The sequence below is a fragment of the Cupressus sempervirens genome, chromosome 5, assembly GCF_028749045.1.
Source record: "Cupressus sempervirens isolate cs-2001-9-10 chromosome 5, ASM2874904v1, whole genome shotgun sequence".
Taxonomy (NCBI): domain Eukaryota; kingdom Viridiplantae; phylum Streptophyta; class Pinopsida; order Cupressales; family Cupressaceae; genus Cupressus; species Cupressus sempervirens.
In genome coordinates this window covers 953088816-953160904 of record NC_143122.1, presented here as the reverse complement: position 1 = coordinate 953160904, position 72089 = coordinate 953088816, and positions in this window count along the sequence as shown.

Sequence of the window (72089 nt, the reverse complement as noted above, 5' to 3'; positions counted from 1 at the left end):
ATCTATTTTCAACAATGATAATTTTCACAAGAGGACTGGATAGTGGAAGAGTGTCAAGATGGGTGGTCAAAGGGAGTTATGGGGGAGGAGTGTGGAAAATGGATGAAGAGGCATTTAAGGGCCATTAATGCATGTAAGAGCCACTAATGCTTTTGCATAGGAATGTAAGAGGATGGGGGAAGACTTTTGACTTTGGTTTGGGTTAGAAACTCTTGAACCATGCTTAAAGTTGTGCACATGTTTAGGAGGGGGATTAGGCTTAGCTTAGGAGGGGTTAAGAGGTAAGTGGCTTAGCATTAATGGGATGGGTTAGTTAGTTGGCTAAGAAGGGTTAATATGAGTGAATGAGTTATTTTTAGGTAATGATAGAGTTTTAGGAATGGTTATGGGTTTGGGATTGTTTTATTAAATGATTTATTGAATAAATGGGGGTGTGGGATTTAATTAAATAGATTTATGCAATTATTTAATCTAATAGAGGAATAAAGATTTAATTGATAATTTGGCTATAGGTTGTCATTTGATTTTATCAATTAGACTATAGTTAATTAAATGAATTAATTGACTAGGGGATGAAGATAATTTAATTAAATATAAAATATTCAATCAATAATTTTCTAAAAGATGACTAAATAAGATTATTTAGCAATATAATAAGATTTAGGTGTCTACATTTTTCCCCTATTTGACATAGTGTTAGGACAATACTATTTCAAAGAAGTTCAAACATAAATGACGTGAAGAAGATTTGTTTAAAGCAATAGAGTTGGTCCAGTCTTGAGTAGAAGAGGAGAGAATGGACTATGTAATTCTTCCTCAAGAAGGAAACAAGGAGAGTAAATGAGGCTTGGCAACTTCTTAAAAGGGACAATTAGCTGGGGTAAGCAGGAAGATGTAGAGGGACTAAAGGAGTGTTAAAATGAAAATAAAATTGTCAAAATAACATGGCTAGAGGAAAAAGGGTTCCTAGAGGGGTGAAAGAGGGAAATAGGGCACCACAGGGGCCTATAAGAGGGTTTGGGAGGGCTAGAAAGGAGTAATTGCTCTCATATTTACATCAAGATATTGATAGTTTGGAGCTTTGAGTTGGAAGACATGATGGTTGCACAAGGGAGACTAGAGCATCAGGTAGACATGGTATGATAATTAAGGCATGATGAACAACAAACTAATAGATAGGCACTAAAATTTTCTTTGTGATTTTTTGGTTTAATGTTATAGCATTCCCAAATTTGTAAAAGAGTGTTCCTACAGGCATGGGTCCAGTGAGATCATGCTAGGGTTTAGTAGGATTGTGATCCCACAAAAGGGCCAAGGGTAAAGGGTCAAAATAAGGATTAGGAAGCCATTTTGACAACAAAGAAAAGTTGGCTTAAAGTTCTTGTAGGAAGGCAAATTGTGTTGGCAGTTTGCACGAGAAAGTGAGTTGCATCATGGGAAAGCATTCCTATTAGTGAGAAAATAGACCCACAGATAAGGGTGGGTTAGAAAGGTTCAATGTGGGAATGAGGATTAGGGTTGAAAAGGTGAAAAAAGATGAGATGCATTCCCACTAAAATAGTCAACTACAAGAATGTTGGGACAAAGACGAGTTACAAGAATGCAAACCTGCTTAGGGGAATGCAAGAAAAAGTTTTCCTTTTTAGTTTTTGGGGTTTAAGGGAGGGTGATGAAATATAGGCAAAGAGGTTTAAAGGAAAGGAGAACTAAGATGAGTGTTGGGTGCTAGATGTAGTGGTCACTAGATGCATTAATGTTGCAAGAGTGATGTGCTACAATTCTTCACACTAGGGAGCACTTCACACTAGTGGATTAGGTGAGGATTGATGCTATTGGACTAGGATAGCTGGCTAGACTACTACATACTCTCACCTATATGGTGATGGTCAAAAAATTGTGCAAGCACTAGCATAGTGAGATAGGGACATTTCATCTATCAACAAGCAAGATGACCATCACCTTAGAGGACATATACATGATCTTCTAACTACCAGTGTAGGGAAAACCAGTGATGGCTACTAGGGAGGTCATAGGAGAGAGGTTTGTGCAATGAATCGAGGGGCCTAAAGTTAAGTTCTAGATCCAGAGGGGCAAATTTTCTTTGGATGAGCACTTAGACCAGGTGACAGTTGAGTGATGGAAATATTTTAATGTGTGTGGGCTAGTGTTAGGGTATATTGCCCTAGACATAGGTGGTATAGGTGTGACATTGGCACTAATACCAAAAATAATTTAGATCATGGATGAGGTAGTCCCAATGGCATGGGGCTTATTGATATTGGTAGAGCTATATAGGGATTTTAATCATTCAATAAATTTGATCAATGAGAATTATAGAAGAAATAGCAATAGATATTTCAAACGATAAATCAAACCTTCGCAAAGTAAAAATGATTTAAGCACTTTAAATGAAAAGTTTTAAAGTGGGATCAAAGATGATATATATATATATTATTTCCTATACATAGTCATTCAAAAAGAAAAAAAAACAAAAAAAAAAAAATAAAAAAAAAATATATATATATATATATATATATATATATGCTATTTGTCTATTGCTATGCAAAAAGAACCTATTTTATCAGAGTTTTTTCTAGCTTTCTATTCTAACCCCTAATTAGTTCAATGCCCCAACATTTATAGTTCTATCACATATCCAAAAGGCCTCCATTAAAGCCCAACCATTTAATTTTAAACATTTATAATAAGAATAAAAATAGTTTTAAAAATAGTTGCCCAAAACATGACCAAAAGTAACTATCTTGATCAGACTTCATCGCCAGCCTTTTCCCCCCTACCCACAGTTTGTCTTACTAGTTTCCAACTTTTGAAGGTGTTCATAAATTCTTGCATCACATGAGAATGGGGGTTCTTAAAAATCAATAGCTTAGTCCTACAAGCATCCTTTTTCCATTTGAATTCTTTGATCTTCAGGCTCTGTTGTGGCATGAGGTTCCTATTTAGACATAGCATGGATTCAATATTTGCTAGTGTGGTGAAATTAGTAGTGGTAGGTGATTCATTGTCCTTAATATTTGCAATAGCATCATTGAAGCTTTTTGTTTAATGCTTTAGAATCCATGTTTCCATCATCAAACTATAGAATTCCTAAAGGATTCACTATATTCATATCTCTAAGAAGCTCTTCATGCATCCCAACAATCTTGTTTTCAATGGATTGCATTTCTTTAATAACTTCCTTGTTGATCAATTCTTTCTAGCCCATATTATTTTTCATAATGAACATCATACAAGAATCTACAATTTTCATAGGGTTCTCACTTAGGAATTTAAGCACTCCATATTTTTCAACTTCAGTCACCTGGAACACAATAGCCTAACATCGACTCCTTTCGATTTCCCACCCTAGAATAAGGGTTTGAATTTCTCCCAAGAGAATTTCCCCTTTAGCATACACAGTGGTAAAATCTAGGATAACTTATTACCTTCTTTGATGATAGAATTCACCCAATCCTACATTGCATTCGAAAGAAGCTTCCCCTTTTGCATTTGTTTAACTAGTTGTTGGCTATCTGAAAAATTAGGATTGAAAGATTGAGGGGTTTGAACAACTAGTAGGGCCCTGAGATTCATTAGTGAATCCATATAAGTGGCCATGGTCACCACTAAGGCTTTGAGTTCCTTCTTCTCCCTATTATCTTTTTTTGACTGGTTAACATATAATTAGAAGAAAACTTGAAGAAGTTATTAACTGTATTTCTGTTGATGGTCCCAAGTTCAATTGAAGCAACTTTGAAGTGTTCACTATCAATTTCTTTAGATTTAGTTTTCTATTTATACATGGCCAATTCTACTGTGATTTTTCTAGCTACTGGATCTTTAACTAGATGAGCATCCATTTCTAGCTTTTTAACCTTGGAACCATGTGCTACATACATCGTTACAATATCTTTCACAAGTGTACATACTGATTACAAATTTATTTTCTTATTGATTGAGTTAGATAACTAGGATGGGATAATGGGATTAGCAGAGATTGCTTGAGTATCTTGGGTAGGGGTCATGAATTTAGGTTGGTTTTCCCTAGGAGCTTCAATAAACTACACATCACCATCAAGATTTTTTGAGAAACCAAGACCATTGCCTAAATTCTATCGTTGGGTCAGCATCTTTTCCTTCTGAACTTCTTGCTGCATGAGAGCTTTAGACTTGGTTTTAGGTTTGGTTCAAGGAGTCATGTTCTGTGTATGAGTTGGTTTCCTTTTCTACTTACTAGGAGTTGACACACCACCTACAGTAGGAGATAAAACTTGGATGTCAAATGTCAGTGGTTCGAAAAAAGAAACCATCATTGGAGACAATTCATTGACTAATTTCATGCTCTACCTCCTTAGCCAATTATCTATATGGGTGAGAATGGATCTAGTTCTTAGATTTATGTCATCTTCTTCTTCCTAATTTTAATCCACTTCCAATTGTCTTGACTCACTAGCCTCCTTCCACCCTATTTCAACAACGTCTAAACCATCTTCAACTACTCCTTCTAGTTGAAATCTCAATTTGAGGGAATTGATTTGTTGAAGCTTTAATCTTGAGTGGTCTCTTTTTAACACTTCTTCTTAATCTTTACAATCCTACCATAAATCTTCCAAGTGTGGAATTGTGGACAACTATCCCTTCAGACCAAGAACTTAAGCCATAGATCCTTTAATATTAAAATCCCTTCTTCCTTGGTAAGACCCAAAACCAAAACCAAAACCAAGAAAATTACTTCCTATGACTAAGGTGTTGATCATGCTGCTACAAGTCAAAGGACCAAGTTTGATAGGAGATACTAATTCCCAATTCTCTTGAGGTAGATTATCTTTAAAGATAGAGAATAATTGCCTACAAACTTTAGCTAAAATAAAACAATCAAGTGCTTAACATGATAACCTCATTGGCTCATCCTTGAATCCACCTACTCTCAAATAGGTGAACTTAGGGAACTATATGTAATAGCTTCCATAGTTTTGAATCAGTTTCTGGGCTTCTGAGGACAATCTAGGCATGGGCACCTTTTTCAGAGATAAATGCACACTTTCTACCAATACATCATGTACTTTTCTAATTTTCTCTAATGCTTTATCTCTTTGAAGTAGGGGATAATATTGATAGACTGTTATTTCCTCACTCCAAATTTCATGAGGTAGGGAAGTAAGATTACTAACATAAGAAATGCAATATGTGAGATAAGAGGCCATATAGAAAATTTCCTTGGATTTCTTAGCATGTTTAAGTTATTTTCTTAATGAGCTAGCAATTATTTGAGCCCAATCCATCCATTTGTCCCCCTTTAAAATGATTTCTACATAATGAAACATCCATTCTTAAAAAAGGAGGACATCAGTTGAACCCTTAACTGGGTGTAACAACACTACAAGATCATGAATATGGGGTTTTAGATGATCTTTTGTGACTATCTTAGGTAGCCTTGAACCTTTGCCATAGTTAGTTGCTATCCACGTCCTAGCTAGGATGTTATGGTATTCTCTTGGGGTTTTTTGGAGAAAATCCCTAACCTAGTTCTGATACACCCAAAACTGGAACTAAGGTGAATCTGAGACTAGCTAAGGCAATGAAGAGAACCCCTCAGCAAGAAAATCTAGAGCCACAAGAAGAACATGAGGATTTAGCATTGCCTCCTCAAGATAATCAACCAGAGGTGTCTTCTATTCTAATTGAGGATACTCGAGAAGTCAACATTGGTTCTTTAGAGATCCCTAGACTTGTTCACATTGCTGCATCCCTATCACAAGACCAAGCTGACCTCCTCTTTGAGGTCTTAAGAGAGAACATTGGCCGATTTGCATGGTCATACCAGGACATGCCAGGACTTGATCCAAATCTTGTAGTTCATCATCTTGCAGTTGATCCAAAGATCAAGCCCGTCAGACAAAAGCTTAGAAAAATGCACCCCAAGGTGGCATTATTGGTCAAAGTTGAATTAGAAAGAATGTTAGCTGCTAAGGTTATCCGACCTATCGACTACTTAGAGTGGATCTCCAACATGGTCCCTGTCACTAAACCTTCTGGTGACATCAGAATCTGCACTGATTTTAGAGATCTTAACAAAGCTTGTACAAAAGATGATTTTCCCTTGCCCAACATAGATATGATTGTAGATCTTACAGCTGGACATAAAATTTTGTCCCTCATGGATGGATTTTCTGGGTATAATCAAATCAAAATTGCAGAAGAGGATTAGCATAAGATAGCATTCACTACCCCTTGGGGAACCTTTTGCTACAACATGATGCCTTTTGGCCTAAAGAATGCTGGGGCTACCTATCAAAGAGCTATGATAGCCATTTTTCATGATCTCATCCATAGCTTTTTGGAGGATTATGTGGATGATATCTTGGTCAAGTCTCATACCTTCATGGATCATCTTGCTGACCTGGAGAAAGTCTTTGATAGGTTAGCCAAATATCATCTCATGCTGAATCCCAAGAAATGTGTCTTTGGGGTCACATCTGGCAAGCTTCTAGGCTTCATAGTTTCTAAACGAGGTATAGAGATCGACCCCAAGAAGGTCAAGGCTATCTTAGACATGCCTCCTCCCCAGACACTGCGACAGCTTCGCTCTCTTCAAGGAAAGCTCCAATCTATTCAGCGCTTCATCTCCTAGCTTGCAGATAAGTGTACACCATTTTCACATTTACTGAAGAAGGATGAGAACTTCAAGTGGGATCCTTTATGTTAGCGCAGCTTCGACCATCTCAAATAGTATCTCATCAATCCCCCTATCTTGGTCCACCAGTTCCTGGTCGTCCCCTGATTTTGTACATATCAGCAACACCTACTACTCTAGGGGCACTTCTAGCACAACTTGATGACTGCAACAAAGAAAGAGCCATCTACTACATCAGTAGAACCCTAGTTGGTTATGAACTCAATTACACTCCTATGGAAAAAGCTTGTTTGGCAGTTGTTTTCTCAACTCAAAAGCTTCGCCATTACATGCTAAGTCATACCATCCAACTAGTCTCCAAGATTGACCCTCTCAAGTATATGCTCTCTAGAATAGCACTTACAGGCCGTTTGGCCAAATGGGTTATGCTCCTTAGTGAATTTGACATCCAGTATGTGGATAGAAAGGCAATCAAAGGGCAAGCTATAGCAGGTCACCTAGTTGATGCACCTCTAATAGATGCTTATCCATTGATCACAGAATTTCCAGATGAGCATATCTGTCTAATTGAAGAACAACCCCCATGGAAACTTTATTTTGATGGCTCATACACATCTCATGGATCAGGGGTAGGAATATTGTTGGTCACACCTCAAGGAGATTACATTCCAAAAGCCTTCAAGCTACAATTCCCTAGCACCAACAATATAGCTGAATATGAGGCCCTCATAACAGGATTAAAGATAGCTGCAGAATGGAACATTTTTGAGCTACAAATCTTTGGCGATTCTCAGCTCATCATCAAGCAAGCCCTAAATGAATATCAAACCAAAGATGAAAAGCTATTACCCTACAAAGAGCTAGTTGATCAGCTAACCCAACATTTTACAAAGCTTCAGTTTACACAAGTGCCTCGAATATAGAACAAAGTAGCAGATGCTATGGCTACTATAGGCTCGCTCTTGGAAATTCCCCAAGCAGCTACATAGTATGAGTTTTTAGTGGAGCAGCTCCTCACACCCGCCTATGCGAATGAGGATTCAAACCGTGTTTGTATCTTGGTTGCTCCCCAATCCCCTTGGTACCATGAGATTCACGCTTACCTTAACGATGGTATCATATCCCCTCACCTCACACGTACCCAACGCCAGAACCTCATTCAAAAATCATCCTGTTATGTTATCATAGCCAATACCCTATATCGTCGGGGTTATCACAATACTCTCTCTCGATGTTTAGACCAAAATGAGGCCGCGATGGTGTTAAAGGAAGTACACTCTGGACTTTGCGGTGCCCACACGAGTGGTATTGTCCTAGCGTGACAAATCCTTAGATCTGGCTACTATTGGCCTACCATTGAAGAAGACTCCTATGAATTTGTTAGAAAGTGTCTCCCATGTTAGCAGCATGCAAATCTTGTGCATGCTCCAGCACAGGATCTACAGCATATTGCACCACCTTGGCCTTTCGCTTGTTGGGGCCTTGATCTAGTTGGAACTATCACACCCCTCTCCTGTGATGGACATAAATGGATAATAACAGCTATAGACTATTTCACTAAATGGGTGGAAGCAGTCCCCCTAGTCTCAGCTACAGGAGTTCAGGTCTCCAAGTTCATCTTGTACCACATTGTTTGCCACTTCGGCATCCCATCCACCATCTTCATCGACCACGGAGGTAACTTTGAAAATCTCAACATGGAAGAATTATGCACTTCCCTCTGCATCCATCACCACTTTTCTAGCCCATATTTCCCACAAGGTAATAGCCAGGCAGAGGCAACTAACAAAACCCTCCTCAAAATTCTAAAGAAAGTTGTCAATGATTCCGGCCGTGATTGGCACCTACAAATAAATCTAGCCCTATGGGCCTATCGAACTTCCTTCCGTACATCCACAGGCACAACTCCATACTCCCTAGTCTATGGTGCCGAAGCGGTACTACCTATAGAGGTTGAACTTCCCTCCTTGCGCATATCTTTGCAAGGGCAAATATCAGATGAAGAATATAGAGTAGCTCGACTCACCCAGCTAGATCTTTTAGACAAAAAGCAACAACAAGCCTATGATCATCTCGCAGTCTATCAAACTTGTCTCAAAAGGAATTTCAACAAGAAGGTGCTTCCACGACACTTTCAACCAGGTGACATGGTCCTCAAAGAAAACATGAAAGTCCAAGTAGATCGAGAAAAGAAAGGCAAGTTTGAACCTACATGGCTTGGTCCTTATGTTGTCACTGCTTCCTTTGGCTCTGGAGCTGATCAGCTATCTACACCAGAAGGAGAACTCTTGAATGATCCTACTAACATCATTCATCTCAAGAAGTTATATGCTTGAAGATCCTTGGTATACCCAGCTTTTGAAAAATACAAAAGAAAAAAATAGTAAAGAGAAACAAGCGTCCAATGGTGAAAACTTGGCAATTCAAGCACCTTAGATAGGTACCTTGGTGAAAACCTGGTAATTTAGGTGCCTTGTGTACTAAAGACTAATCCATTATCTATCACTATGCTATCCCTCATCCATTCACCCACCATCCCATAAGACACACTTGCTTGTTCCCTTGGTGTTCCAACCAAATATCCAAAATCTGATGAAGCTTGTAAATACCTCCTGTACAGCTTGTAAATCTTGTACCAAAGCTTGTATTATACCTTGTAAATCTTGTACCATACCTTGTCTATCTGAATCTTGTCCAAGGTTTGTACCATATTCCATCCTATAAATAATCTTGTATCCTAGCTTGTATACTATCACGTGTACACACAAAACCCTATTTTCACTTAATCTTTTTGCAAACCATCTACCTATCCACCTATCACCTATTATAGACATCCCATCCTTCACAAACATTTCCATCTCACAAAAACCAAAACATGAAAAAACTTGTACATTTGTAACATATCTTGGTCCATCAGCTTGTACATCCTCTTTAGCTTAGTACCATTGTATCTATCCCGCGTTTGTGTCAGCTTGTCCTTGGTCAACATCTTGCACACATCGCACTTTTTGGTTAGATATTCCAATGCATCCTTTAACTAGATTTCCTGTTACCAAAGTGTTATCTTTCTTAGTTCAGCTTGCCAGACACATCACTCATCCAAATCCACCAGCTTCGGTGCTCTCCGATAGGTCCTTGCAGGATATAGCTTTCCTCATGTCTAATATTGGTCCGTTAGTACCTTGTCCTACCCACCTCGTTGGCAAACAGTTCTCTTTTGGATTTTTGCTTTCTTTTGATTAGGGATATTCCCTTTTGGGTCTTGAAATATCTTTTCCAAGCAATCTCCTTGTTCCCTCCTCAAGGTTGCCACGATCTTCCATATCATGGTATGCTGCGAATGGGGAAATTAGAGCGTAAGGTCTTGATCAGGTCTTTTTCTTGTTTTCTTTTTCTTCTTGTGGGTTACCTAGTGTCGTTTCCACGCTGCTTCCTCTGGGATTCATGTGTGATATTGGGGCAATCCTTGTGTGTTTTTTTTTTGAGTCAGTTCGTCAGTCCTTTGGACGGTTGGTAAAAAGGCCTTGATGTTCTTGGTAACCCTGGCAATTAACCAACAGTCCTATAGAAAATCTAGTGCTCAACTACATGGTGGTACTTCTCTTTGAAGTATCCCCCCGCTCAAAAAGCTTCAATGGATTCCCTTCATCTCCATTATCCCCCATCCATATCCTACATCAGTCACTCCTACCCCAGCTTCTGCATCAGTATCTCTTTGAATCACTCCTCACGCTTAGCTTTAGGGATCCACAATCCTAGTCTTAGGGATCCACCAATCAAATCAATCCACCAAGCCTCATCTTTCGAGATTCACAATCCTAGTCCTAGGGATCTCTGAAACCCATCTTCCACCAATCTGACTCTTTATAATCCTGTTGCATCAGCTTTATCATCCTATCATCCATCTCCCTATCCTAGATTCTTTTTTATAGCACTTCGCTCCTTCATCCTCTGCAATCCCTAAGGTCTTAAGCTTGCTTCCTCTTGTGCATCTGATTCTCCTTTATCATTCTCCCATAGTGAGAGTTTGAGCTAATTCAGCCCCTTCTCTTTGCCAATCTGAGTCTCCTTGCTCATCTTGAATTCTTGTACTTTTCAAGAAGCCATTGAGCCTCGCTTTCTCTCCTCACTACCTTCTTGAGGGGGCATCTCACAATCCATTCTCTCCTCTTTTGCTCTAGCCTTGGGCGTCTTATTTTCTTATCTTTGATGCCATGCCACTTGCGGCATCACATCAAAGAGGGGCAAAATGTAGACACCTAAAAATCTTTAGAAAATAAAGTATTTTTATTTTCTGAAAAAGTCCTGATGACATCATCATTAATTAATTAATTAATTAATTAATTAATTTTTATGCCATTAAATCCATTTATCTTAATTAAAAATATTTAATTAAGGAATCCCTCCCAAAAATGTTTAAATCTTATTTAAACATTATTTCCTTATTTATTAATTATTTAATTAATAAATTGACCAAAAATCCTAAAATAAATAAAAAATTTATTTTTTGCCCAAAACTTGGCCAATTTCCTTATGACCAATAACCTCTTCCAAAATCTTCTAATCCTTCTTTAATTTCGATTAAAGGCTAATCTCATCATTTCCTACCCCTAACCCCAACTCAAAATATTTAATTAAAATTAAATATTAATCCTCATGTTTATTAAAAAAGTTTTAATAAATATCTCCTCAACCCAAACCCTTGAAATAAATAAAAATTTATTTATTTCTTAAAAATCTAATTTATCCTCATCCTAAGAAGTTCTAGACTCTTCTAGAAAGTCTTCATCCTCATCCTAGGAAATTCTAGACTATTCTAGAAAGTCTTTATCCTCATCCAAAGTCTAGACTCTTCTAGAAGATGTCTTTAAACCTAATCCTAATCCCCTCCTAACCATGTCACATTCCCTAAACATGGGTTAAGACTTACTAACCCAAGCCAAAGTTAACAAATATCTCCTCCTTCACCCACCCTCATTAAATGCCATCGACTTGCCTATCCCTAAGCTAATCCTAAACCATCCTAATCCATCCTCTAATCATTTGCACAATCCTAAACAAGCTTAAAACCTTCCTAATCAAGTCCAAGTCGAAATTTCTCTCATCACCCTCAAAATATCTCAACCATAAAACTTTATGAAGTCCATTAGGTCATAAATGACTCTTACAAGCCCTTTTATTGCTCTTACAAGTCATTATGAGGGTCTTTATGAAGATTTTATCCCTTGAGCCTCCTTTGTTGACTCATCCTTCCCCTTTCCTCCATCCTCTCACCATGTGACATGTGTCACTCCTTGATTGGCTATAAGGAAGCACAATCCATGTGCTCTCTTCTCATGCAATCTGAGCCTCCATGAGCTTTTTCCCATCCTTGCATCTTAGCCCTCAATCCCTCAAGCCTCTTGCCTATAAATTGGATCCTTCCCCTTTGCAAAATAGCAAAATCCATGAAGTAAAGTTATAATGCTATTTTGAGAGCCAAATCCATACTAAAACCATCTATCCACACCAAAAATCCACAATCATCCATTGAAGCCTTTGGAAGCATATTGAGCATACATCCTATCCATTTAGATAAAGCTACTCAACAAGAGAGCTTCTTATTGAGTGAGTCCATTAATGGCTCATATTCTCAATTGAGAGCTCATCTTAGTCTATCTTGAAGTTTATGAATTTTGTTTAGTTTGTAGAAGCTTTATTTAAATTTGGTTTCTATTAGCATACTAACATTGCTCATATACATTTTGGCACACCCGGTGGGACCCCGCATGGGTCATCTTCATTTGCTTTTTTAGTCAAGTTTTGTATGTTATTTTCTGATTTTGGCTAATTTTTCTTGTTTTTGTGATTGGTAGGATTGTATAAATTGGTTTTGTAGGTCCACATGAGCATGAAGAAGACAAAGGAACTCATAATCTATTTCATAGTGTTTGCATATTTTTCAAGCTTATAGGTGGACAAAGAACTTAAAATTCTTCTTCCTCTTCTTGTCTATATTCTTCTTATTCCATCTACTTCTTCTTCTTCTTCTTGTGGGAGATCTTGACCATTTTTTTTAAGGAAGAAAAATCATACACACTTCTTTTTAGTGCTTAAAATGAACCCCCAAATCATACTTAAATCCATTGAAAAATTAAAAATTTGCAAGAAAGAAAAAATATTTTAACAAGTGAAACTAAACCAATCTAATCATTTGCATCCTTGCAACATCAAGGTTTTAGATGCATTCATGCAAAATTAGGAACACTTCATTTTTGGGAATTTAAAAAGAACTTCAAGTTTCCATTTCAAAAGGTTCAAAATCAACACTAAGTGCACACTAAAGTTCTTTTAAAAAATCTCATGAAAACTAAAAGTCCTAAATGGTTGCCAAAAATTGTCCTAAAAGCTTTGTTATTTGTTCCAAACAAATGTCTTATTGCAAAATCTTGAATGTTTCTTAGGATTTTCATGCATCAAAACAATCTAGGAATATCATTTTTGGGCTTAAAATATGCAAACTAGAACACAAAATCTTGAATGAAAACCAAAGTCCAAAGAGTCATTTTCACTTTTGAGTCCAAAACAATCTTGAATGATCTAAGGTTAAAACAAAGCACTTCAAAGTTCTTAAAACAACACACAAAATCTCAATCTTGAATGCTCAAAAGAAAACACTTGAATGTTTAACCACTTTTCTTTGAATGCATGTTGCTAAAATCACTTTTGAATGCCATGGATTAAAATCAAATTTTCCTTGAATGCATGATTAAAACAACAAATCCAATCTTGAATTCTAAGGATCAATTAACCATTGCAATATCAAACACTTCATTTGGAGCTTCTAAAAATTGAACAAAACAAATCTCTTTTCCACATGTAATCTAGGTAAAGTTTGATTTTTGGACATTTAAGAAACCTTGTTAAGTTAAAATACAAATTTGCAAAAATCAATTTGAGTAGTTCCTTGGACTCACCTCTTTTCTAATCACCCATCAAATATTAACCATTGGTTGCAATCTCAGCACCATTTATGGGGATGGGTCCACTTGAAAAAGGTGTTAAATGTTCCACAATCTAACTCACTCACTTGGTCTTTGAATGTTTGCTTTAACTTTATCAAAATTTTTAAATGATCAAAACTCTAGATTAAATCGATCACACTTCAAGTTTGGGCACTAGAATTGAACAACAACTGACATGGAGAGCCTCCGAGCGTGCACTTGAAATCGAATCTCACACACTTTTGTTTTGGGCTTAAAACAAACTCACACTCAATCTTGAATGCCTTAAAGAAAATTAATCGATACTTGACGTGGAGGGCCTTTGGGCGCGCGAGTTTGCTTTTGTTGACCCTAACTCTTCTTATTGTTTGCATTCTTTGATCTATTTACTTTTGTTGGTGCTTCAAGTTGGAATTGAACATTGTCTCTTAAACATGAGTGCTTGCAAAGTCTAGATTAGCACACATAAGAGTCAGTTGGTAAAAGAACAAGCGTGTTTTTTAGCCCAAGGTCATCCAAGTCTTCTCTCCCCTTGTCGTCTTTCGAGTCCATCTTGGGTGCATAAGATTAGGATCCAAAACCTTATTTCTTTTTAGGAGGCCTACTTGGGGATTTCATCACCCCTTGGATGACCTCAACTCCAGCATTCTGGCGGAGTATAAGAATTGAGAGGTGAATCGAAAGACACCTCTCTTGGGATCAAGATTTTGTCACTCGGGCTAAGCCTCAAGGAAATTTATACCCTTGAGAAGTGAAAGAGGAGAAGTGGGTTACCGCTCCTCTCAGCTGTGTGACATCTTTTTGGTCTCATCTACGGATTTGGGCCTCACGTACCTTGGGTATATCAAGGACTCCTTATCTAAAACAACTGTCAACCTTGTAGACAACCATCTAGGATGTTAATGTGTTTGAGGTGACTGATCAAAACATTTGTAGAACATACACACTCCTTGGCACAAGTATCACTTTCTGAGAATCAAAAACTTCTATCTGGTTGTTTCTATCTATTGCTTGATCTTTTATTTGTTGAATGAATGTTTGCCAAACTTGGTCAATCCAGCTTAGGGCATACTTAGCGTAGTCACTCCCTATTCTAGAAGTTGAACGAGTTGAAGCAAAACAACCAAGATCTCTCAAAGCCAAGCAGATTCAAAAATTGATGTCATAGCAACCCAAACCCAAACAAAAGTTCCACAAAGTTAAACTCAAACCATCTCTAGCATACCAAGAACTTTCAGCCAAGAGAAAAGAAATAACACCAAGCCCACGAATTGCCAAACTCCACAAAGTAGAGGACAAAGCTACCGACGAAGCACTTCAAGAGGCCTGGTTAGAGTGCACCATCAAATTTAGCCAACATCCAGGAGTTAATCCTGCTTATGCCTTACCAACTAGGCATGATTTCTATGATTAGACACCATTGTTTCTCCACATCTTCTTGGATTAGCTTCACTTTAGAGTCATCTTTGTAGAAAAGCCAGCCATCTTAGGTTATCCCCTTAAGCATTATTAGCTCATCCATCTCATTTAGAATCAAACCATCTAGCCAGCAATCAAAACCTCACATCCAAGCCTTCAAAATTGTTGTCACTTTTGCCAAAAGTTTGCCACTCCTAAAATCTTTTGAATCCATCAATCTCACCAAGGTTATCCCTTTGACAAAGCTTTGTCTAGGGTAATCTAGCTTTGTCACTTGTTATCCCTCATCACCTTGAGCTAAAGGTTGGGATCCACAAGTGGTCAATCTCGTGTTCTTCCTAAAGGATCATCAGTCTATCCTTAAGGTGACACAATCACCACCAAGCTTGCACATAGTAAAGGAGACCTTTTGTGCTTTGGCAACATATCTTTGAAGTTAGAATCTCCAACCCAATCCTCTTTAGGTTTTGTCATATAGCTTTTCCTTAACCTAGGAAATCATTTGCATAGAGAAGCCTTCCCCCTTTTGCATCCATTAGCATTATTGCATCTCATCCCTAGGAGCATTTTTCATGCCACCCGTCACTCGCTTAGCCAAGAAGAAAGAAACAATGGAGCCCTATCATTTGGATCGAACAGCCTCACCCCCCTTGAGCACTCAGCCATCCTTCAACCCAGAGAAAGCTATGCCATCATGTACTGACATTGAAGCTTTCATGAACCAACCAGGAAATGCAGTATTGGTAAATGCCATTATAGACAAGAACAAAGAGACAATCATGGCTAATTTTCGAAGGGAAAATGTAGGAACCTTTGATTTTGGAAGACCCTCTCCATTATTAGATCCATCTCACCCATTGTTTGGGCAGCTACCACCACCCATAGGCTCTTATGATCCAAATTATCCTCAATATATGCCAAAAGAAGAGCCTCCAGCCAATCCATATGATCAAACAGACCCAAACATACCATCATCCACCCAAGTTGAAATCTCCATGCCGCAAGCCAACCCAGCCACCACCACTCCATTCTTGCTTCATACCTCTCCACTCCAAACCCCCTTTGCCCAAAATAGCTCACCATTCACCCCCTTCACTATTGCTGCTGCTGCTCCCCAACCCAGCCTTCCAAATCCACCCATCTCCCAAATCAGTGCTAGCATCTTTGGCCAACCTTAGCAATATACAATAGGGATGCCACCCATGGGGCCAAGTAATCAACCTTTCATCACCCCCAGCTTGTTCACTGCAGCCCAAAGCACAATCCCATCATTTCCATTAGGTCTTGGGAGCTCAATACCATTAGCCACAAATCCACAAGCTACTACCCTCACTCCACAAAGCTATCAAATCCCACAAGCTACTACCAATTTTCTACCAAGCTCCCAAGTGACCCCAGCCCCTGCCACCACTCTACCAAGCTTCCAAATCCAACCACAAAGCTATCAAACTCCATCAGTTCCATTCCCAAGCTTTCAATTCCCACCACCTCCACCACCAACTAATCCATTACCTCCAATTACCAACTACTTTTCAATGCCACTTCTAGGAGGTAATCCACCACCCCAGCCAACCACCAATTATTTGCAGATACCATCCCAAATGGGGGCACAACCCACATATATTGGTCAAACCCCATAAGCCCCCTGATCCTTTCCCCAAGCCTCTCAACCATCTTATACCTTACCTCCACAAAGCAATCCATTTATCCCACAGCCAGCTTATGTTCCTCAATCCCAACCTCAAATCCCATATCAACAACAAGCCTCACAGCACATGTAGCAATATGCGCCACCTCCCCCTCAACAACCTGTCATCCACCATGTAGCTACCCAAACAATGTACAATCCCTATCAGAAAATCCCTCATAGCCATCCATATTCAGTGGCCCCATCCAACACATACCTACCTCAAGTCACTCCTACATTGGGGGCACCCCAGCCATCACCTATCAATTCAGAATGGGAGCAAATGAAGATAGCTCTGAAAGCCATCCAAGAAGGGAATGATCTGAAGACATTCAAGTTTGAGAATGTGTGTCCTTACCCATTTGACAGAGCCATTACCATGACACCATTTCCCAAACACTTTGAGGTATCCAAATTTGACAAATTCAGAGGAAAAGGAGACCCTGTCACACATATCAAAGAATTTTACATGCACTGCCAGGACGTAGCATACAATGATGTCTTCCTCTTGCACCTTTTTCCCAAAAGCTTGGCTGGACCAGCTCTTGAATGGTTTTACAGAATCCCCTATGGCACAATTAAAAACTTTGCTGAATTATCTGAGGCATTTGTAGCCCAATATGCCCATCTTGTTGAAACAAAGCTATCAATAGTTGATCTTGTCCACACCAAGCAAAAAGGTGCAGAAAGCCTTGCCGAATACCTGCAAAGATGGCAAACCCTTACCACCCGCATATCCTACACCTTGCTAGAATGCCATGTGGTGAAAATGTTTATTGATAATGCCCATCCTAGCTTGTCTCACCACATGACCATGAACTGTTTGTAGACCTACAAAGATATCAAAGAGAAAGGAATGATCCTTGAGCAAGGACTCATTAAAGATGGTGTGGTTAAGATTTACAAGGAAGCCAACCAAAATCAATCACATTCTAATGAAAAGTCTAGGTATTGGAACAAAAACAAGCACGTTGCAACAAATGGCGTCACTGACACCAGACATGTGAATATTGTTGGTCCTTCTCACAACCAATCCAACCCACCATATCAACCAAACAATCAACAAGCTATCAAATACCAACAACAGAATAACCAAAGCTATCAAAACCACAATCCAAGACCCAACTCCCAAGGGTCTAGCAATCAAGCTAATGCCATCAATGTAGCTACAGGACAAAAGCCTAGATTTCAACCTACACCTAGAAACTATACACCCCTTGGTGAGCCATTGGATGTCATTTTTGAGAAATTAGTCAAGGAAAACCTCATCAAATTTCCTCCTACCCAAAAAATTGACCCAAGCCAATCCAAAGCTACATGGTACAAGGAAAATGAGTACTGCAAATTTCATAGGGTAAAAGGTCACACTACCCTCAGATGCATGAAACTGAAAGACTATGTGCAGGACCTCATTGATCGGAAGGAAATCACTGTTGGTGCCCAAACCTCTCCCAATGTAGGCTTACAGATCTATCAAAATGCTTTTCCTCCACACCACAACCAAAATCTTGGAAAAGCACCTATCCAAACCAACAACAACAACACCAACAACCGTCAACCAAACCAACAGCATGGGAAGAACAATGACCACACTTCATTCTATATAGACTATGGTAGCCTTATTGGTTGTATATCTAAGAAAGAGCCTTCTGTCAATGTTATCAATATCCAAGGACCAAACAATGAGTGTGCAGTCACCACTCGAAGAGCGCAATTTAACATCGCAGGCCCACCTGTTACACCAACACCATCAGCTCCATCAAAAAGCTAGTACAATATCTTGGAACACCTTGGGAACATGCCAGCCCAAATCTCCATTTTAGACATTCTTCGCACTAGTCCTATGTACAAGAACATCCTTGACAGTGCTCTCATAGAATCTCGTGTCCCTTTTGATATCAATGCTACTGATTTTCATAATCTTGTTGGACACCTCTCATCCTCATGTGCCCTATTGTTCAAACCCACTGACATACCCGTGGTCGAGCCAGATCACACCCTTCCACTTCGCATAGCCATCATGGTATCCAACTTTGCTGTGAAAAGAGTAATGATAGATAATGGATCAGCCTTGAATATTTGCACCCTAAAATTCATAAAACAAGCTGGGTATACTGAGGCAGATATCATCAGTGAGGTTATCACCATCAAAGCTTATGACAACTTGGAAAGAACCACAGAAGGAACTATTTTGCTGCCAATCAAGGTTGGGCCAGTCATCCAAGAGACACTCTACCATATTATTGATCTAAACCTACCATTTAACATCCTCCTCAATCGCCCATGGATTCATGCCATGAAAGCCGTTCCATCCACTTGCCATCAGTGCATCAAATTTCTGCATCAAGGCACTGAGGTAACCATCCATGCCGATCCAGAACCCTTTGCTTACTGCAATGCGGTTGAAGCTTCATATATAAACCATTGCCCTGGAATTGATATCGGCACATCCATCGCCAGCTCATCCCACACTTATAATGACCCAGAAACCTTCCTCGCCTCTACCCTGTCTATCGTGAAGATCAATAACAAAGGTTGTCGAGAGAATAGTCTGTCAGATGCATTTGCTATCGAGGCACTCCCACTTGATCCACATGCCCATGGACAATCGACATATCACAAAGCTAAGGAGGTTCCACCTCCTCGATACAAACAGTTTGGCCCAACAACCTTTGTATCCTCAAAAATCCCTCTTCATGAGGAGCTCACTCTAGATATCAACAAATGGTTACATAAGGATGCACCTCAAAGAAATCAAGCACGCCTTGATCAATTCAGCCAAAAGTATCCCCAAGAACATAAGCTCATCACTTAAAAATGGAACTATCAAGGTGGTGGTCTAGGACTAGAAGAAAGAGGCATGCAATTCCCCATCGACGCACACAAGTGGGAATCAAAGTCAGGTCTTGGCTTTGGCATACCCACAATTGGGGGCACCAATGAGAACGGTCACGCTTTTTTAAACATTCATCGCAACCTTGTCAAAATTGAAGACATTCCTGAGGAAGTTGAAAAGAGAGCCTACGACGATATCCTAGACCAAATCTCCCTCGGAGACTCTGTTCTCCAAGAACTATCCATCCACCTCATTGACCTACCACTCGCCCATCCACAACTCATAGATTGGGACCAACCAAGTGTCATACACATCGATGAGTTCACATCAGAGGAGGCACTTCTAAGAGTCATGGGAGCTGAAACTCCTCACAAGAAAACAAAGCCAGATTCTACCTATATCTACAAGCTAGATTCCAAGGGGTATTTTGGAGAAAATCCCCAACCTAGTTCCGATACACCCAAAACTGGAACTAAGGTGAATCTGAGACTAGCTAAGGCAACGAAGAGAACCCCTCAGCAAGAAAATCCAGAGCCACAAGAAGAACATGAGGATTTAGCATTGCCTCCTCAAGATAATCGACCAGAGGTGTCTTCTATTCTAATTGAGGATACTTGAGAAGTCAACATTGGTTCTTTAGAGATCCCCAGACTTGTTCACATTGCTGCATCCCTATCATAAGACCAAGCTGACCTCCTCTTTGAGGTCTTAAGAGATAACATTGGCCGATTTGCATGGTCATATCAGGACATGCCAGGACTTGATCCAAAGCTTGTAGTTCATCATCTTGCAGTTGATCCAAAGATCAAGCCCGCCAGACAAAAGCTTAGAAAAATGCACCCCAAGGTGGCATTATTGGTCAAAGTTGAATTAGAAAGAATGTTAGCTGCTAAGGTTATCCGACCTATCGACTACTCAGAGTGGATCTCCAACATGGTCCCTGTCACTAAACCTTCTGGTGACATTAGAATCTGCACTGATTTTAGAGATCTTAATAAAGCTTGTATAAAAGATGATTTTCCCTTGCCCAACATAGATATGATTGTAGATCTTATAGCTGGACATAAAATTTTGTCCCTCATGGATGGATTTTTTGGGTATAATCAAATCAAGATTGCAGAAGAGGATCAACATAAGACAACATTCACTACCCCTTGGGGAACCTTTTGCTACAACATGATGCCTTTTGGCCTAAAGAATGCTGGGGCTACCTATCAAAGAGCTATGATAGCCATTTTTCATGATCTCATCCATAGCTTTTTGGAGGATTATGTGGATGATATCTTGGTCAAGTCTCATACCTTCATGGATCATCTTGCTGACCTGGAGAAAGTCTTTGATAGGTTAGCCAAATATCATCTCATGCTGAATCCCAAGAAATGTGTCTTTGGGGTCACATCTGGCAAGCTTCTAGGCTTCATAGTTTCTAAACGAGGTATAGAGATCAACCCCAAGAAGGTCAAGGCTATCTTAGACATGCCTCCTCCCCAGACACTGCGATAGCTTCGCTCTCTTCAAGGAAAGCTCCAATCTATTCGGAGCTTCATCTCCTAGCTTGCAGATAAGTGTACACCATTTTCACATTTACTGAAGAAGGAGGAGAACTTCAAGTGGGATCCTTTATGTCAGTGCAGCTTCGACCATCTCAAGCAGTATCTCATCAATCCCTCTATCTTGGTTCCACCAGTTCCTGGTCATCCCCTGATTTTGTACATATCAGCAACACCTACTGCTCTAGGGGCACTTCTAGCACAACTTGATGACTACAACAGAGAAAGAGCTATCTACTACATTAGTAGAACCCTAGTTGGTTATGAACTCAATTACACTCCTATGGAAAAAGCTTGTTTGGTAGTTGTTTTCTCAACTCAAAAGCTTTGCCATTACATGCTAAGTCATACCATCCAACTAGTCTCCAAGATTGACCCTCTCAAGTATATGCTCTCTAGAATAGCACTTACAGGCCGTTTGGCCAAATGGGTTATGCTCCTTAGTGAATTTGACATCCAGTATGTGGATAGAAAGGCAATCAAAGGGCAAGCTATAGCAGATCACCTAGCTAATGCACCTCTAATAGATGCTTATCCATTGATCACAGAATTTCCAGATGAGCATATCTATCTAATTGAAGAACAACCCCCATGGAAACTTTATTTTGATGGCTCATACACATCTCATGGATCAGGGGCAGGAATATTGTTGGTCACACCTCAAGGAGATTACATTCCAAAAGCCTTCAAGCTACAATTCCCTAGCACCAACAATATAGCTGAATATGAGGCCCTCATAGCAGGATTAAAGATAGCTGTAGAATGGAACATTGTTGAGCTACAAATCTTTGGCGATTCTCAGCTCATCATCAAGCAAGCCCTAAATGAATATCAAACCAAAGATGAAAAGCTATTACCCTACAAAGAGCTAGTTGATCAGCTAACCCAACATTTTACAAAGCTTTAGTTTACACAAGTGCCTCGAATACAGAACAAAGTAGCAGATGCTATGGCTACTATAGGCTCGCTCTTGGAAATTCCCCAAGTAGCTACACAGTATGATTTTTTAGTGGAGCAGCTCCTCACACCCGCCTATGCGAATGAGGATTCAAACCGTGTTTGTATCTTGGTTGGTCCCCAATCCCCTTGGTACCATGAGATTCACGCTTACCTTAACGATGGTATCATATCCCCTTGGTACCATGAGACTAATAACACTTGCATGGAAGTAGTCATTCATAGAGTTAAATTCATTAAGCCTATGGGCTATGAGATGAGTGTAAAACTAATGGAAGGGTATGTGCAAATCATACTTGAATATGAGCCAGATACATAATGTCCTAGATGGGGAACCTATGAAGAGAGATTAAGGATAGTTGAATTAGAACTTCATAGCAAAGAGAGAAAGAAAAAGGTAGAAAAGGAGATATATTCCATCCTCAAGGAATTTGGTATGATAAGGAAAGAATTCAATGAGATAAAAGAAATTGCACTAGAAATGAAGGCTAGTGGTCAAATTGAAGTGTTGGCTACAATGCCCATTGTAGTAGCAGGACCTTTATAGGGAGTAACAGTGGCACAACCTTGCATGCAAACTCCTATTGCACCCTTTGCAATAGTTGCACAAGTGCAACTAGTTAGAGCTAGATCTGAGTAGAAAAGAAGACATCTAGAGGTTGAAGTACCTATTGCACAAAGGAAGTTTGGAATATTGGTGAAGGTTAAGAAATAACCTACATGAAAAGGAAAGAAAAGGGTCAAATAGATAAGTAGCAGACCTAGAAAGAGAAGAAATACCATACAAATAAGTAGTTCTGAGAGTTTAGAGGATGATGCTAAAGATAATCCTGTTGAACAAGATGTGCAGAAAGCAATGATAACAACAGGAAAGAAAGCATGGAAACCCAAGTTGGAAAATTTGAACATGTAGATTATAAATGATGAAAATTTTGTTCAGTTAAACAAATTTTATAGTAAGTATAATGATATGGATAGGAGGTAGTTAGAGAATGCCATCATACGAAATATGATCTTGAAGAATAAAAGATTTTAAAGTATACAAAATAAGATTCTTGAAGGCTATTGAGTTTTCATTTTGCATGATGCTTAATGATAGGAATCCTTTCAAACTCCTCTCTTCAAAAGTTAATCTAAGATCAATTCCAAGGTTTTGGGTTAACTTGTGACCTACTAGAATCCACTCAGTAGAAGATTAATGTAAGTGTTCATGAGGAGGCCTTTGCTAGTTCTAACCAATTTCAGATAAGATATTGAATCTTCTTGCTATCTTAAAAGTAACCACACAAAAAGAAATATATTTTTGTATTTTTCTATTTTATAATGAATTTAGTTTTAACTATGGAACTATATGAATTCCTAAATTAACTAAGTGTTTGTAAAAGGGAATAATGAAGACAAGGTAACAAGAAGTTTAAGAAAATGACTTGAAAGGTAAATCCCTAATGGACATAAGCTGCATAAACAACACATCTACAATTTAAGCCTTTGAAAAGATCGCTAGGTAACCAATGAAAATAGGAAAAACACTTCCTCAACTCCACTAATGCAATCATTGATGGGAATTTAGTAACTATAAGATGTTTCACTTTTCATTAGATTGTAAGGCCATTGAAAATGCACTCACACAAGACAAAAATCTACGTAGGAACAATATGGTGATATCTTCTCCAACTAAGTACATTAGTGGAATTTGTAAACATATGGCAAACACTAGAACTAAATTATCACAAAATGAAATCAAAAACAAAATACCATTGGCTCCATTATTGTCAAGAACAAGAATTCACAAAAAAAATAACACACTTTGGCAAGAATAGCTATACTCAGGATTAAAGCACCAATAGCATATATTATTGCATCAAAATAATGGCCTGGAATACATATTCAATTCCTCAATTTATAAGAAATCTTCTCCTTAAAATGTGTTGAGAGTGGGAGATCCCTTCATGCAAATATATGCTTCTAAACTAATAAAACAAATCTATTTATGTATAAACTGACTCTCTAACTAGTGCTAAGTAGGAATCCACCCTTATTTATATCATTTAATGGGTGTATGAACCTTTAAATATCTTAAAACAAGGAAAGCATGAAAAATAAGAAGAAATCCATTAGATGATGTAGGAGATGTTAAAAATAGAAGCTCAACCTTCTCTGGATGTTTGTAGGAGTTAAACTACCATCATAATACATGGAAAGTTCTAAATTTAGAACTAGTAGTTAACTAATAGTGTACCTTTGACTTCTTCAAAAACTTCTAGTAGACATTGGGAGAAGCACACCTTGGGAGAAGTGCACATTTGGAGACATGTTCAAAAAATGCAAAATTTTACCAAGTGTCAAAATTGAAATTCTAGCTTCTAGGTTTTCTTCCCCTTCATACCAGAGCTATGTCTAGGTATTTGTTCTTGAATTTTGTTATGATATCTATCACTTGGTTTGCATTCCAAAAATCTAAAGCTTCATATTTATCCTTTACTTTTTGTTGATAGTTTCCCACCTCTATGTGATTCTCTACAAAATCTCCCAATTTCACATCCAATTCTAGCAATGCTTCTTCACTCTTAAATGCTTGTCTAATATCCTCATTATTGGAAGCTTCTTCAAAAGTCTTCCACAATTGTTCAATAACTACTTGCATATTCATAAGTCTATCCCTTGACTCATCTTCAAAAATGTCAAGGCCATCATCACTGTAATGTCTCTCCGCTTCCAAAATCTGCTCTTGGACTTGATCCTTGAGCTTATGAATATCTACATGTAATGTCTCCATTACTTTATTACCATTTGCAATCTTCTCAATCTAATCATCTATCTTATCTAACTCATCTGCCATATATACATCCATTATCATCCAATATCTCTAACCTTTTATTGACTATAATGCTCAAAGGTCATTTCCCTAGGTATGTACCTCATCGATCAACCCAGAATCCTAGTTCAATATAACAACCAGCTTTTTTGCATTATTCTGCATATGATTTAATAGTTTAAGATTTCCTTGTATGATCTGCACACCTTTTTCTTCAAAACTTTTCTAGCATTGTTGACAAGCCTTCAAAAATGGATTTAATTGTACATTATCCTTATCTGTCTTATCAAGTGCTACACCTAAAGTCTCCTTAGGATTTTAGGATCGAACAAACCAACTACTTCATATAAATAATCTCTTAGGAATTCATTCTACTTCCAGAGGTTTAACAATTTAGACTCATCCTATTCCAAGTGCTTAATCACTTCTTTAATTCCTATAGTGACCATCAATTTGGTAGTATCCATAGTGGGTTTTCCAAGAAAGACCTCTTTTATTTGATAATATTTTGGTGTCAAATCCTTAATATATGCATGTAAAGGAGGGATAGAAACATGGGCAAACAAGTCCTGACTTTGGTTACTCATAATGAAGTCCAATGTTCATGCATCACCCATGGGTGACCCAAGTTTCTTAAGAGCTTCAATTAATTATCTCATTCCCTCTTCCTTAGTACAATGTAACTTCCTTTTATGTCTACCCATCACTTCTTTTCTCAACCATCTTGTAGTATCTTCTGTTGGAGATTTATTTTTAGGTGAAGAGGGAGCTTGTACTACTAGGCCCTTTCCCTTATCACCCCTCTCTAAAGTCTTCTCCTTTTGTGAGAGATCTACATTAGGAACCTTTGTGTCCATAGAGTCCAAAGTCCTCACTTCTATATTCTAAAAAGTAAGTTGAGGTTCCTCATCTATTTCTCCCTCCTCTGATACTTCATTGGCAAGTCTTTGTTGTGGCTCTTTTTTCTATTTATATTCTAGCTACTCTTCATTATTTGGGGGGAGAGGAATAACTGAACATTTATCCAAGAAAGTTAACTCTTTACTTGGCAATGGTGGAGCAATTAATTAAATATCCTTGTGGCTGAGGTGATAATTAAGTCCAATCCTCTCATGGAGGTTGATTTGTTGTTGTATCTCTTACCTGATCACCTATAAGTTCATTGCCTATAGGCATGAAATCAAAATATGACATCTTAAAGACATTAGCCCCTTGGTCCTCTTGCTCATCAATCTATTTTTGTAACTCATCCTCCAAAGTTGTAAGCTGAATAGGTTGTGTAGAAATGGATGGTGGTGTTATAGTGGAGCTCCTTCCCCATTCTACCTGAGTATCCCTAGCAAGACAAGTCCTTTGACTCAAGGGAAGGTTATCCTCTTCTTCTTCATCATCCTATTCTTTTTCTCCCAGAATTATTTTTGGGATTGATGGAAAAGGAATAACCTTTATAATCACCTTTTGTCTCCTTGTCCTTTTAACTAGATTTTTCATCTTTCTTTACTTAGGAGTTGATGGAGAGGCTTCTTCCTCTTGGATAGGAAGAGACATTTCCTGTGCTTCTTCTTCAACTTCTTTCCCTTGTTTTGGTGGTGGCATCGACAGATTATCCCGAGTTTGGATGACTCCTACATTTTTTGCCCCTTGGTTCTTAGCTGCTTGAATTGCCTCCTCTTTAGGCTTAGCTTGCTAAGGGGAGGCTCTTTTCCTTTTATTTTTACCCTTCTATGCCCTAAAGTATCCAACTTCTCTATCAAGCTGATGCACTATTTTTAGCCTGATGGGAGACTAAGCTACGAATGTTGGCACCATCACTTTTGCTCCTCTACCTTTCACTAGGTAGGCTATAGCTTGGAAAACTACTACTTGTGGAATTGGATCTAGCTCTAATGGTCTCTTAATTCATTCCTTGGTCAACTTGATAATATACCTTGCCATATAATTGATATCTACATTTTCTTCTTGATCAATCTCTGCATTCATAATAGGTCAATTATATATCTTATCTTAGTGATATAAGGGATGTAAGACCTCTTTAGAGTCTTGCTGCATAATCTTTAATGGGACCTTTATTTTCAAGGCAATTCTTGCTAAATAAAGAGTCATCCTACAATAATACCTTATCCAGATATCATAGTCATCTATTGCATTCATCCAATGATCCTCTATAACATCCTCATGCTCAAATTTTTTTCACACCAAATATTGGAATCTACTAATATTGTCAAAACATGGTAAAGGGGATTTATAATCCTCAAAGGGATACTGATCCCATTCTGAATCAAAATTCATTATCTCATTCTTTTGCTTGACACCAAATGGACCTATGGTGATAGGCCATATACAAGTCTTCTTATGCTATTCCCCACTCTTCCATATGCAGATGTGAGTTGCCTTGCTATCTCCAAAAAAATGAGTCTATCAGACGGATACCTAGGAAGCTTCTTAGGATTTACCATTGTGCCTCCTACCCTTAAGTAGGTGAATGTCTTAAATTGGATGTAGTAGGAACCTATTTTTTTAATCTTTTCTACTGCCTCTATTGATATCCTTTTTGCATATTCTCCCTCAATAAACTCGATGACTACAAAAATGAAAGTATCATTCACTATTTTGTATTCTTTGCTATTATCCAAGAGCTTTTTCCTCACTAGTTGGGTGTATACTACACAAGGCCATGCATCATCATCTTGCAATTTACCCTTCTTAAAAAATCCTAGGTGATTTATAATTCTTATAGATAATAGATACACCAAATAAGATATCATATAAAACCTTAGATCATTCTTGACTACCACCAGCTATTCATCTAAATTCTCACTCAGAATTATAGCCCAGTCAATTGGCATTGTTGTCATTCTGATGGTTTCAATGAAGTGTACCATCCATATGTTTAAGTGTCCAACTACTAATAATCCCATGATTCTAATTAGGAGAACTATGGAATGTCCAATATCATCCTTCATATAACCTCTTGTCATTTCTACTTTCCCTACTTTTTTCCCAAGAGGCGTGGTATCAATGAGATATGAAATTGAATAATTTCTATGGATTCTTGTTCATGCTCTCTACACCACCTTACTTCTTGATGATATGTCAACCTTATGTACTGATCTTCCCTCAAAAGGTGGAAAAATTTCTCTATATTCTTAGATCTTAGATCTAGAATGATCTCTCTAGTTATGATTTTCACCACTCTTTCCTCTGAAACATAATTCTTTGCCAATGATGGGGACACAACCCAAGAACAAAATGGACACAACAAAAAAGGGAAAATTATATTAACTAAGAAAAATAAGCTAGTACAAATAGTACAGAGAAAATAAACTTCCTGTAACATGCCCTAAGGGCTTACACTAGCATAAATCTGGAGATAATTTCTCCTTTCAGTACCTCGTCTCAAACTCCACTCCAAACTGCCTTTTACAATGCCATAAATCTCCTTAAATAGACCCCAGAGGTTAAGGACTAGGAGTACATTCTAGAAAGTGCTAGTAGGCACCCACCAACCAAATAGAAGGTTCCGAAAGCTGCGGTATAAGTCGGTGCAAATCTAGAAGAATCCAGAAATGATAACCGAACTTTCGGGAGGCATAACTTTTGAACCGTAGCTCCGATTGATGAGTCGTTTACATTTTTGAAAAGCTGTTGAAGTGCTCTATAGCCCTGTGGACAAGCTTTGCTCGTCCCCCATTTTTTGACCCTTTTCAAGGTCATTTAATGTCCCTAACCTGACTTTGAAGCATTCTTAGGAGGTCTCCAAAACCCAAAAAACTACAATAAATTTCAAACTGTGGGGCCTTTTGACCTGATTCTTTTTCTGGAATGCTCTAAATCACAATTACATTCATCCGGCCAATTCACACTTTCTAGGTCACCAAAATGATGGCCAAATTGCATGCTCCTATTTTTTCAAGATTTTCTAGCACACTGATAGTTGAACTGTGAGAGTTGGAACCTTTATTTGACCCAAATGGGTATCCAAAAATGAAAAGACATGAAATAGAAACTAAGTCTAAGTACATTTTTTTGGGTGACACAGGATTGTCCTTATACCTCTGGATGCTCCTGCATCAGCCAATGCCATAACCAACCCAAAAGATTGTACTAAAACTATGTGTGAAGATACATTTACTAAGCCTGAACTTATAAGTGTAGGCACCATAGGGGGCCTCTTATTTGGTTTGTTGCATAGGACCAAGAATGCATTCCAGTCAATATGGCCTAACTTAGTGTCTCGGATCTTCAAATGCGCATCCTAATTTGAAGACCATAGGTTTTGGAGTCATCTTTGCACTAAGGGATGATGATGAGAAAGCTATTTATCTACCCAAAATAGGATTCCATTAGTCTAAAAAGTTGAAAAAAAACCCTAAACCAACCCTAGTTATGATAAAAAGAAACCCAAAACCTAAAAATTATCACAAAACACCTAAAACCTATTATTTTTCTTTGATACATAAAACTTGGCACACCTTGCACACCTTGAATGTGTGCTAGGTGTGCCATTCCCCCTTGGAAAACATTTTAAAACTAAGAGTGTACACATAGTGCACCTTGAGGGGTGCACTAGGTGCGCACCCTTGCAATACAAAATAAAGGCAAGTGCTGAAAAAAGGGTGCACACATAGTGAACCTTTTGGAATGTACTATGTGAACACGCTTACTTTTCATGTGGGGGATGCTTTGCCTTTTAAAGCTGTGCATGTACACACCTTGGATAGGTGCACACATACACACCTTTCACTTAGGTAAATATGTTAAGTTTTTAAAGTTTCTTAAATGTTTGTGAAAAAGGTGCACACCTTGGATATGTGTGCAAGGTGCACAAATTTTCCTTAGTTGTTTTAATGTGTTTGTGTGTGCAGGTGTAGAAGATGAAGAAAAGGCACACCTCAAAAAGTGTGGAGGTGTGCTTAATGCTTGAGTCGGAGACAATGAATTAGTGTAGGAGGTATCCTAGGCTTTTGTAGGCCTAGGATAGAGTGCACAATCTTTGGGGGTGCACACCTACCCATGTGCATAGGTGTGCACTCCCAAAGGGAAGTGTTCCATGCTAGTGCAACTAGTGCACTAGTGCACCTTGAAGGGTGCACTAGGTGCACTAGATGTGCTAGTGTGCCTCATTCACTTAACAAAATGACACTTCATCCAAATTCTTTATAATTTGGCCACTAGGTTTTTTTAGGAAAAGGGATAAAATAGGCTTAGACACTAGGTAGAACCCTAAAAAAGACTTAGACCCTAGACTTGGGGTCTAGAAAAAAAATAAAAATACTAGGGGGTCCCCATTTCTAGGAGAAATGGGGTGTGCATTGTGAAACCACAAAAAAGACCTATACAATAGGTTGGTTAATAGGAAGAAAAAAGCATTACAAGAAGATTTGAACATGAGGATCACATCAATAAATAAGTTATGCGATGTTGGATCTAAAGAAGAATTAGACATAATTTTGAAGGGCATTGAGCCCTTGTCAAGGAATAAAAGAATATCAGTTCTTCTAATGGGAGGCAATCATGAGGAAGTTAGGCAAGATACAAAGGAGGCTATAGTAAAATATATGTTCTTAGTACCTAAGGTGAGTGAATAGTCTAAGGATGATAGTCCAATATATGTATAGGTAGATTCATCTTCTAGAGATGAGGAAGAAGTAGAGGGGACACAATAGGTACTTTCACTACCTCATATTATTATGGGTACTAAATCCTTGCACATAATTGTGGATGCTAAGGAGAATCCTTTTGTAGGATATGGAGCAAGTATCGTTGGAAATATCAACAATATTGCTTCTTATTCTAGCTTAGATGACAAGAGAGAAGAAAAGAAGAAGGAAGAACAAGAAAAGAGAAAATAGAGAGAAAAAGAAGAGAAAAGATAAAAAATAGGGGAAAAGAAGAGAAAAGAAGAAGAGGAGAAGAAGAGAAAATAATAAGAGGAGGAAAAGAGAGTATAAGAGAAGAAGAAGAAAGAAGAGGAAGAATAAAAGATGAAAGAAAAGGTAGAACAAAAGAAGAAAGAAGAAAAGAAAAGGAAGATAGAAGAAGAAAAGAAGAAATAAGAGGGAAAGAAGATAAAGGATAATCTACCTCTAGTAGTATTAGTAGATGGAACATCAATGACATTACCTATTCCATATGATGATGAAGATCAGAAAGAGATAATGAACACCTTAAGAAAGTTGTTTGAGAAAAACAAATCAAAAAAGTCTTTGGAGAAGACTCTTGCTAAAGTCTTTGGGAGGATGTAGAAGATAGTTTACATAGATATAGAAAATCCAAACTTTTAGGTGGCAAAAGAGACGGTGAAAACCTTTGACAAGGAATTCACAACTTTAGCTAAAGTAGAAACAAGACAAGCACATGTAAAGAATGATGCATCACTGTTCGACACAATATGCACAAATGTTAGAAATGATGTGAAAACCTTAGATATATGTATAAAGGAGCTAAGAAAGAGCTTGTGTGAAGGTAAGAATTTGTATGGAGAGTATTTAGTGTCTTACAATTACTTATCAGATTTTGATGCAAGGATCAAAGGCTACATGACTGAGCTTTAGATACACACTACTAGACTGTAGCAACTAGAAGTCATAATTGAAGATTCTGATACTAGAATTGTGAAGATTCACAATGCTATCAGAAACATTGAGGATGAAAAGGAGAAGGTATTAAGAAGATTCTGTATTCTCATTGAATATTTGACACCCAAAGTTACCATTTTGCAGAGGGAATCAGAGGAATGTCTTGTAGCAAAGACATCTTGTGAAATTTTTTCCTATACTGACTTGAGCCTAGTTGAAATGGCATCTTATGTACTTTGGTAACTTATCAGTATATTAGACATAGTTAGAGGCAACTAGAAGAAGGACTTAGATAGGCTAAAGATTGATTTTGTAGATTGTATATCCAAAATAATGAGATGATCATCAACAGGAAACAAGTTTTGTGATATAGTTTTTGACACCTTTGTCATTGATGTCAAATGGGGAGTATTATGTAGAGAAAATTGTATAGATGTAAATGCATATGTAAGGGGGAGCTGATGTATGTATCAATGTAAAGGAGTGATAAGGAATGTAATGATTCATCAAAACATGAATAAAATTGTTATGTTTTGAAGGCAATTTCTTTGCAGTTACTTTTATGTATTTTTGTTATGTATGACATCAATTTGGGACTTATCCAATTTTTAAAAATGTTTCCATCAATGCCAAAAGGGGGATATTGTTAGAAATATGGTCAGATAGATGTCATAGTGGTTTTCATTTATGGCAACATGTATGTAGCATTTCATTCATGCTTTTAGAGATAGAAAATTATCTAAGTGTTAGATAGTTTGCAACAATAAAGAGAATAGATCTTAAAAGTATGGATGACTCATTGAGATTAAGCTTAAACACAATAAAGGAAAGCTTTGTGACACTATCATGATGATGTGGTTAAGTGCACAGATGTGTACAAATAAAATGATGCAAGCTATGTTTAAAATACCAGTGTATGCATTTAACAAATCATTAACAAAGCATATCAATAAACAAAGTTGTACAACTTGAGGGATTATTTTGGTTAAAATATAATTACTAAGCCATGATGAGCCAACTATGGGGATAATAATCCATAAGTTATTGTATATTATGTCAAGCATGAAGGCTAACTATGAAGTAATTTGTGAATGTGCAAGGTATAAGTAAAGATCTTATATTGCATAGTTATGGTGTGCTCATGAGATCATTGCATAGTTACTGTGAAATCATGAGATGTTATTCAAGCCTTATGTGATAAGAGATCTGATGTATGATCAAAGAAAGTGTGATTTATAGTAGTGAAATAAAGTATTGCATGTATACCTATCTTGTGAAGAACTGAATAATATAATTGCATGTTAGGGTAGTAGGCTCTTCTTGCATACATTGTGATTATTCTACCAACTCCTAGCAAGGTTGAAGCAACTTCTAATAGGGTTGAGTCTTCTAATAAGGTTGAGTCTCCTAATAGGGACTCAAGACACTCTATGTACTTCATAGAATCCTAACAAGGTCAATATCTTTAACATGATCCTATTGTTTAGTAAATCATCTCGTGGGTATCATCCCCACTAGGGTTTTCCCTTGGCTAGGGTTTCCCTAGTTAACAAACAATGGTATTATGAATTCTCTATGTATATGGTTATATTTACTATTCAACATTGTTGGTTACTTTCATCTATGTTATAAAGTAAGTAACAATATTTAGTTGTGGGCAAAAGTTTGTAGAATACTAAGTCACCCCCCTCTCAATATTATCTATTTCTAACATGTTCATCACATTCATTTCTTTTAATCTTTGGCATTCAAGATTTTTTTTATTACTTTATCATTTATTCCATTTGAAAAGGCTGTGAATTTTTTTCTTAATGCATTCAAGAATGAATTTGACCAATGTTTAGACTATAAGAATTCTATAAGAAGACAATTGTAAAATGCAAAATGATGCCCACCCGCTAATTTTCTTGTAAGAACTAAACTAAAATAGATTAGAGATATACCTATGAACCTGTAGTAGTCAACCTGTGTTCTTGTAGCATTAGAATGTAGTCAAACAGAGCAGGATCATGGTACCAAAAAATTGTAAAAATAGAGAAAAATGTAGGCAACAGAAAATATACTCATAGTGCAAACCCATGACAAAGCAATCCCATTGATTTGGTAGGTGTTTTCACCAACCAGGTTAACCATAGGTTTGAAGATTAAATTTTAAAATGGATTTTTGGGAATAAACATTTTTGGTAGAGTGATCCTATAGGTATTACCAGCAAACCTGCTAGTAATAATAGGCATTCCCATGTATATATTGGAGAGTTGGAATGAAGAAGAAGGTTTCTAATGGCCACATGGTAGGTAAGAGATGTGATAGGCTCAATCCTATGTTTATGAGTTCACAATCCTACAAATTTATTCCCATAAACTTACAATTGTAAATTCGTGAAACTTATGTTTTTAAAGGTTTCACTATTGGAAAATGGATGATATGGTTGGTAGCATGTTTCTTGGATTGGGATTAATACTCCTGCAAACAATGTTAAAACCCTAACATGCAAAACAAAGCCACACCATGTTAGTTTTTTTTTTTGATTAGTAAGCATAAGTAAAATAAACAATTAAAAGTTACTTGAATGTGGGGTCCCATAGGGCATGCCAAAATGTATCACTATTTAATTAGTGTGCTAAGAAAATTTAAAACTAATATAACATTCACACATCTAAAGGAAATAATAGAACTTATGATGAGACAAAGGAAACACTATTGAGGAAGGCAAAGCAAGAATGGGGAACTCTTCAAGTGTATCCTTGATGTTTTGATGTGTCCAAGTGATAGTGGATGTATGCTCAAACATGCTTCAAGCCTTCGAGCGTTAGGAACCTTCAAAGGGATAAAATAAGGTGTATGGGGAGAGCATGGATTCCTGCATGGTAAAGGTGATTTTTTGATGATTTGTTCTTCAAGTGTACATTATCAGTTTGCATGGGAGTTGATATGAAATGTGAAGGGTGAGGGCTTCATTTATATGCCAAGGATATGAGGATGGAGGGCCAAGATGCATAGATGGAGAAAGGATGACGGAGGGCTAGGATGCAAGGAAAGGAGAGCACATGGATTGTGCTTCTTCAAAGTCGGAGCCATGTGACAAATGTCACAAGGGGATTGGATAGGAGAAGAGGGTCAAGATGGGTGGTCAAAGGGAGTTATAAGGGAGAAGGAGTGTGGAAGAAGGGTGTAAGAGGAACTTAAGGTCTATTCATGCATGTAAGATCCATTAATGCTCTTGGATATGAATGTAAGAGGATGGGGGAAGCATTTTGACTTTGGTTTGGGTTAGAAAGTCTTAACCCATGCTTATATTGTGTACATGTTTAGGATGGGAATTAGGCTTAGCTTAGGAGGGGTAAGGAGGTAAGTGGCTTAGCATTAATGGGATGGGTTAGTTAGTTGGTTAAGCAAGGTTTGTATGGGTGAATGGGTTGGTTTTGTGTAATGATAGGGCTTTAGGAATGGTCAGAGGTTTGAGATTGCTTTATTAAACAATTTATTTAATAAGTTAGGGTGTGGGATTAAATTAAATAGATTTATGCTATTATTTAATTTAATAGAGGAATAGGGATTTAATTGACAAGTTGACTACAGCTTGTCATTTTATTTTATCAATTAGAATATAGTTAATTAAATAAATTAATTGACTAGGGGATGATGATAATTTAATTAAATATAAAATACTAATTAATAACATCCTAGAAAATGATTAAATAAGATTACTTATTGATTACAATCAAATTTAGATGTTTACACCTGTGATCTATAAACAAAGTTAGAGAACCTAACACACATAAAAATAAACACAATACATCAGGTTTTTGGATTAGTAAAAGCAAGCATAAAATGATTGAGAGTGACCCAAATGTGGGGTCCCACCGGGTGTAACAAAATGTATCACATAAAAATAATTAGTATTAATGGAATACAATGATTAGATGAAGCACTCAACAAAAACAATAAGGTTAACACTTATGAATGTGTTGGTGTTTTGAAATGCTATAGGTTTCAAATTACCTCGATGAGAAAAAGACACATCTAGGGGCAGCTAACTCCCATCTTCAACATGCTATTTCATACATCAGGCCAACTATAAGGCTAGACCCTTCTTCTACCTTAGGCTAATCTAAAAAACCTAGGTAGGTTGACCTCATATTCAATTAATATGGTACCAGTACAAAACATATTCCTGAATCTAATAAGCATATTAAAAAACCCTTTATCTCCTATTGACTTATGCAATAACATAGATCTACAATAGCTAAATGCAAATCTATGAAATTCACAAGTTGAATGAGGGCATCCTTTTCAATTCTTCAACATGAAAGGGAAATAAAATTGATTAATGATGTTGAATATCAACACAACCTCAAATATGTAGCAACATGAACAAGTGATCCTGTAACTGATCAATGCCTTATCTATTGGGCACTTTCATGAATTCAATACATACATCTATGACATCCAAGACATATTTTATACACCCAAACATTAGATTTATCCTATCACTTTGTGAATTAGACATCAGTGTTCATTAAGATCTCATTCTCATGAAATATTCTTCTCCAATAATCCATAACCTTGTCAAACACATCAAGCATTTACTTGGTCCTTTGTTCCAATAGCAAAATATATCTGACATTCAACCTTAAAGGGATGCAAATGAGTCTCAGTTCTTTGTTTCTAGACTACATAAGACTGTAGGTTACTGAGATAGGAGATGAGAATTAGAATGAAACTAATGAAATTCTTGCTCATTCGTATTCATTTCTTTGAAACAATACATTCAAATGCATGAAATTAAAACATAAAAATAGCTAATAACTTTCTATGTTATCTTCACTACTGCTGACATACAAGAGAAATATGCTAAAGAATAATTATGGAATCACAATTTTGGATCCAACAAAGTGGTCTCATAGAAAGACTAAAAATTTCCAACCAACAATGGTCTCAACATGAAAAAATTGGAACCAACCTTTACAATGGATGAAAGAAAGAAAGATATAGAGGAGGAGTGAATTATTAGATTTGATCTCGAGATGACATGTGTCCACTTGTAATTTCATCCTTTGTTGTTGCAAAACCTTTTCATCTTTCTATCCATTTGATCTGATTTAGTTTTTATCACTTTCCTATAAAAAACTTGAAATATCTCTTGTTCAATGATGAAAACCATTCTGTTTGCCAAAAATCTGAAAGCCTTATGAAATGCTGGTAAAAATCTAGGTTTAAACTAAATGAAGGTGGTGAAAATTGACCCCAACTGCATTTTACCATGTTTTATCAAGCCTGTAACTATGTTTTCAGTTTTCATCAATTTCACTAAGAAGGCAAAAATTTTACATTTCTACCTATAACTCAAACCAATGAATTCTTGTGCAAAAACAAACCCCATAATTAGAAAGTTTGTCTTCACCCAATTCTGATGATATATAATATGCCTATGTTTTCCTATAGGGAACCCCCTGAATCTCAATTTGAAAAAATACCCCCTGCTATGACTCTGGTCTGCATTTTTGAATTTCTTCAAAAATTTAAAATTTTCTAAGGTTTGAACTTTAGAATATACCTTTTTCAATTTAAAATTCTGCACGGGCATTTTCTTGACAAAATAATTAATTTTTTTTTTATCATTTTCAAAATTTTCCCTATCCCTGGATCTTAGGTAAAACTTGCCTTGACTAGGCTGCCACATGGAAGCATCTAATTTTCCAACCTCTGCCACTCAGTTGCCACTAGGTGCCACATGGCACCATCCTATTTATCTACCAAGCATCACCATGTGGTGGCCTCTCATTTGTTTCTTGAACTACCACATCACTTCTACCTATACATGTTGACTGGATTGCCTCCTCACCACTGGCCTATGCCCACTACCACATAATGCTTAGGCACTTCCCTGCATTATTTAACTTTCGAGAAACTTCCTAAATTGGGGAAGTAGCCACTGTAGGATGCACCATGTGGCACAATCCTATGCATCTAGCACCACATCATCATGCTTTTTGGTTTATTTGAAATTTCTTTCAAGTCACCTCTAGGTCAAAATTTTGGTTATTGTGCCACCTGGCCACAACAGGCTCCTCCTAGCCTCACAGCTTCCAAAAGTCATGTGTCCTTAAGACACTATGGTTATTGAGTGTTGTTGTATTTAAATGTTAAAAATTTTCCCATCACAACCAATGTGGGATATAGCTTATAAGTCTTCTCTCTACCTGTGCTCTAATTTCAAACATAATATGGCAAGTGTAGACTTGATTATGCCAAAGTAGGACTCTTGGGTGTTATCTTAGATAACCTCTATGGCACCTATGCAGTTCTCAGCCAAATTAAGCTTTTCCATAAAACTTTCAAATGGTCACTATTTCATTTCAAACTATGGCTTCTCCCTTTGACTGGCTGCTTGGAAGGATTTTCTTCATGACAAAGCATGACTAGTTCTTCTGCAACGAAATCTTTGAGAGGAAAAAGAATGAGAACCTTCCATCTTGCATCAACATGCTGCACATCTCTAGCAAGCATTGCATATATGATCTGTGCAACAATATCTATGTTACTAAATCACACTAAAAATCTATACTTGGGTGTATTATACTTGTTCTTGTCCTAATTTATCAAGTAGATTCTCGCTTTAAAATCAATCTTTTTCTCTTGCCTACCCTTGAACTTGACCTTATACCTTTTAAAATAAGCCTTGGACTTCTAGGCCTTGAAAAATATCATGGTTGCTGAAACTCTCTCCTGCCATTTGCGTAGATTAACTTCCTCCTAGCTGATAGTCTACTTCTCAGAAGGAAGCTCCCTTCTTTGCAAAATTTGGTGGCTATTTTAACTTTCCTAGTGTCTTGTTTTCAATGCAATTCCTTCTATTTCATTGCGCCTCCACTCTTTTAAATCATGAGCCAACTGTTCTCCTCTATTTTCAACATGGGGCTCTTTAATATTTAGAAAGCTAGCATTGACTCCCCTATGTGGGCATCTTCCTTCTTTTGTTTGCCTTGGACTTCCTCTGTATTCACAAATGGGAAAACAAAAAGAAATTGAAGCTTTTAAGAAATGTGTAGGGATATGGTTGGGCATGGAGGTAGTCTCAACTTGCAAGTTTAGACTTTCTATTTCTCTTCCCTTCCTCACAGTTTCTTTCTCTGCCCTGCACTTCAATGAAAAGGCTTGTATAATCTACTTGTGAGGTGATATTCAATTGCCAAATGGTGAGAAATGCATGAAGAAGATATTCAAAATTCTGCCCCTGTTATTCCACTTATAGAACTCATTCCTGCCATAGATGGAGTGGAGAGAATACTACCTTATATATTAAAATATCCTCTGGTAGAAAGGGCTTCTTATTGTATATGTTGAATGCTTATTTATCATAAACATTAGGATGTTTTAAAAAAAAAAGTTTATCCGGATAACTTGGGTACTTAAAAAAAAAAAAGATGGCCTCATTGTAAAGCCCTATGGTTTATTATTCTTAAAACATATAATGTGCTATTTAAATGATAAGTTCTTAAAAATTTCTAGCATTAAAAACCATCTACAAAATCCCATCAACATACATTGTGTCTTGAAATGAAAATGCCCTTTCCAGAAATCATTGAATGTCATGCCATATGAGAGCTCAATCACCACCCATTTCTCTATGTTGTTGATTTAGCAAAATAGGAAGAAGATTGTGGTTCATTCTCACAATATCTTCTTTAATCCACAAACATGAAACTTGTGACTGGCAAGAAAACACTTTTGCTAAATAAAACATTGGCCATGACCACTTTTATTCAATTCTGCAAATTGTGAAATTGTGTTTGGAGGTCCGCTAGCTGGCTTTAAAAGCTGATTCAATCAAGTAACCAGGCCACAAAAATTGGCATGAGTGTTCAATACTACATGCTCTACATTATTGCGAATTCTTAGCAAATGAAAAATTCACAATCAAAAGATTTTAATTGCCAAACATCCATACTTCAATTATCCTGTAGGCAAACAATGTTAAAAAACATAAACTAGGCTTGGGTTCGACATTATAAACTGGTTTATTGATCACTTGGGGTTTTGAAACCTAGGGTATAGGTTCTTTTCCATTCAAAGGATAAGAATTCATAATTAGGGCTTATGACAAACAATAGGATGAACATTTGAAAATTTTAAACTGGGAAATGTGTCAAAAAGTAATTTTTGGTAAACAAACGAACATAAGAAAGTATACAGATGGATTTGTCATGACTTGAGAATTGGCATAATTCAAGGAATTCCAAGACACAACACAATGGTAAAATCTTACCAATCATCAGATCAAAATTATAATGTGCCGAATAGGGGTATGATCAATCTGGATACCTTAGTCATAACAAAACAATGTAAACTAGTTTTTTAATCATGTTCAAAAATTCATCAAATGGATTTGTCATGATCTCAAAATTGGAACATATGAAGTGTCTAACCCCTAGAACATAATAAATAATTTCTTCATTTGGGTCAACTAGTTTAAAGATATAATTGGTCGAATAGGGCTTCCCAAAATTGTGAACAACTACACAAATGCACGAAAAAATAAATGACCAACTTTGAGAGGTTCAAAAATTGATCAAACAGATATAAAATAGGCTGAAAATAAGAACACATGTTCTTTTATATGCATACTAAACATACTAAAAGTGGAAGGTCATAAGGCATTCCTAGGTAAGAGCTATTCAAGGACAAACTAGGCTACTGTATGCATTTTGACACCTAGGCAAAATTGGCAATTCTGACACTAGCTCAAAATGGGACTTCACTGAATGATTTGGGATGAAAAAATAACATTGTGGATCACATTTATATGTAAAATGAAAAGTGTTAAGCCATTTAAACACCATCTAGGCTTGAAACTAACAATCGACTACATATGCATATGCATAAAAAGCATCCATAGGGCATTGATTCTTCAAAATTTTCAATATGTGACTAAAAATTGACCATGCAATTTTCAGTCCCAACAGTGGCTCTATCTAGGGATGCATGTCCCTTGTAGGTATGGTAAGGATTCAGATATTTGGAAGAAGTAGACCACACACAAAAAATTTCTCTCAAAAAACTTTATTGAAAGTAAGAAATCTAGTTCTACTATGTACAAATGATGACCTCGAGCCACCGAACTTCAATAATTTTTTTTACCTCTATCATAAATCTAATTCTCATATGAAGTTTCATGAGGTAAATTGGAAATACTTCTCCTATCAGTTTCACCAATCATATTAGCATCATGAATCAACTCACTTGGCAGAACTGAATCTACATCCTCAATTTCATAATGCATACAAAAACTAGCTTCACTTTCAACCATTTTCTTATTATGAAAGTCCTGATCAGCATGCTAAAAAATATTAGACTCAAACTAAAAATCTTCTTCATCAATTGAATCAAGCATATTATCACTCATGAATGTGAAAGGTTCATATTCAACATGGGGAAAAAGGTCACACATACATTGAAAATGTGTATCCTTATGCATAACTAGATGGCACTCAAATGAGCAATTAGATTTGTACTCACACATGAAATCAATGTTAGAATCTAAAACTAATCCAGGATCTTCAAATGGTCTTTTGAAATCAGCAAATGAATTAGTCATTATGTTAGAGTATTCATTATAAAACTTAGTACAAGGTGCATGCTGATTTTAAACAACAATTTTGTCAAACACCTTGTCATCTACATCATGAGATGCAACATCATCCTCATAATCACTATCAAACTTGAAAGAAGAACAATCTAATCTCTCACAATAGCAGGATAAAGTATTATCATTAAGATCATCCTCAACTAAATCTAAACATTCCATGTCTTCTTCAAACAACAGGTTGATAATTCCATGTAATGATCCTCTTTGAACATTTTGACAAAAAATAGGTTGATCATCACCAAGATCTTCATCATATAAAGCATTAGTATACACTATAAAATCATTTCTTACATCACTGTCATGAACACTTTCATCATGTAAAGAAGAAAAATCAAAATCATCACCAGAAGACACATCATTAACTCCATCAATGCAGCATATAGAATATGAGTCAATATTACTTGCATTGTCTTCATGAAGGTGACTCAAATGTCTTGCAAACCAATTATAATTAATATCACCAATAGATGCTGATGCATTAACCTTAGAATCATTATACATCTACCAACATAAGAGTACTTACTTCTGCCATTGCTTTCTTCTTCCTAATTTGCATTAGATTCATGTGAAGATGAATATGTACTATTACTATCCTCTTCTTGACTTGAGGAACAACTCTCATCATTGTCTTCACATGAGGCTTCTTCATAATATGTTAGATCAACAACTTCTCCATCATCACTTCACACATCACTTCCAGCCTCTTCATCCTCATATTGTGATGAATAATTTTCCTCTTCATGACTAGTTATGTTTTCAACAAAATGCAAATCATCAATAGAAGAATTAATAACTGAATTTATATCTTGCATATACACTTTGTCAAATGAATTAACTCTATCATCTACTGTTGTAAAAATAGAAACATGTGCATTACATTCTGCAAGAACAAACTCATCTTTTCTGTAAAACAAATAAACTTCATCTGCACATGTCTTTAATTCTAAATTTTCAACAAAATCATCTACCATATTAGGGGTACCTACTTGCTCATCTGAATTCTCCACTTGATTAAAACTTATAGTAGGGGTATTGATAAGCTAATTTGAAATTGAAGCATCAACACCACATTCATCCTTTCTTTCAAACACATTATACTAGCACACATTTCTAGCAAAATGACTTCTAGTCAATCTATATCTTAGATTGTTTTCAATCTCTATAGCAGTCATAAAAGCCTAATATAACGTCCTAGGTTCTTTATCCCTCAATAAATAACTCATTTTCTTGTCAAATGCATCAAGATAAACCACTAAAAACACTTGATCATCCATCTTATAATTCTCAAGAATTTCATTTAAAACCTTTGCAAATATGATATTAAATTTAAGAACTAATTGACCATCCCTAATTTGAATTTTTAAGAACATATGAAAACAATCAAAGATGCTTACTCTCTCCCCAAACTACTTCATGAAGGATAAAAGAAATTCATCCCAAGATGAAATTGAGCATGTCGGTAGAAAGGAAAACCAATCCCTAGCATCACGTTCAAAAGTTTGAACAAATAATTTTATATGAACATCTTCATGAGAAATTTCAAAATCACCAATCAAATCACTAAACATCTAAACATGATGACTGGCTGAATTTTCATGGTCCCCACTAAACTTAGGTAAATAATTTTTGAGATCATAGGGCATGGTATTTGGTAAACCATGAATACCATTGAAATTTAATGGCATATATCTCTTGGTAGAAATAGATCTATAGTTCTTATCCATGGACTACATATCAGGTGAAGGGAAATTTGATATTTCTAACAAGTTTAAAACTCAATCATGATAATTACTTCCAGAATTCATTACTTTTAGTAGATCTAAAATTATTTCTACCAAATAAATCTCTTCAAATACACTTCACAAACTTTATACAACAAGTTGAAACTAAATCCAATGAAGTGTATAAAACTTGTCAAACTATTCTCCTCCTTTTAGTGTTGAAACTCACTTGATGGAGAACACTACCTTTTAGCAATCAATTTTCATGAAAAGATAATACATGAAAATAAAAATACCTCAGGATCTGGATCGTTGAAAGTTCTTTGTCCACTATTTACAATAGTAGACCCAAAATCTCATCAGTTCTTTACTGAACTATTTGAACCAACACATCACAAATCTTACCAACCTTTTGAATGTTTCAACCTCTTTGAATCTGCTCTTCTCCTTTAACAACAAATCACAATTCATGTATAGAACTACATTGATATAGAGATTAACTTCAAGTCAACACTCACATTAAGTGAGACATGAATTGCATTAGTCTTGAAGTTACCCCAAATTGAATTGAAACAACAATAGATAGAAGACACCTGTTCATATTTATTCTTTAAATTGAAACCTCTACACAAAGCTGAAACATAAATTTCTCGACTTTGAAATTACAACAGAAACTCACACCGAATATAACTAATTGAAGGCATACTCATTTCTCAACACAATTTGCATCCAATTTAAGAACTACTATTGTAAGAGAATAAATCTTACTCGGGAACATGAAATGTAGCAAGGAAATGAATTGAACACATCAACTTATTGCTGTATAAAAAATTTCTCCATGTCTTTCCTTCTATATTTTGAATCCCTTTAGATTCTCAAGGTTTGTCTATCATGAATCTCAACACAATTCCCTAGTAGAGTTTCCATTTGGTTGGTGTTTTGAAATGCTACAGGTTTTAAATTACCCCAATGAGAACAAGACACATCTAGGGGTAGCTAACTCCCATCTTCAACATGCTATTTCATACATCAGGCCAACTATAAGGCTAGACCCTTCTTCTACTTTAGGCTTTGCAAAACCTAGGTGGGTGAACCTTAGATTCAATTAATATGGTACCGATGCGAAACATATTCTTGAATCTTATAAGCAAATTAAAAAATCCTTAATCTCATATTGACTTATGCATTAACATAGATCTACAATATTTAAATGAAAATATATGAAATTCACAAGTTGAGTGAGGGCATCCTTTTTAACTCTTCAACATGAAAGGGAAATAAAATTGATTAATGATGTTGAATATCAGCACAACCCCAAATATGCAGTAGCATGAACAAGTGATCCTATAACTGATTAGTGCCTTATCTATTGGGCAATTTTGTGAATTCAATACATACATATGTGATATCCAGGACATATTTTATACACCCAGACATCAGATCTATCCTATCACTTTGTGAATTAGACATTGGTGTTTATTAAGACCTCATTCTCATGAAATATCCTTCTCCAATAACCCGCAACCTTATCAAACACATCAAGCATTTACTTGGTCCTTTGTTCCAACAACAAAATATATCTAACATACAACCTTAAAGGGATGCAAATGAGTCTCAGTTCTTTTTTCCTAGACTACATAAGACCGTAGATTATTCAGATAGGAGATGAGAATTAGAATGAAACTAATGAAATTCTTGCTCATTTGTATTCATTTCTTTGAAACAATACATTCAAATACATGAAATCAAAACATAAAAATACCTAATAACTTTCTATATTATCTTCACTACTACTATCATACAAGAGAAATATGCTAAAGAATAATGGTGGAATCAAAGTTCTGGATCCAAAAAAGTGGTTTCATAGAAAGACTGAAAATTTCCAACCAACAATGGTCTCACTGTGAAAAAAATGGAACCAACCTTTACAATGGATGAAAGAAAGAAAGACATAGAGGAGGAGAGAATTCCTAGATTTGATCTGGAGATGACATGTGCCCAATTGAAATTCCATCCTTTACTGTTGCAAAACCTTTTCATCTTTGTACCCATTTTATTTGATTTAGTTTTCATCACTTTCTTGTAACAAACTTGAAATATCTCTTGTTCAATGATGAAAACCATTCTGTTTGCCAAAAGTCTAAAAGCCTTATGAAATGCTAGATAAAGTCTTGGTTTAAACTGAATGAAGGTGATGAAAATTGACCCCAACTACATTTTTACCATGTTTTACCAAGCCCATAACTATGTTTTTAGTTTTCATCAATTTCACTAAGAAGGCCCAATTTTTACATTTCTGCCTAACTCAAACTAGTGAATTCTTGTGCAAAAACAAACTCCATAATTGGAAAGTTTGTCTTCTCCCAATTCTGACGATATATAATATGCCTATGTTTTCCTATAGGGAACCCTTGAATCTTAGTTTGAAAAAATACCCCCTATTATGACTCTTGTTTGCATTTTTGAATTTCTTCAAAAATTTAAAATTTTCTAAGGTTTGAACTTTAGAATATACCTTTTTTAATTAAATAGTCTGCATGGGCATTTTCCTGACAAAATAATTAAAAATTATTTTTTATCATTTTCAAAATTTTCCCTATCCTTGGATCTCAGGTCAAACCTAGTTTGATCGGGCTGCTACGTGATAGCACCTGATTGGCTGACCTCTGCCACTCACCTACCACTAGGTGCCACATGGCACGATCCTATTTGTCCACCAAGCATTGCCATGTGATGACCTCTCATTTGTTGCTCAAACTACCACATCGCTTCTTCCTATGCATGTTGACTAGATCACCACCTCACCACTAGCTTGGGCTCACTGCCATGTTGCGCTTAGGTGCTTCCCCACATTATTTAACTTTTGAGAAACTTCCTAAAGTGGGGAAGTGCCCACTGCAGGATGTGCCACATGGAACAATCTTGCATTTCTACTACCACATCATCATGATTGTTGGTTTATTTAAAATTTCTTGTAAGTCATCTCCAGGTCAAAATTTTGGTTATTGTGCCACCTAGCCATAGCAAGCTCCTCCTCAACTCATGGCTTCCAAAAGTTGTGTGCCCTTAAGAAACTATGGTTATTGAGTGTTGTTTTCTTTAAATGTTAAAAATTTTCCCATCACAACCAATGTGGGATATAGCTTATAAGTCTTCTCTTTGCCTATGCTTTGATTTCAAATGCAATATGGCCAGCGCAGACTTGATTATGCCAAAGCCAAACTCCTGTGTGTTATCTTAGATGATCTCTATGACACCTATGTAGTTCTCAACCAAATCAAGATTTTCCATGAAACTTTTGAATGGTCGCTATTTTGTTTTAAATTGAGGCTTCTCCCTTTGATTGGTTGCATGGAAGGATTTTCTTCAAGATAAAGCATGACTAATTCTTTTGCAACACAATCTCTGAGAGGAAAATGAATGAGAACCTTCCATCTTGCATCAACATGCTGCACATCTCCAACAAGTGTTGCATATATGATTTGTGCAACAATATTTGTGTTACTAAATTGCACTACAAATCTATACTTGGGCGTATTATACTTGTTCTTGTCCTAATTTATCAAGTAGATTCTCACTCTATAATCAATCTTCTTCTCTTTCCTGTGCTTGAACTTTACCTGATACCTCTTAAAATAAGCCTTGGACTTCTAGGCCTTGAAAAATATCATGGCTGCTGAAACTCTCTCCTACCATTTGCGTAGATTAACCTCCTCCTAGTTGACAGTCTACTTCTCAAAAGGAAACTCCCTTCTTTGCAAACTTTGGTGGCTACTTTTATTTTCTTGGCATCTTCTTTTCAATACAATTTCTTCTATTTCATTGTGCCTCCACTTTTTTAAATCATGAGCCAACTGCTCTCCTCTATTTTCAATGTGGGGCTCTTTAATAATTAGAAAGCTATGATTGACTTCCCTGTATGGGCATCTTCCTTCTTTTGTTTGCCTTGGGCTTCCTCTATAATCATGAATGGGAAAACAAGAAGAAATTGAAGCTTTTAAAAAATGTACAAGGATACGGTTGGGCATGGAGGTAGTCTCCACTTGCAAGTTTAGACTTTCTATTTCTCTTCCCTTCCTCACATTTTCTTTCTCTGCCCTGTACTTCAATGAAAAGGCTTATATAATCTGCTTGTGAGGTGATATTCAATTGCCAAATGTTGAGAAATGCATGAAGAAGATATTCACAATTCTGCCCTTGCTGTTCCACTAATAGAACTCATTCCTGCCACAGATGGAGTGGAGAAAATGCTGCCTTATATATTCAAATATCCTCCAGTAGAAAGGACTTCTTATTGTATATGTTGAATGTTTATTTATCATAAACATTAGCACATTTTAAAAGAAAAATGTTTATCCAGAAAACTTGGGTACTTTAAGAAAAAAAAAGATGGACTCATTGTACAACCATATGGTTTATTATTCTTAAAACATATAATGTGCTATTTAAATGATAAGTTCTAAAAAATTTCTAGCATTAAAACCCATCTACAAAACCCCATGAACATACATTGTTTCTTGAAATGAAAATGCCCTTTCCTAAAAGCATTGCATATCGTGCCATATGAGAGCTTAATCACCACCCATTTCTCTTTGTTGTCGATGTAGCAAAATAGGAAGAAGTTCTCACAATATCTTCTTTAATCCACAAATCAGAAACTTGTGACTGGAAAGAGAACACTTTTGATGAATAAAACATTGGCCATGATCACTTTTAATCAATTTTGCAAATTGTGAATTTATGTTTGGAGGCCTGCTAGCTGGCCTTAAAAACTAATTCAATCAAGTAACCAGGCCACGAAAATCAGCATGAGTGTTTAATCCTACACACTCTACCATACTAAAAATTCTTAGCCCATGAAAAGTTCCCAATCAAAGGATTTTAATTGTTAAACATCCATACTTCAATTATCCTTTAGGAAAATAGTGTTAAAAAACATAAATTGGGCTCGTGTTCAACATTATATACTGGGTTATTAATCACTTGGGGTTCTAAAAACTAGGGTATAGGTTCTTTGCCATTCAAAGGATAAGAAACTATAATTAGGGATTATGATAAACAACAGGATGAATTTGGCAAATTTATGAAAATAGGCACTTGGAAAATTTAAACTATGAAATGTGTCAAAAAGTAATTTTTGGTAAACAGACAGACATAAGAAAGTATGCAGGTGAATCTTTCATGACTTGAGAGTTGACATACTTCAAGGAATTATAGGACACAATGTGATGGTACAATCTATTTAGGCTTAGTAATCACGAGATCAAAGTTATAATGTGCTGAACAGGGGTATGGATCAATCTGGATACCTTAGTCATAACAAAACAATGTAAGCTGGTTTTTTAATCATGTTCAAAAATTGATCAAACAGATTCGTCATGATCTCAAAATTGGAACATATGAAGTGTCTAACCCCTAGAACATAATAATTTTTTTTTCATTTGGGTCAACTGGGTCAAAGATATAATTGGTCGAATAGGGCTTCCCAGAATTGTGAACTACACAAATGCACGAAATAGTAAATGACCAACTTTGAGGGGTTCAAAAACTGATCAAATTGATTTGAAATGGGCTGAAAATTGGAACACATGTTCTTTGATATACATACTAAACATCCCCAAAGTGGCAGATCATGAGATGTAACTGGGTAAAATATATTCAAAGACAAACTTGGCTACTATACACATTTTGATACCTCGGCAATATTGTGAATTTTGACATAGCTCAAAATGGGACTTCACTGAATGATTCAAGATGGAAAAATAACATTGTGGATTATATGAATATGACAAATGAAAAGTGTTAATCCACTCAAACACCATCCTGGACTCAAACTGACAACCAGCTACATATGTGTAAAAAACATCCATAGGGCATTGATTCTTCAAAATTTTCAAAATGTGGATAAAAGCAAATAAGGTGAAAGAGAATGCAAACCACATGATTAACATTCCAAGCCTCCTTTGATGAGTGGATGCATTAAAGATGGTGATATGTGTGCTCAATCTTGCTTCAAGCCTTCAATGGATGAAACATGGTGTATGAAGTGATTATGGATTCCTACATGGTAAGGCTATGGAGTAGTAATTTGTTACCCAAAGGGGCATTATAAGTTTGCATAAAAAGTGGATAGATTATGAGAGGGAAATGATCCAATTTATAGGCCAAGGATGTGAGGATGGAGGGCCGAGATGAAAACATGGAGGAAGGATGAGGGAGGACTACGATGCAAGGAGAGGGAAGCACATGGATTATGTTTTCTCAAATCCATAACCTTGTGACAAGTGTCAAAAGGAGATTGGATGTGAGAGGATCATAAAAATTGATGGTCAAAGGAGTTATGAGGGGGATGGAGTGTGGAAGAGGGATTTAAGAGGCTTTAAATGCTTTATAAGAGCATTTAATACCTTTGGATAGGAATGTAAGAGGGATGGGATGGGAGTTCGACTTGCTTTTGTTTAGGAATTCTTATGCCTTTCTTAAAGTTGTGGACATGTTTAGGGAAAGGTTTAGGATTAGCTTAGGAGGGGATTAGGATGCAAGTGGCATGTTAGATGGATGTAGGAAGGGTAGCTTTAATGAGGTGCGTTTATTAGTTGGCTAAGAGATGTTAGCATGGGTGAATGGTTTGAATTTAGTGTTAGAAATATATAATACTAAGAGGGTGGGGGGGGGGTGTGTGTGAATTAGTATTATACAAACTTTTGCCCATAATTGAATATTTTTAATTACTTTATAACTTGCATATGAAAGTAAACCAACAATGTTGAACAATAAATAAAAACATACACATAGAGAACTCATAACACCATTATTTATTAACTAGGGAAACCCTAGCCAAGGGAAAACCACAGTGGGGATGATACCCACAAGATGATCCACCAAACAAAAGAATCCTATTAAGGATATTGACCTTGTTAGGAGTCTATGAAATACATATAGTGTCTTAAGTCTTTGTTAGAGGACTAGGTCCTATTAAAATCCTCAACCCTATTAGGAGTTGGTAGATCAAGTACAATGTATGCAAGAAGAGACCACTGCCCTGATATGCCATTAAGTTTCCTCACAAGAATAAGTATACATGCAATACTATATTACTAGTATAACTCACACTTTCTCTGATCATACATCAGATCTCACATCACATAAGGCTCACATATCATTCGAGATTTCTTCATAATAGCTTGCATCAGATTCACACATCACATCATCTACACAATATATGATCTTTAGTTATATCTAAAAAATTAATAAATCTCTTCTTAGTTGGCCTTGATGCATTCACACAATTGACTAACTATAAAACCACTTTGGGATTACCATCTAAAGTATTGGCCCATTATGATTAAGTAATTATTTTGTTACCATAATAATTTCTTAAGCCATATAATCCAATATGTTGTCATGCTATGTTTTGCTCTATTAGATACCTAAACTGGTAAATCAACTATAACTTACGCAGTACAGTCTATACTGATCTGTGCACTAACATATGTCATCATGACACTATCAATTTACTATCATCATCTACACATGTCCCAAATCCAACTTGAACCCTATCATAGATACATATTGTATCTATCTTTGCACTGCTGCAACTTGTCTAACACTTAGACAATTTTCTAGCTCTGATTGCATATATGAAATACCAAATAAATGTTGTCATAAAGGAAAATACTTTAGACATCTATCTAACCATATTTCCAACAATCCCCTCCTTTGGCATTGATGGAAACATTAGGTAAAATTGACTAAGTCCCAAAATGATATCATACAAAAAATATAAATACACAACTTAACTACAAAAAATTCCTTCAAAACTAAAAATCTTATTCATGGTTTTGATAAATCATTACATTCCTTATCACTTCATTACATAGGTACACTCCTCCTTACATGTATATACACACACTTTTTCTTTACAAACATACACATATAAAATCTTCCTTACATATACTTCTCCCCCTTTGACATCAATGGAAAAGGAGCTAAAAAAAGATGTATACAAAACTGTGTTGCCTTATTCTAGCTATACAATCTACAAAACTAAGTTTGAGTCTCTCAAGATCTTTCTTCGAGTTCTCTTTGACCATGTTAGATATACTGATTAGTGTGCAAAGTGCATATGATGCAATTTCAACCACTCTCAATTTAGAATAGGAAAATTTATCATAGGAGGCCTTAGCTACATGACACTCCTCCAATTGCCTCTGCAAAATACTAATTTTGGGTGACAAAACTTCTCCAAGAGTAGAGAATCTTCTAATTACTTCCTCCTTATCAATTTCAATGCCTCTAATAGCATTGTGAATCTTCTCCATTTTAGTTCTAAAATCTTCAATGTTTGCCTCTTGTAGCTACAATCTAGTAGTGAGTGTTTGAAGCTCACTCATTTGGCCTTTGATCTGATTGTCAAAATCTAACAAGTAATTGTATGATATTGTGCACTGTCCATACAACTTCTTATCTTCATATTTGCTCTTCCTTAATTCTTTGATGCACACATCTAATGTTTTCAAATAATTTTTGACATTTGTACATACTGTATCAAATAGTGATGCATCATGCTTTGCTTGTGCTTATACTAAAGAAATTTTAGACAAGGTTGTGAATTCTTCATCAAAAGATTTCACCAATTATTTCACCTTTGTATTTAAGTATGGATTTTTGACAGTTGTGTGGAGTATCCTCTGCATTCTCTCCAAGACTACTGTCAACATTTTTTTTAAAGACTTCATTGATTTGTTCTTTTCAAATAATTTTCTCATGGAGCTCATTAGTCCATTCTGATCATCATCATCATTAGATACTACTACTGCTATTGCTGCTATTGGATTTGCTATTGGAATTTGTGCAAATGATTTTAGTTTAGTACTTTCTTTTCTTCCTCTTGTCTTCTTTTCTCCTTCTCTCCTTCTCTCTTTTTTTCTTCCCTAACTTTCTTTCTTTCTTCTTCTAATATGTCTTTCTCCTTTTCTACTTCCTTTCTTTTCTCTTCTTTTCTTCTTTCTTCTTCTTTGTTCTTTTCTTCTTTCTTTCTCTCTTCTTCTTTGATCTCTTCACATTTCTTTTTCTTTCTTTCCTCTTCTTTCCTCTTCTCATTTTCAATTCTATCTTCTTCTCTCTTTCTTTCTACTTCTCTCTTTCTCTCTGCTTCTTTTCTTTCTTTCTTCTTCCTATAACCTTTTCTTTTCTACATTTTTCTTTCTTTATTATTCTTCATCCTCTTCATCTAATCTAGTATAAAGAGTGATATTGCCAAAAATGTTAATTCCAAATGCTTCAAATAGGTTTTCTTTAGCATCTATAGTTATATGCGTACTATCCACTTGCATGGATTCAATATCCATAACTATATGAAGAGGTGAATAGGTTTGTTATTCCTCTTCAACTTATTCTTCACCATCAGTAGGAGTACTAGCCTCCACATAGATTAGACTTGATGTTCTGGATGCACACTCTCCTTCGTGACTTTAGGCATGAAAGTCATGTATTTTACTATGGCTTTTTCTATTTCCTTCCCGAATTCTTCACAATTACCTCCCATAAGAAGAATTTCTCTTCTTTTGTTCCTCAACAAAGGTTCAATACCTTCCAATATCTTCTCAATGTCTTCTTTTGTGTCAACTTCACATAATCTATTTATCATATTCTCTCTTAACTTAGTATCTTCTTCTATTACTACCCTCTTCCTGTTTAGTAATCTATTGTATAGATCTTCCGGAATATTATTTTGAATGTTGTCAAATCTTTTATTTCTTGGGATCATATTTCTTACTATGGCATTTTCCAGATGTCTCCTACCCAAGTTATTGTACAAACTATAATACTTATTCAACATAATAAAATTGTCATTATTTATAATCTGCATGTTTAGGTTTCTTCCTTTGGTTTTTAAGCTTCCTTTCTAGTTGGTGTCCTTCCTTTGCTAATTTTCTTCTCTTCATCAGATTCCTCAAAATCACTGATTTGCAATGTTTTTCTTCTTTTCTTAGGTCCACTGGTGGTTTTCATAACCCTTTTCTTGGAGGATGGTGTTGGTTCTTGTTTAACCTTCACCCATCTCCTAAATTTTCTTTATGCAATAGATGTATCATCTTCTTATTTTCTCTTATCCTGATCATGATGTAATCTAACTGGTTGAACTTGCACAACAACTACATAAGGTCCAATAGGTCTTGAAATTGTTACAATAGTAATAGGTGTAGCCACAAACACCTTAGTCTAATCATTGGCTTTCATCTCCATTTCTATTCCTTTTGGCTCATTAAATTCTTCTCTTGTCATACCGAATTCTTTAAGAATGGATTCTATTTTCTTCTCCAAATTCTTTTTAATCATTTTTCTATAAAGTTTAGAATGAACTTCCCTTATCTTTTCCTCATAGGTACTCCATCTAGGACATTCAATATCCTTCTCAAACTGTAATATGATCCGCACATATCCTTCTATGACTTCTTCATTCATTTTGTACCCTATTGGCTCAATAAACTTTACCCTAGGTTCTACTGCCTCCATACATGTAGTATCCATTTCTACCATGAAATATATCTCTTTTTTGTATTTTTTTGCCATAGAGGGAGGGATTCTCCTCTTCTTTATCTTAGATTGGAAGCTCTTCATCATTCTATCAATGTCACTGTCTCTAACATTCTCTAATTTGGCCCTGTAGCACTATGTTACCAACTTCATTGAACATACATCACTGTCCCAACTTGTCATACTAGGGAACTACTTGCTTGCATTAAATAAAGTGTGTTAACAAGGATTCAAATATGAAAACTACATTTTTTGACTTCTCCAGCTTTGCAATATTGTCTAACAATTGTGTTAGGATAATCTCACACATATTTATTTTCTTTTTCTCAACTACCATTACATAAGTTATATATATGAAACTTGATGGAACAGAGTTCACTCTAGAACTATGACTCAGTTTATATCCTATATTTTTTCTCAACACTCTTACTCCTTTTTCCTGGATCATGTTAACTTTCATATTCCTTGCATTAAACTTAGTATACAAGTTTGTCTCAACTTTCTTTCTCACATTCCTATCATTTACTAGATTGCAACCTTCATTGCTTAAACCTATAACTTTATGGATTAAGTCATTGTGAATAACAATAGGCACATTGCCTATCCAAAAAATTTCTTCATGAACTCAACTTAGGATAATTTTTATCCACTCATGATTATCAAATTCCATGTAGAACATATACTTAACTAGGTTTAAATTATTTAGGTATGCATATTAAGATTTTAGGGTTAGGTCTCCATTACACATAACTCCTAAATCTTTATGGATTTCCTCATCTCTAATGTTCTCAAGGTTCTAGTGAATGTAGTTTTGAACATCTTCTATATGAAGTAAATTTGACAGGATTTGAAAAAATGCTCCTAACGAATCATCAACAAGTGAAATTAATAGATGCTTCTTGAATTTGTATCTAGGTCTCTCACTTACATCAAAAAATTATTGGCTTGCTATACTACTAACTACTTAGGACTTTTTAAATTCACACTTTAAATGCTTCACTTTGCATTTTAATTTTCTGTTGAATTTCTCATAAATCACTCCAAACTCTTTACATTATGAAATAGTACTCACAATCTTGTTTTCAATCCTTAAATCATTTCAAATCTTACTCCGCACTAAATGTGCATCTACTTCATCTTCAAAAGCTGTCACTAATTGACAATAATATTATTTTTGACTATATGAATTCATGTAATCATATCAAAACTTGGACATTTGATCATAGCTTCCTCTCTATGTCCTCTACCTGTTGTTAACTATACACCTTCTAATTCACTCTCTAACATTGGTTCTGATCAATTGACACTCTACCTCTACCTAATTCAAATAAGATGAGTCACAAATAATTGATAACTTCAATCTTCCATCAAGTGCATTGAAATATTGTTCTTCCAAAATTGTATGAGAACTTTCTAGATCTTTAGCTTTCACAAACTGATGTAGGGTGCTCCCCTTAATACCATAAACTCATAATAGAAACAAAGAAAAAATAACAAATGTGAGAACAAAATATTGACTTCTTTTTCATCCCACAAATTCAAAATTAAAAAATTCATAAGTACAATATTCTAATCCACATGGGCACCTTTAGTACAATAATCTACCAAACAAGCTGCAAACTATCACCCAGAGCTCCCCAAGACAATGTTTGGGCCTTTCTTAAATAGGTATTTTTATGCCAGCTGAGAAGGTTCTAGATGCTCAAAATTTATACCTAGGGTTGATAGACCCTAAAAAAACATATAGAGTCAGCCAAATACATCTTTTACAATTATTTTAGAAGTTTTAGGTAGCTCAACTTTGGAAGGCCATAACTCACGAACTGTTGCTTTGTTTGGCTATTATAATCACTTTTCAGAAATGCCAGCTCCCTATATACATGCTTGAAACCATGCTAGCACCCTTCCATCAAGTTTTTAGACCTCATCTAGGCACTCTAAGGCCTCCAACAATGAGCCTAAAGATTTTTCTACAAATTGTTCCACTGAAAATCTGCAATAACTTCTCCGATACTTAAGCTGGAGCAATGAGATTTTTATGGCAAGCTTATATCTCTAAAATGAACCTTCCTATAGAAAATGAGAACATTCCAAGCTCATATGAAAAAATTACTAAAAATAGCAAGCTCCCATAAATAGTAACCACCCTGTCTACTAGTCCTTATTAAAATAGAAAAGATTGAAAATAAAATATTTTTGGGTGATCCAAGATTGCTTTTAGACCCAAGATTCTCTTGCATCAGACACTCAAGGTAATTTGAGAAGTGACCCTATTGCATCTCAAGTGTTTAGAGGAAAACCAAGACGGTTAACTTCTTTCTTAGCTAGCCATGATGAATCCTCAACTGGCCTCCCTTTCCATTTGACTAGATATTCCTCATAAGCTCTATTTCTGGTACTTTTCCAATACGACTATCTAGTATCTCCTCAATCTCCTGTGTAGCTAAACTAGTTGTTAGAATACTCCTATGCACTTTTGCAACTTCATCTCCATCACCTCCTTCATAATATTCTATTAAATCTAAAATGTTAAATACTAGTGAAATATTCAATTCAACAAGAAACTCCACTTCATACGCAATTCCAAAATAATGCTTTTTCACTATCTTGCATGATCCAAACTTCTTCATCTTCAACTTATTATATGTACCCACTGGAAAATAGTCTTTTCTCAAATGAACCATGAATTCATCTTCAATATGAAATTCCTTATATCTCATTTTCATTTTTAGCCTTAGCATTATATTGCGTATTCATCTTTATGATGTGCTTCCTTACCTCCTCATGGACGTTCTTCAAATGATCAGCAAAATCTTTTGCTTCAACACTATTTATCTCCCCTTTATCCAACCGCCTTAGTTCAAAAGAATTTCTAGGACAACTCCCATATACAATCTGGAATGGTGATTTACTAGTAGTACTCCTATTGACATAATTATTATATGTAAATTCTGTCTATGGTAAAATCATATCCCATCCTTTTGGTTTATCTCCAACCAAGCATCTTAGCAAGTTTCCCAAACTATGATTCACAACTTCTGTTTGTCCATTAGTCTATGGATGATGTGATGAACTGAACTTAAAATTTGTCTTCAACTTCTTCCACAATGTACGCCAAAAATATCCAACAAACTTGGTATCTTGATTTGAAACTATACTCTTTGGTAGACTGTAATCTCACCACTTCTCTAAAAAATAACTCTGCTACATGAACAAAATTACTAGTCTTCTTGCAAGGAATAAAATGTGCCATCTTTGAAAACCTATCAACCACCACAAAAATAGAATCATATTGACACTGTGTCCTTGATAATCTAAGAACAAAATCCATGCTGACATCCTCCCACAACTTCTTTGGTATAGGTAATGGCTGATACAACCTTGTATTCTACTTCACTCCTTTTTCCATCTTACATACTCAACAAATTTGTATAAAATTCATCACATCTTGCTATAACTATGACCATTAATAATTTTTAGTGACCAAAGCAATAGTTTTATCGCAGCAAAATCACTAGTCTTCTTGCAAGGAATAAAATGTGCCATCTTTGAAAACCTATCAACCACCACAAAAATAGAATCATACTGACACTGTGTCCTTGATAATCTAAGAAAAAAATCCATGCTGACATCCTCCCAGAACTTCTTTGGTATAGGTAATGGATAATACAACCTTGTATTCTGCTTCACTCCTTTTACCATCTTACATACTTGACAACTTTGTACAAACTTCATCACATCTTGCTATAACTATGGCCATTAATAATTTTTAGCGACCAAAGCAATAGTTTTATCTCTACCAAAATGTCCAGCCAATCCTCCACTATGCTTCTCTTTGATGAGGTTCTCTCTCATTGAACTTCTTGGAATGCACAACTGGCTTCCTTTGAACAACATATTATCTTGGATTATGATATCCAACCAATTTGTCCTATCAAGTGTAACAGGTTTTGTATAAGCCTTCCACATTTCACCAAAATCAGGATCATCTAGATATAATGTACTAAGTTCGTTGAAGCCAACCATCTCTATCTGCATTTCTATCAATAAAAGTTGTCTTCTACTAAGAGCATCTGTAACTTTGTTAGACTTTCCACTCTTGTGTTTCAAAACAAATGTATAACTCTATAAAAACTCAACCCACTTTAAATGCCTTTAGTTCAATTTTCCATGACTATACAAATATTGCAAAGCTTGATGATTAATATACAAAAAAAAATCCTTGGGAAGAAGATAGTGTCTCCATTTCTTCAATGCTTGAACTATAGCATAAAATTCCTAATCAAAAACATAATATTTTATTTTTGCATCATTCAACTTCTAAGTGAAATAAGAAATAGGTCTACCTTCTTGACTCAAAACAACTCCTATTGTAGTACCACTAGCATCACATTCTACTTGAAAAACCTTGTTAAAATTATGAAGTGCTAAAATAGGTTGTGTTGGGACTAAAAATTGCATGGTCAATTTTGAGTACCTTTGAGAATTTTGAGCCATATAAATGCCTTTTGATGCCTTTGTACCCAGTTGTACCTTTGAGGCCCTTAAGGTGTTTAATGTTTCTAACACCCTAAATTCATTGTGTCCACTTGTTCCATGATGATAAACTGACATTTCGAGCCATTTTGTGAAGTCTCGTTTTGGGCAAGTGTCAAATCTGCATTTTACCCTAAATGTCAAACAACGACAGGAGGCTATGTTTGCAAGTGAATATCTCAAACCCAAAAATGTTTCATGACTCACCACTTTGGGAGTGTCTAGTGTCCATACTTGAGAGCCTATGTTTCAGATTTTGAGTTGGTTTGAATCCGTTTGACTAGGTTTTGATTTCCTCAAAGTTGGTAGTTTACTATTTTCATGCTGATGCAAAATGTTCATAATTCTGGGAAGCCCTGTTTGACATGTTATAACTTTTGACTAGTTGACCAAAATGCTAAATTTCCTTTTGTATTACATTTTAGATGTCAAAAAATTGTTATGTTTCAAGTTTTAGCTTATGAAAAATCCGTTTGATCAGTTTTCAAACATGATTCCAAACACAATTTTTATCTTTTACTGGTGTCAGCATTTGCAGATTTGTTGGAACCCCTGTTTGGGACATCATAACTTGAGATCTATGATTGGTAAGATCAAATGGATTGTACCCCTATGTTTTCCTCTAAAAAATCTCCAAGTGTGTCAGTTTTTAAGTCATGACAAATCCATTTGCACACTTTTCCAGGTCCATTCCATTTGCAAAAAATGTTTTCTGCCAGTGTTTCCAATCTGCAAAATTTAAGTAGCCCACTTTGACTGTTCGCCAAATGCGTCCTATTATTCATCATGATCCCAAATTGTAGATTTATATTCTCCTCATGACAGAGAACCAACGCCCCAATTTTTGTATTCCCAAGTGTCCATTTGCCTAGTTTTCAAGGCCAAATCTGAACCCAATTTATTACTTTCTAACTTGTTTTCTTGTAGGCAGTTCTAAGAGGTCAACTTTGACAACAAATATCTTTTGACCTTGATGTCATCATGCAACAAGAGCTAGCAAGCTTGTTAAGTATGTCAGAAAGAACAAACGTCCAAAGTTTTGGAGCCCAGCTAGGTGTTTATGTCAAATTTTAAAGCGAGCCAACAGACCCTATTAGCTGAAAGTCATAGTTTACAGATAAGGGTAAAAATGGGTTTTTAATTGATGGTTCAGTGATCGAACTTGATTCTAGTTAGTTTAAGATGATTGAATTTTTTTTTAGCAGACCCACTTTGGGGCTCAAGTGATTCCATTAGGCAGAGTGATTCAAAGCATGAGAATAATGAAGCTAAAGTGAATGCCTTAGTGTTCAAGTTTATCCTCAAATGTGTTGATTGAATTCAAACAATTAAAATATCCAATTGTTGCATATAGCCTTGGGCAATATTTGGATAGTTTCAAGGCAGAAGCAAGCTAAGTCAATCATTTGCAATCAGAGTGCTAAAGAGAGAACACTTGAGGTAGAGATGCCTCAAATAATGGACAGTGTTAGATTGTTTGAAATTTCTACTGGTCAACCTTCTCCACTGGGTGTGTCTCAAGTTGGCAATAAAATCAACTTCTCACCTTTTTCTAAACATGCCACTTTTGTCACTCTTTGGTTGTTTTTAGGTTCATCAAAGGGGCAATATGAGAGCCAAGAGATACCAATCAATCCTAGAAAACATAAAATTGGGGATAGATGGCATGTTTGCATTAAGAGTCTTCCTCTAACTGGGGTATTCTATGGGTATTGGGTGGATCGACCTCAAGAATGGGAGGAAGGCCATCATTTTGACAAAAACCTTATTTTGTTAGACCCTTATTCAAAGCTTATTGAAGGGCGCAAAATCTTTGGTATGCCACTGAAAAGATGTCAAGATTTCTAGGAACCTATTGTTTTTTCTTTTTCACCATTTGAATGGTGGAGGACCATTTGCAGCATCCTTAGAGTTACAAAATGGCGAAGGCTTTGCATGCCATAGGAATTGAGGTCACCTTGGATGTAGTTTATAATCACATAAATGAAGAAAATGATGAGCATCCATACATCACCTCATTCATGGTATAGATAACAAGGTTTATTACATGCTGGATATAAATAGCAGTATCAAATTGCTAAACTATTCTAGTTGTGGGTAACAGAATGTCATGTGGATGGATCCCATTCCATATTGTGCTTGCAAAAGGAGGGGGATATTATTTTTGCTCACCCCTACTAAAGAGGGAAATTTTAATACAATGTTTCTCATTTTTACAACCAAATTTGAAGGTTCTAAATATGGAGGTAGCATCATTGAATTTTTGAAGGAAGATGCCAACATTTTGGACCAGAGATAATGTGGATGGCAAGAAGAAGCCATGGAAACATACAGAGATGACTTCCATCAGGAACACCCATGTAGGAAGAGGACAAAGATCCATGCACTAGCAGAGGCATTTACACTTGTATGAACAATGAGTTTCAACATTAAGAGAAGGGGCAGTCCACGTCCATTGGGAAGAATGTTGGGTAGTTTTCAATGGAGTCTCCAAGGCATAAAAAAAAACCCCATGCCAAGCTCAAAGAAAGACAATGTCAATAAACAAATCCTTCCATACAAGAAAGTAACACAGAGCACTCCACAAATTAAAAAAGATTCCATTTGGATGTAAGACAAAACAAGGAAGTAGCCAAGTGAATGTAAACCAGTGAATAGAGCCAGCTAAGAGAAAGGGGCATCTCCACATTTAAAAAAAAGACATCAAACCATTTGGGTAGGAAGCCACCATGAGTAGGGTGTAAAGCTACCAGCCCAAGGCTTTTAAGAGGACGCTTCCATGAAAATTCACTGGTAGACCAAGGATGAAGCCCATGCATGATTAAAGAGAAAGACGCTGGTGTTTTACAGAGGCCGAGCATCTCATGACTAGAAGATTAATTTGATCATGCATGAATATCACCTTGGCAATAATGAAAATTCACAAGTAAATGCATAAAATGATTTACATGAGGAAGGCTGGGTAGTATGCTAGGTATTCAAAAAGTAGAGGAAGCTGCTAGATATAATGAAGCAATTTAGCGCAATGTCAAGAACACGCCAAAGTAAAAGAGGGAAAGCTTACACTAGCATATCTAAAACAAAGATAGCCATTTCAAGAAGAAAAGACATTCAAATAAGAATCCACAGTAGGATTTAAACAAAGAGGAGGTTTGCATTCAATGGAGAAATACTTAAAAACCTTTATCCCATATTGTCTGTGGGAGGGTCTTTTTAAGTTTTTAAATACCTTTGCACTCAAAGAGTTGGTGTTAATAACACAAAGGCTTTTGGAAGCTGTGTGGTGTATGGGGGATTTTTTGGGTCCCAGTCACCTAGAAAAAAGCATAATTTTGAACAAACACACATATTAGATCAATGATGTCAGCATAGAAAAAGATGCTAGAAAAGGTCAAAATGTTCTAAAAAAAGTTGGAGTTTTCGGTGGTCGCCATGTTGCCATCAGAAAATGGGAGGGACTTGCTGTTAGCGACATGGTGACCCCTTGGGAAAAGGAGTTTTTGGCTAGTGATCCACAAAAAAATTTGAAATTCTAGCAAAGAACAATGTGTAACGACTAAGAAGCTGACATGGAGTCTGATGCATTAGATTGTGCCACATGGTGAATTGAGTAGCCCTCGCTATCTCCCCAAGTGAAAGATGCATGAGAGTTAACATGGTGAGATAGCGATGTTGATGTGGTGAGGATGATGTGGAAATGATGTGGAGTTCTTGACCAACCACAAGGTACCATGTGGCATGAATTTTGAGGTAGGATGATGTGGCGATTAGTTTGTAATGATGCACCAGATTGTGCCACATGGTGGATCCAATAGACGTCGCTATATCGTCAAAGGAAAGTTGTAGGGAAGATAACATGGTGACATAGTGAGAAGATGACATGTGTCAGTGATGTGGTGGCAAGGTGGATGAATCAAGGGATACCACATGGCACCCACTATGAAGGACCAAACCAATCAGAATGCACCATGTGTCACCAATGGTCAAACAAAGTTGACTTGAAATGAAAGATATGGGTAAAAAATTAAATATTTTGTTTAAATGATATTTTTGAATATCTTCCTAAATCACATGCAACCAGTTTTAAATAAAGTTTGAAACTTTGATATAGTCCAAACTTTATAAAAATTCAAATATTTGTGAAATAATGCCATGGAGCCATAAATGGAGACCTGATCTTTAGAGGGTCATATCTAGGGTGATTTTTTGTCAAAAATGGGCACTTCAATATACCACCGAAACAAGAACAAGATGAACTTTCTAATTTTGAGGTCAATTTTTGCATAGGTGCTCACCCGTTTGAGCTATAGGTCAATTTGTGTTTCCTAGGGTATTGGCAATAGAATAGGCAAATCTTAACATTGATAATCAAAAGTGGTTAGGAAGCAGATATAAGAATTTGTTGGAGCTTGATGGTGAAGAAAATTGACTCTAAAAGGTTTTCTTGTTTTCTAGAAACCAGTTAATTGATTTTTCACTCTTTACATTGAGTTCATTTTTACATGAAAATCAGTTACATCCTTTCATCATTACGTTTTGAGATATTTCTGCCTTGTAGAGGCCAAATGATAAGATTTTATTCACTTATTAAGGAGAGAGGGTAGGAAGAGGTTTTTTCATCTTCTTGGGAATAAATTTTGAGTGGACACATGTCAAATACAAAGCAAATTCGAGAATTCACTTCTTCCTATATCATTCCCTTTCTTTCTCATTGTTCGAGTTCTAGTATTTTGGAGAAAATTGGCACACTATATGATACCAGGGTTTTGATTCCAATCTTGATTCATTCCCAATACTAAGACACCATATTTTTCAACATAATTCTCTCATATGAATAGTAGTAGGAAGGAATATATAGATAGTTCAGATCTATTAGGTTCTTTCATGTTTTTCATTTCATGCATATGGCTGTATTGTTTCAAAGAAATTAATACAAAGAATAGTAGGTTGAGTTTCATCTTGAATCTTGTCTCCTATCTTAGTGAGCTTCAATGTTTTGTGATCTTTGAACAAAGAGCCTAGATCATAGTTGTAGTCCCTTAAGGCTGTATGTTGTCTTATTGTTGCTTGCAACTCAAGGGGTTATGCAAATGCTTCAGTGAATCAATAGGGTTGCAGGTTTATTGAGAAGGATATCATGTAAGAATGAGGTCTAGATTGAGAACATATGTTTATTTACAAGGTAAATAGATAGATCATATATTTGAATATATAAAAAAGTATTAGATATCTATATGTATGCATTTGATTCATGGATTTTCCTAATGAATTAGGCACTGGTTGGTTATAGGATCATTTGGTCTTATTGCTGCATATTAGGGGTTTGCTGAAATCAACATTATTAATCAAATGTTCTTTCCCTTTCATGTTGAAGGACCTAAATGTTTGACCCTCACTAAGCTTATGATATTCATAGCTTTGCATTTAGCTACTGTAGATCTATGTCATTTCATGAGTCATTAGGAGAAATAAGGGTAAAATTTGCTTAATAGATTCAGGGATATGTTTTTGCACTGGTACGGTATCATTTGAATCTGAGGTCTACCCACCTAGGTTTACAGAGCCTAAAGTAGAAGAAGATTCAAGCCTTATAGTTGGCCCTATGTCTAAAATGATATGTTGAGAATGGGAGTTAGCTGCCCTTAGATATGTCATATTCTCATGGGGATAATTGAAAACTTGATAATATTTTTGAACACCAACAAGATGGCGACTCTATTGGGGACTGTATTGAATCAGATTTAAGACAAACCTTGAGAATTTGAAAAGAAGATATTCAATATAGTAGGAAGATATGCATGGAAAAGTTGCAAGAGTAAGTTCTAGTTTTCTTACTTAATTTTCATGCACCCTAGTGATGCTTTGTTTAGGATAGCAGTATATTTGAAGGATTGAGTGAAAATTATGTTGCTACTAAGTTTTATGTTCAATCAATTCAGTCAGTTTGGTTTTCAAAATATTACTGTAAATTTAGAGTCAGATTTTTTTAAAAGTGGTTTCTCTCTTCAAAGTATTTAAAGTTTGGAAAAATTCTACAAATTGAAAATCCAGTTTAGATCTATAGTGTTATGAATTATGTTTTAAATATTTCTCATAATTGTAAGTGCGACTCTTTAAAGGATCTTTGAACTAGTGTAGATCGGTTATGTATAAATGTTTTCAAGAGTTTTCAATTGAAATAGGGAGATCTGAAAGTTGTGTCAAAACTTTGAACAAGAAGGAAGATATATATACATTCTTGACTAATAAGTTTTAAAGTGCTATTTGATCTATTGTCATAAGATTTGAAATGATAAAAAAATGAACCACAGTTGTGATTTCATTTAGTTCTCCTCAAGGAGATGGCAACTCTATAAGGATATGACTAGTGGTGTGAGGAATTAAGATCAACACCAGGCTAATCATCAAATCAATGGTTTCATGCAGCAACACTTGAGGTATTTCATTTTCATGAAAGAAAGTAAGTTTTACATATGTGTTCTCCATCAAGTGAAGTTTTAGCACTAAGAAGAGGAGAATAGTTTGAAGGTTTCATAGACTTCATTGATTAAATTTCAGCTTGTTGTGTTTAAGTTGTGAAGTGTATTTGAAGAGGTTTATTTGGTAGAAGATTGTCTAGATCTATTGAAAATTACAAATAAGAATTAGTGTGAATGATGTTCAAATATTTAAAGGATGTCAAGATTCATGTCACCTAAGATGCAGCTAGTTAGTGAAGTTCCTAGATCTATTTCTACCAAGTGGTATATGCCATTATGTTTCAATGGCATTTATGGTTTCCCGAATGTCATTCCTAATGATGTTAGAAAAAGTTTTCCTAAGTTTAGTGGGAACCATATTGTTTTAGCTAGTCATCATGTTGAATTGTTTAGTGACTATGAGATTGCTCATGAGGATGTGCACATGAAGTTATTTGTTCAAAATTTGGAAGGTGATGCTAGTGACTCATTTTCTTTCCTACTAGCATGTTCTATTTCATCTTGGGGTGAGTTGCATTCAACCTTCATGGGGAAATTTGGAGAATGGGTAAGCATATCTAATTCTTATGATAAGTTCTTGAAGATTCACATTGAGGATGATGAATTGGTTCCTCAATTTAATATCAGATTTGCAAAGGTTCCGAATGAAATCCCTGAGAGTTATAGACCCAATAATCAAATGTGTTTAGTTGTATATTTTGATGAATTTGACAAGAAAATGAATTATCTACTAAGGGATAAAGAACCACAAACATTATATTAGGCTTTTATGACTACTATGGATATTGAGAATAATTTGAAGTATGGACTGGTTAGAGGTCATTTTTCTATGAATAATTTCTGGTATAATGGTTATGAAAGAAAGGATGAACATAGTGTTGATAATTTCATTTCCAATCAGAATATCAGCACCCCTACTATAATATATGATCAGATTGAAAATTTAGATCAGGATGTGTGTGTAGAGAAGAGTGAGTTTATTGAAAATAGAGACATATATGTTCATGATGTTACAATAGTAGGATGTATCTCAGACTTTGATAGGGTTCAGCAATGTGTTGATATTGTAGATCAAGAATTAGCTACATTAGTGAGTTCTTATAATGTTGATTGTATACATGATTTTGTTGCTAATGAAGTTGCTGCACCTAGATCTCATTTTTGTGCAAGTGAGGAAGCTAAGAGTTATCTTTTTGATCATGAATTTAATGGTGCTGATTTGACATGTCATGGAGAGATAACACAAGATGAAGAATATGAATCACATTTATCTCAGTCACAATCAGAAGAACAAAGTACATATGTTTCTAATGTTTTAGCAATAGATGGTAAGATGGATTCACTTGATCTGTCGGATATGCAAGAAATGCATTATCTTATTCATAGATTACATCATGTTGAGAATATTATTAAATCTAAAGTTGAAAGATGATCATCTCAATATGAGTATGAAGAAGCTAAAAGTTATCTTCCAAGTGATAAAGGTGAGGTTGCTGATCTAGTGTATTGTGAAGAGGCCTCATGTGAAGACAAGAAGAGGAAAGTGCTAGCATGTGCTCATCTTCATGTGAATCAGATGTAAATTGGGAGGAAGAAAGCAATGACGAAAGTGAGTATTCTCTTACTAGTAAAGGTATGAGTAATGTTCCTAAATCTAAAAGTGAAGTTTCAATACAAAGTAGCTTCCAATCTTGAACTTCACTAAGTACTGCTCATTAACCATGACCTTGTGGTCATCTTGTACCCAAGCAATACAATATGGACATGAGTGTTTCTATCTCTTCAACTTCAACTTGATGACCATCATTTCTAATAGAAAAATTTCAATACTTCCAGTATCAATGATCACATCACAACACTTATCTTCACATCTACACCTTGTGTGAAACAAGCTCCTTCTTTGCTTAGGTTCATTCTCACCACTCAGTAGAACTCTTTGGTTAACTAGGACTTCTCCTCTTTTAGCATCTTTAGAATGTGAGGATCTTGCATCTTCATCAACATGTGAAACTTTTTCCTAACCTTCTATTCTTTGATCTATCCATCCTTGATGCTAGGTACATTCAAATGCTCTATGCCCTTCTTCTCTGCAGTGAAAATATTTTCCATCGAAGCCTCCTCTTCTAGATCCTTGTCCTCTACCTCTTCCTCTCTACTCTCTATTGTTTTGATCAAGGAAATGATTGAAATGATTTCTCCTCTAGTTCTAATCATTACTTATAGCCTCATTCTTGTTCTTTTGATCATCATTATGACTACCATAAGATCATCCACCAAATCTTCTGCCACGATCTCTTCCACTATTCTTATTGTCAAACTTCTTGCTCAGTTTCTCCTTGACTCTTAGGGAAAATTGGTATGCATTCTCAACACTTCTCATTCAAACCAAACTTGGCTCATCCTAAATGGTAGGCCTTAACCCATTAAGATAATGGACAACTTGCTCCTTATTAGCTTCTACATGGCCGGATCTAATGAGAACTCAGGAGAACTCTTCAGGAAACTCTTGAACAAATTTTCCTACTTGCTTAAACCCTTGCATATTCTTCAATAAATCAATCTGATAATCCATGGGAATTAATTTCTACTTTAGTTTATCTTTAATCTAATCCCATCTAGTGATTTTGTCCTTTCCCTTTCTATTTCACTCCAACTAAACCTCTTGCCACTAGATCTTCACATGTCCCTTCAATTTTTCCTTCACAAACTTTACCCTATTAGGATTATCAATATCTTCATACTTAAAGTACTCCTTTGATTCATTATGTTTTTCCAATCTTGGTGATGGCCCTAAAAAGCCTCTCTTCCTCTAGATTTAGAACTGCCTCTACTTCAACATTTTCTTTTACTTTGTCCTCATCCTCACTTTCATCTCTTATAGGAAGATTTATTCCTATTTGCATTTGTTCTTACAATATTTTCATTTTCCTTTGGAGGGCTCAAAAACCCTCAAGTGTAACACCTACAACTCTTACACCATGCTCTCTTCATAGAGGCATTTTTCAAACTTCTACTAAAACCCTAGTGCAAACTACCTCATAATTGATGATTTGTCTACACACGCAGCCCAAATCATGGTCCTAGTGCAAACTACCTCACAATCGGCAATCTATCCACACACTCAAGAACTCTAGCTTTGATGCCACTTGATGCAGGGTACTCCCCTTAATACCATAAACTCATAACAGAAACAAAGAAACAACAAAAAATGCAAGAAAAAAAATGGACTTCTTATTTGTGCTACAAATGAAAAATTACAAATTTCATAAGTACAATATGCTAACTCACATGGGCACCTTTAGTACAATAATCTACCAAACAAGCTATGAACTATCACCCAAAACTCCGCTAGACAATGTTTGGGCCTTTCTTAAATAGGTAGTTTTATGCTACTCGGGAAGGTTCTAGATGCTCAAACTGAATACCTAGGGCCTGATAGACCCTAACAAAACATATAGAGTTAGCCAAATACATCTTTGACAATTATTTTAGAATTTTTAGGTAGCCCAACTTTAGAAGGCCATAACTCACGAACCGTTGCTCTATTGGGCTATTATAACAGCTTTTTAGAAATGTTAGCTCTTGATCTACATGCTTAGAACCATATTAGTTCCCTTCTGTTGAGTTTTTAGATCTCATTTAGGCACTCTAGGGCCTCCAACATTGAGCTTGAATATTATTCTATAAACTTTTCCACCAAAAATTTGCAATAACTTCTTCGATACTTAAGTTGGAGCAATGCGATTTTTATGTTAAGCTTATATCTCTAAAATGAACCTTCTTGTTAAAAATGAGAACATTCCAAGCTCATATAACAAACTTATTAAAAATAGAAAGTTCCCATAAATAGTAACCACCCTATCTACTAGTCCTTATTAAAATAGAAAAGGCTGAAAATAAAATATTTTTGTGTAATGCAAAATTGCCTTTACACCTAGGATGCTCCTACATCACAAACACTTTTTTGAATTCATCAACATGCTCTTTAATTTCTTCTTTCTGATTTCTATCATTGCTGTTATTATTTATTCTATCATTTTTGTTATATTTCCTTCTATAATTGGGATTCTTGTTGAAGTTCCTTCTGTCCATTCTACAAAATCTTTTTGTGTGTCCAAAATTATTACATAACTGACATACAGGTGCATTCCTACTCTGATTGGTTCCATTCTAACTTTTAGGTGCTTTATAGTTCCTTACAATATGTCCAAGATTGTTATATTTGTAACATACAACATGTTTCCTTTCACCATTAGGCTTTTCCCTATCATTGGATCTACTTTGTGATCTTCCTCTTTCATTACTTGTAGGGTTAGTATTCCTAAACATTCTACTATTTGCATTATTACTATAAAACTTAGGTTTCTTATAATTTGTTGCTTTGTGTTCATAACCATGATAATTATAACTATAGAAATTAGTAATAGGTTTAAAAGACTTACTTGTGCAATATATTTTCATATGACCAATATGAAACATCTACCTCTAAATTCATTTCTAACTTCCTTAGATGATTCATCTTTATTGGGTTTATCAACTTGCTTTGTTTCCTTTGGTTCATCATATTTTATAGACAAATCAATGAATTCCTTAGACACTTCTAATTCCATCTTAGTTTGATCACTTTCTTTAGACTTAGGGGTTTCAACAACTAGATTTGGTTCTTTTCTAATTTAAACTTTCTTGGCTAACTTTTCTCCAATAAGATATCCAAGACTTGCCTTGCCATAGGAGGGTCTTTGGTAAAATATTTGTTCATCAATTTTTTCACTACTAGAATAGAGTTTCTCTAACTTTTTCTTAGCTTGTGTAAATTCTCCTTTAATAGTGATATTGAATTTTTCTATTTCTTCATGCTTAATCATGATATAATCTAATTCAGATGTTACTTGACTCAACTAGGACATAAGGTCTATATTTTTAGATTTTAGATCAGGTTCATTCTTACTATCATTTTTTTCTTAAGACTTAAGTTCAACAATTTTCAACTCATGCTTCAAAATTTCATTTTGTTTCTTGAGGTTTCTTATTTCATCATTGTTACTATCTTGCTCACTTGGTTGTTTTTTAGATTTCAAATCATCTAACTTATCTTTCAGTTTATCAATGTAGATTTTTTCATCCTCATACCTATCTTTCAAGCTGTCTCTTTCTTTTGTAAGAAGATCAATTTTCTCAAGAGATTCTTCAAGGTCTCTCTTCAACTATTCCATATCCATAGGGATCTTACTAAAGATGTTAAGCCTCTTTTGAGCAACTGTGCTCTGATACCAATTGTTAAAAATAGATACTACTTTGGGGGGGGGGGGGGGGGGTGTGAATCAACATTCTACAAGCTTTTTCTGATAACTGAATATTGTTAATTACTTTATAACTTACATATGAAAGTAAACCAATAATGATGAAAAATTTATAAAACCATACACATAGATAACTCATAACACCATTATTTGTTAACTAGGGAAATCCTAGACAAGGCAAAAGCCCAGTGGGGATGATACCCATAACATGATCCATTAAAAAAAAGAATCCAATTAAGGATATTGACCCTAGTAGGAGTCTATGAAATAGATATAGTGTCTTGAGTCCTTGTTAGAGGACTATGCCCTGTTAAAAGCCTCAACTCTATTAGGAGTTGGTAGGTTAAGTACAATGTATGCAAAAAGAGCCCACTTTCCTAACATGCAATATACAATTAAGTTTCCTCACAAGAATATGTATACATACAATACTATCTTACTGTTGCAACTTGCACTTTCTCTAGTTAGACATAAGATCTTGCATTAGATAAGGCTTGCATATCATTTAAGCTTTCTTCACAATAGCTCACATCACATTCATACATCACATCATCTGAAAAATATATGATCTTTACTTATATCTCACAAATTAATAAATCTCTACTTAGTCGACCTTTATGCATTCACATGCTTGACTAACTATAGAAACACTTTGGGATTAACATCTAATAAATCTATTCTTACCATAATTTGGGATTAACTATAGAACCACTTATATCTCACAAATTAATAAATCTCTACTTAGTCGACCTTTATGCATTCACATGCCTGAGTTTGTTGAACTTCATTCGAAACTTGGAGTGCACAACCAGAAAATCATCTATGAAACAATCCCCTTTGTTTGCTTCCTCTGCCTAAAGGCTGGTCATAAGGCCCACCAGTGCCCCAATGAGGAAAAGAAGAAGATCAAAAAACCAGTCATCCTTGATCATACCATGAAGCTTGCTACATGCCCTTTTGGAAAGGGAAAGTTGAAGCTGCTCTGGAGGCGCAAACTTTCTGTGGTGCAGGGGAGAAAGGATGTTAGCCTAAGAGACACAACAGCAAAGGACACTATTAAGAAGGATCCCCCCAAGGAGAATGCTAGTTCGCCCCCCCCCCCCCTCCCTTGAACAGGGCCCTGTTTTGGAAAAGATAATCTCAGATCCGTTGGAGGACCCAAAGGTGCAGGTAAGCTCCCCCTCCATAGCCACGAGTCCCATTGTGGAGCAAAATCTCCTTCTAGAAACTATAGTGTAGTCTTCTCCTGTAGTGGAGGAAGTCCCTCTTTTGGGAGCTATAGTGTTGAATCACCTAGAATGGGAATCCTCGGCCTGGGAAAAGGATAGCCAAGCTAAGTGCCTTCCCCTTGAGGACACTCTGGCTTCTCTGGGGGTCATCATTGGCAAGGGGGGAGATTCTTCTGCCCCTATAGGAATTGAGGCCAAGCTTCATCTCGTCATTAGTGCTCCAACATAGCTCACCCTATGGGAAGATAGGTTAGATAACAGTGTGATGGATAGCCTTGATGATTGGTGCATGGTCAAGAAGAAAAAGAAGAACCAAAAGAAAAATCCTCCCCCCCCCCCCCCCCCCCCCCCCCCCCCCCCCCCATCTCCTGCTTCAACCAGAAGTAGGGTTAAAGCTGATATTGGGTCACCCCCCCAAGGGAGTAGGAAGAAAGAACTTAAGTCAGATTCTGCAAGAAGAAACAAGAAGGAACTTGGTAGATGGAAGCCAGAGGTCCATCAAGGATTTCTCAGGAAGTAAGAAATGAAAGTTATCTCATGGAACATAGGGGGCCTTAATGGGGCTCACAAACAAGAACTCATAAGAAATATGATTAGAGACCAAAGACCTGACTTTTTGATGTTACAGGAAACTAAGATGAAAAGGGACCTGGTAAGAAGGATATCTTTCAGGAAAACTTTTTGCTGCAAAGCTTCTGATTCGGATGGAGCTTCAGGTGGTGTCTTAACCTTGTATAACACCAGAGCTTTCAAGTTAAATACTCTTTATAGCTCTACTAATGCTCTTCTTTGTAAGGTTTTTCACATCCAAAGCAATGAATCTTGGCTAATCCTTAACCTGTATGCCTCCAATACCAAGAAAGAAAGGAACTGCTTCTGGACCAAGCTCCTTGGCATCTTATCTAATTGTAACTTGAATAAAGGGATTATAATGGGGGAATTAAACTCACCTCTATCTGATGTAGACAAAAGGGGGGGTCATGCCCCGGATTAGGATAGTAAATGCGACCTTGCTTCATTCATTCAACATCTCACCTTCCTGGATTTGGACCTTCAAGGTGGCAGCTTCACTTGGTCTAACAAAAGAATTGGGGGTGATAGTATTTAGGTTCATCTTGATAGAGCCCTCATCTCCCCCAAATGGCTCCTCTCCCACTCCTGTAGATTAGCCCTCCT